Source organism: Rhineura floridana, chromosome 7 (assembly GCF_030035675.1).
Source record: "Rhineura floridana isolate rRhiFlo1 chromosome 7, rRhiFlo1.hap2, whole genome shotgun sequence".
Lineage (NCBI taxonomy): Eukaryota > Metazoa > Chordata > Lepidosauria > Squamata > Rhineuridae > Rhineura > Rhineura floridana.
The window spans coordinates 95,635,562-95,707,650 of NC_084486.1; the positions used below are offsets into that span (position 1 = coordinate 95,635,562).

Below are 72,089 nucleotides of genomic sequence, written 5' to 3' on the forward strand. Positions count from 1 at the left end.
CTTTACCCCCCAGCACATGCCGGGTAGTCATTTTACTGACCACGGATGGATGGAAGGCTGAGTGGACCTCGGCCCCTTTTACCGGAGATTTGACTTCCTCCTTCTGTTGGAATCGAACTCTGGCCGTGAGCAGAGCTTTAAAGTCAATTAAAGTGATCTCTTGCCTTGGTACAACAAGTCCGCTTGAAAAGAAAGCAGACTTTTTGTGGTTTGGAAAGTGAAATTCACTGAAAAGTGTGGATGAACAAATGATTGATGGGAAGACGTGTAACCTCTGTGGCAAGTAAATTAGGATGAAAACTCATTGTCGTGTTATCTTCCTGCAAACAAATCAAAACAAATGCTCAATAAAGACTGGACTTAGTCTAACCTCCGAGTCAGCTTTGTGCAATGCTCAATAAACAGCTTGTTGGAGAAGCCCACATAATTCATTCCCCAAGTGGCAACGGATTTTGGGAGGGGAGCCTTTTCAGCCTGTATTTTTTCCCAGGGGGATGCACATATTTCTTAAACTGTTTCTCTCAGGGAATATCAGATAGCAGAAGCCATGCCTCTCCCAATTACCTCAGACATAGAGTTATGCTGCAGCATGGGGGGGGGATGGCGGCAGCTGGCAGCTAGCAACCAAGAGGAGCTCCCTGAAAGTGTTCTTAAAAGACAGTGAAAAGAAAGAAAAGCTGCCATTGTCATCCCACTGCACTGCAGGCAGTGGAATCCTGCCCCAGGTGAGCCTACTCGTGAACTTAATAAACAACAACAACAACAATAATAATAATAACTTGCCAACATTTACCTGCTGTGATTCTGCCAGTTTACTGAAAGTAGTGCCTGAATTTGCGGGGAGGGCACAAAAATTGTCACCTCAGTGGGGGTGGTTTCTCATGAGTGTGATTATGCTAATATTCCCCCCCAAAAAACACTATTGGTGAATCCCCTCCATCTCGAATAACATTTGCTGAAATGCCCACTCCCTCACTTTCCTTTGGGATGCTGTTTTTGCTCAGTCCTGTCCCCCCACTGACACACATCTCCATCCCAGATGTCCGCACACCAGGAGAGAAAGCACAAAAACAAAATAAAAGCCAAAAAACCCTACCCTTTCTTAGGAAGGACCTTGTTAGGAAGCCAGACTTCACTGATCAGGAATACCTTTTTCTTGTTGAATGAAAGCCATTGGCTGGTTGGTTTGTCCTTGCTACAACAGGCTGCAAATGTTACTTGCTAGTCTCTGTGAGTGTGGATTGAACTTGGAAGTGAACTTTCTCCAGTTATGCTTTTTGGAAAGAGGGAACTTCTCCAGACTGCACAATCTGAACTTCTCCGGACTGCACCATGAGAAATTAGACTGCAATGAAGTACCATTCATTTTCTTTTACAGAGCTCTAAAAACTCTCTCTATGGGATAGATTTCAGTACAATCAGCCTGTTTCTCATTAAGCATGAGAGCAGAAAGTATCTGCAAAGTTGTGGTGCTTTTGAGAGCATGTTTTCCATTCCAAGGGAATAAATGCCACTGTACTCTGTAAGACTTACTTCTATGAATACTTGCAGCTGGGAGAAAGGGACTGGAAGCTTTTGTGGATGATCAAGTTGATAAAGCTGCAAGAAAGTGACTGGAAGGGGAAACCATGGAAAGGGGAAACCATGAAGTGGCCAAATTATGATGACGCTATACAGATTTTTGAAATCATTTCTTTATACCGAGCATGTTCACCACTACTGAGTAATCGCATTAGGGCTCCATTTGATTATTCCTCCTTCCCCCATCTGTTCTCCTTCTCCCAAAATCTTCCATTGATAGCAGTTGATGGCTAGCATACTGTACTAAGATAAGACCTCACAGCAGAGCTTGGAAAAGTTACTTTTTTGAACTACAACTCCCATCAGCCCCAGCCAGCATGGCTCCAAACTGGGCTGATGGGAGTTGTAGTTCAAAAAAGTAACTTTTCCAAGCTCTGCCTCATAGTTGGCTTCTAGGAAATAATGACTGACTTACAGACCCACGCACAATTTGTTGACCCTCCCAATAATGGGGGGGGGGAATTCCTATGGGAAAAAAACATTAAAAACTTCCAGGATGAGTAGATTCATCAGAAGAATTGCAGGTTTCAGTACAGTTGTCAGCATCTGGAGGACTGATGGAAACATAGTATTCAACTGAAATTTTGCTACTGTTGAATTTCAGTGGCATAATTCATCATAGCTATCACACAATTGACATTTCCACTAAGCGTTAGCTTTTAAGGATACAAGATTTTCATTATTTATCATTTCTATAGCATATTTCATTCATGTATGTAAAGTGCTAATTCATCACATTTCCCCCTAATAATAGCCGTTTGTGAGGAATGGCCATATGACTGAACAACCGGGGGGGGGGGAGAAATTTGATTTAGTTCACCCTTAAAGGTGAACCAACCTAATTCACACTTTCTGGAAAAAGAACCAAAGAACCAAAATACAGCTGTCCTTTGAAATTTGCACCTCTCTACATTTTGTAATGCAATTCTTCAGCTAAGCAGTGCATACAAAGATGCATATAATATCGTGCACATAAAAATGCATATAATCATGAAAATAACATACAGAATGCACTATAATAGGAAAAATGTTTTTGCAGACATGTCTATATTAGGGGAAAATGCATACAAATGTGTATATTAGGAGAAATTCACACTAAAATACTGATTTTCATGAGGACTTTTTAAAGAAAAATGTGCACGTTGTTGTGGAAATGTGCAGAACTGAACTTAAGACTGGAAAAATGAGAAACTGAGAGAAACCAAAATTGTCAGATTCTGGGGGTGGGAGTGGGGAGAGAGGCTGCTCCTAAGTGCTACAGATACAAGTAAAATCTTGTAGTCACTGAACATCCCTAGTAAACACTCCTGTTCAGAAAGAAGGGGTGCATGTGATAGAGATTTATCCCCTGCTTATAACCATGTGGAACTTTAATTTTTATAGCAGGGCTGTGCATCTGATAACAATTTTGTTTTGTATGATTTTTGTTTAATTTTTTAAAAATAGTTGTTTTAAAATTTAGTTTTAGCTTTCCATTGTTCTCTATGAGAATAATTACAATCCTTCACAGAGTTTCTGATGCTTTCGTCCTCAAATAGTTGCTGGTAACTCTTCAGTGGCTTCCAGCTGCTAGAGAAATGACTGGCAGGCAACAGGTACAGAGAGGTATTGTTGGCAACCAGCAGGAGAGAGAAAAATCATCCCATACACTAAAATGGAATGGTGGACAGTGGTGCATGTCTGCCTGCGTGCAGAGAGGTGAAACTTGCATGTGAGAGAATGGTAGTGCAAAGAAAGTAAGTTAAGAAGCCTCTGTTTGGTCTGGGGTGCAAAGAAAACTTTTCCCATGAAAGCAGTTGGCAATGTGTTGGCGTGAGGGTAGTTTATCTCTCTCCATCAGGTGGACAGCAGCTACGGCAGAGCACATTACTCAGTTTCTCCTTTATGTGGGGAGCACTAGCATGAGTTCACAAGGTCTAGTCTTTCTTCTTCAGGCAGGCAGAATCAGCATGACAGTACAGTGGTCAGTCTCTTTCAGAGCAGGTAGCATCAGGTTGACATCACAATGGTCAGTATCTCTTTTTAAACCAATCAGCATCACCATGACATCACAATGACCAGTCTCTTTTTCAAGCAAACAGCATCAGCAAGATGTCCCAGTGCCCAGCCTTTCTGCTTGAGGCAGCATGTGGGCACTATGCTTCTCTGCCCATTTCCCCCACCGCCATATGCACTGGAGGACGCAAAAACAGGACCACGAAGGCACAGTCTTTTTCAAATTAAGGTGAGCCTATAGGAGCATACTGGTACAGTCTCTCTTTCTCAAATTGAGATGGGCAGTACCAGTGTGAACACACTGGCCATCAGACTCTCTTGTGCTGGAATGAGCAGCACCAGGTAGGCAGAGACTCAGTAGGCAAGAGGAGGAGTTGACAGACAATGCACCCCAGCTATTACGGGTCTATTTAGAGTGAGTAGCTTAGGACCAAAAAGAAGTGTATACATGGCAGGGTACTGGTCAGCAGAGGGAGCTGAGTATTGTTGGGGTTAGTTGATTGGAGCTAGAGGTGTTGGTGCTTGGGTGCTCACAAAGTTGGCCAGAAGAAGAAGAATACAGCAGAGGAAAAGGATCAGGGAAGACCAAGACCTGAGAGGCAGGTGGAGTGGCCTGGTGGCCAAAGACTTGCTGGTGATAGCTGAATCCCTTGGCTTCAGCTGAAAAGGGGGGAACCAGTCTGCAGTGCTGAGGGGAGACGTGAGAAGCGGCTGGGAAAGTTGGTCTCTCGTGACGGGTAAGGGTACCAGAGCCCAGATGGCCAGGGCAGTGCAAGACAAGCCCGCACTTCAGAACATCAGTAAAGGGTTGCAAAAAGAGGCTTCCAGCAGACTCCTCAGTAAAAGATTTGGTAAGCTTAACTTGCCGTCCTGGGCTCCTACTGGGAGGAAAGGCGGGATATAAATCTAATAAATAAATAAATAAACTTGGGTGGAGGGAGAGGGGTGGGGAGAATAAAAGTGCAATTTGGCTAAAGGGTTTTGAAAGGGTAACTGATTGCTTAAACCTGTCTTAGCTTAACATTAACTGAATACAAAATATTGGTATATAAAGTTACAATACCTAGCTAAGTGTATTTAAGGATACAGTACTATTTTAAAGTAACCAGATACCCTTGTGCACTTAATAATCTTGAAATAACCGAACATAAATACCATTGTTAAATATAATATCTCTGAGTAGCTTTGAATCACATATGTACCACACAGTTACTGGGTTGTTTGTAAAAAGGGTTCAGAGGGAATAAGTGAGGCTGAATGGTGGCAGCGAAATGGATTTAGGAGAACCATTATAGTGGAAGTAGGGTTTTGTTATTATAGAGTAAGTAAGTAAATACCCTCCCTTCCCTCCAAAAGCAGAATAGGAGACTTGGGAATCTCTGAAATGTCTGTTGTTAACCTTGTTTTAAATTTGTATTATGGCTTATTTGTTAGTGTACACTATTGTGAAACATTTTGGAAGCATTTTGTTTGAAAAGTGGTCTATAAATCTTTTAAATAAAAAACAAAATCAAGTGCAAATATATCACTGAGAAATCTAACAAAAGACAAGTGTGCATGCATATCGGCAGAGTTTAGGCCAGGGACTTGGCTTTGTTCTGCACCATAAGCTGCAGTTCCACCATTCTCCAATAAAGAATTAAAATCTGATTCAAAGCTCTGAGCTCTACAATCACTTTGAACTGCCTCAAATGAACATGTGACACTAGTTTATTTTATTTTTTTTTAAAGTTCTGAAAGATCTTGATGTCTCTTGTAAATTCAAGAGGGATTTCTTTAAATAATACCTCAATCACTTCTTGATGTCAAAATAGGAGATGTTCACAAGTTTGTAAACATTTTAATGTGAAAAGCCAGCACGTGATTTTTGCCTCAGATGTACACTGGTATGGCATTCTCTGCCTGATTTGCTTTCATTTCTTTTGTAACACATTATGTTGCTTTCTTTCCTAGCAATGTCCCCTTAGTCAATATTCAGGGCAAAGTGGAATACAGCAAAACAAAACAACAGGCCCCGAGGAAAAAAAAGGCATTGAGTGACTCCTTGGGGTGATTTAATGATGCAACTGGAGAGTCCTCTGGCGTAGGCTTCATACCATGAGGGAGCAGTTAAAAATTGTCTCAGGCAAGGTTCAGCTAGTGCGGGTCAGTTCCTAAGCACGCATCTTGTCATACATCTTGGGACAAGAGCTGTTGCAGAGAAGAAGAAAAGAGGCAGCATAAACTGTTTGAAAGAGCAAAACCTTGTTACAGGTTCAGTGGCTGGTGTCATTTCTGCACATAGTAAAGGCATCCATTAATGCACAGAACCGACAATGAATTAAAATGTTGTTAAGACTGTTGAAATTCTCAGGAGTGCATCTGCATGTAGCCTACTGATTTTTTTTCACCTAAATCAAGATTTGAGATGAATTTGAAAGGTCTGGTGCAGGTGAAGCATAGAAAATTCTGAGGGAAGAAAAGGCACTTTTGATAAAATTAATATTTCCCTGGGAGGTTTCACACATCTTAGCAGTATATGATTAGAACACAACGTTTGGGCACTAAAGTTTTTTGTTGATGCCCCATCTGCACGATACATTTAAAGTGTTATCGTACCACTTTAAACAGCCACGGCTTTCCTCAAAGAATCCTGGAATTGCAGTTGTTAAAGATGCTGAGAGTGGTTGGAAGATCTTTATTCCCCTTATAGAGCTCGAATTCTCAGAGTGATTTCACAGTTAATCCCTCTTTCCACGTAAACCCCCTTCCCAGAGAACTCTGGGAATTGTAGCTCTGTGAAGGAAGTAGGGATCTCCTAGCAATTCTCAGCACCTTTAACAAAGGACTGTACAGTTTCTAAGATTCTTTGGGGAGAGCCATGACTGTTGAAAGTGATATACTGCTTTAAATGTATCATGCAGATAGGGCCCAAATATTTATTAGTTTAGCTCTCTTGAAAGTACCACATCCAACTATTTTATTTTATTTTATTTAACAAAATGTGTATACTGCTTGAATGTAAAGACATCTTAATGGTTTTCAAAAACATTAAAATTATCTATAAAATAGTTAAAAGCAAGTAACTAAAAACATATTTAAAACAATTAAAATAGCTACTAACTAAAAAGATTAAAACAGATCAACATCTATGTGTCCAAAAAGGCTAGCCTAAACAGAAAAGTTTTAAGCAGGCACTGAGAGGAATACAGCGAAGGCTCCTGCCTGATGTCAATAGGCAGAGAGTTCCAAAGAGTAGGTGCACCACACTAAAAGAACTATTTCTTACAAGTGTGTAATGAGTATTATGTGGCACCCGTAACAGTGCCTGTTCTGCAGAGTGATGGGCTTGAGTGGGCACATATGGGGGTAAGGCAGTCTCACAAGTAAACTGGTCCCAAACTGTTAAGACTTACTAGTAATAACACCTTGTACTTGGCCCAGTAACAAATTGGCAACCAGTACAAATCTCTGAACAGAGGTGTTATGTGTGGACATGATCTCACCCCCATCAGAAATCTGGCTGCAGCATTCTGCACTAATTGCAGTTTTCGGGTCAAGTGTAAGGTAAGCTCCACATAAATTGCATTGCAGTAATCCAGTCTTGAAGTCACCAATGCTTGAACTACTGTGGCCAAGCTCTCTCAGTCCAGGAGTGGTTATAGCTGTCCCACCAGGTACAGCTAATAAAAGGCACTTCTAGCCACTGAGACTATCTGGGCATCCAGTGACAGAGCTGGATCCAAAGCACCTCCAGACTGTGTAGCTGCTCTGTCAGGGAGAGTGCAACCTCATCCAGGGTAGGCAATTAACCAATTTTTCAGACATGGGAACCACTCACCCACAGTGCCTCCATCTTGCCAGGCTTCAAGCTTAGCTTATATTTCAACCATCCCACCACTGCATCAAGGCACTGTTTCAAGCTGAGTTGATAACCCATGAAAGGCACTTTCTGGACCGGTGTCCTAGGCAGTTACCTGGGTCACCTCCCATAAGTTGAGTCCCAAAGAATCAAGTCCAGTAGGACTTGTTCTCAAGTAAGTGGGCACAGAATTGCAGCTCAGCTTGGACAATGTGTAATGAGAGAGACAAAATGTTCCCCTTCTGGATTCACAAAGTCACAGCATATCTCTCTTCTTTAAGAGAAGTTGTCATCCAATAAACTATTCTGCATAAGCCTGAATACTTTTGCCTTGCTCTACTACGCTCTTTTTACTCTTTTATCTAGAGCGACAAGGTTTGTTCTGCTGGAAGTCAGAACCAACGAAGCAGGAAATTTACTTCTACTGGTGAAGAGATAGTGACTATGAGGAAAAGAACACAAGAATGAATTGAATTGCAAGAGCATGTCAGGTTTTGAAGGGAAAGTCACGTTATAAGCATCTGATTCAGAATTCTCCTCAGGAAACTTTATCCACCACATGGAAATGATGTCAGGTATTTATTATTACTACTACTACTACTACTACTACTACTACTACTACTACTACTACTACTATTACTTTGATTTTTATCCTTTATCGCAAAGTAGCCCAGCGTGACATACAGCAAAGCAATTAAAGCAATATTTTTTCAAAAAAAAAAAAACATTAAAAGGAAACCAAATATCCTCACAATGAATATTATCAAAGTTGCCAGACACAATATCTTTCATCCATCAAATGCCTGGTTGAACAGGAATATTTTTAAATTCTGCCTAAACATTAATAATTTCCATGTCATAAGGTAATACTAATGACTTCTTAAAAGTTGTGAATTGAGGGTAGTGATGGGCAAGCTCCACTCAGCCCAATTAAGGCTGGGTTCAGGCAATATGATTTCATTTGATGAGTGTTCTTTGACTGCTTGAAATTAAATAATGTCTTTTCTTTTCAAGCCCATTCTGACTCCTGGCCCTGTTGCTCTAGGGCCTCAGACCCTGACATATACTCCCTTGCCACCTAGGGGATCCTATTATCCCCCTTCTTTGCCCTGGTCCCTGAAACCTTTTTGGCAGTGGTGGGAGCAGGGTTGCTGTTATTGTCAGAGACTGTTATATAGACAAGCAGGTTGAGGTAACCTTCGCAGATTACCTCTCAAATCTGTGAAGGGTCAAATCTGTGAAGGGTCTCTATGGGCTTGTCTATTGAAGCCCATTCCCTATGCAGTGAGAGGGCTAATTATTAGATCACTGTGATTAGGGAGGACATGTCCAGGCTTGTACTGGATGTCCTCTTCAAGGCTCATGAGAGCTGTGAGCTCCCATGAGAAGTACATTCCATCTGTATTTACTGTCCATGAGTCAAGCAGGAGCCTGGTAGGCACACAGCTGCTGACCTGAGGGAGGGGTCAGGTAGACCATATCTATCAGCTTGTTACACAGACAGAGAGGAGACACACAGGAAGACACAGCTGGGGAACAGACGAGGGAAGACACAGGAATCACCCTGCACAGCCACAGCTCTACCCAGACTGAGAACCCTAGTGACGGAGGCCCCTTCCAGCAGTGATGGAGTGGCAACTAACTGCCCCTGGGGGATCTCCTAAACACTGTTACTAAGGAACATGAGATATACTTATTTCTGTGTGTATGGTCAGCAATAAACGCTACTAGACTACTTACCTCTTGGTGTTTTAATGGCCTAATTGAGATTCACAAACTAACTGCCTCTAACCAATGAACTGGCAGTAACTTTGGCCCAGGGGTAGCGCTAGTTGCCAGTTGTGCCTCCATGCATGGCAGGGCCTAGAATTTCAAAACAATGGGGGAAATTTCCCATAGCTCCTAATATCCAAACTATGGTAACTATTTCTCATTATTCCCGATACCCTCCATGCTACTATGCATATGGCAATGTCTGGGTACCACCATTAGTTTATATATGCTACTTTTTCAAAATTATGCTCAAATAGTCTCAGAAGAATACCAAAGAAATCAATATCTGGGTACAACAGAAACAATTCTAACTATATCAAATAAACATCACAATATAACATATATATATATATATATATATATATAAGACAGTTTTGAAAGCAACAAAGAACTTCACTCAAGCTTGCTCTGGATCCCTATAAGGATTCCGTTAATCACCTAATATATATATATATATATAAACGTAATTGTGATTAACCAAACAGAGGTTTTTATTATATTAACAAAACGTTTCAGCTTCTGCCTTCATCAGCTGCCAACATACAAATGCTGTTACCAAGGTGGCAGTTATAGAGCTTTGAGGATGGAATGCTCAGAGGGGCTTCATTTGCAGAAGCTAAGTAGTGGTGGTACTGTCCTCCAGGTTCAGGCCATGTGGTGCCAATGTGTCCAGAGCATAAATCCAAAAGTTCTCCCTTTTAGTCAATGCTGCTGGATCTGCTGGCATCTCTATCGCTGTAATGGAAAAGTCCAACAGGCTGTGACCCTCGATGTTAAAATGCTTTGCAACTGGTTGCTCCACTTTTTTTGTCAAGATTGCCAACTTGTGGTTCCTGAAGCGCGTGCATAGGTTAGTTGTGGTCTTTCCTACGTATTGGATATGACATCCTGGTCTTTTGCACTCGATGATGTAAACTATATTGCAGGACCTGCAGGTGATGTTCTGTTTGATGTAATATGTCCTGCCTGTCCTAGTGCTTGTAAAAGTGGCTGTCTCCCTGAGGTACACACAGGTGATACAGCGTTTGGAGTGACAAGGATGAGACCCTGGATTGGTGATAGGTGGCTTAAGCACAGCTCTCACCAACAGTCTGCACAAATTAGAAGGTTGGTGAAATGCTATAACAGGAGGCCTGCTGATGGCTCTAGTAAGATGTTCAGAGTTTGCCAGTAATGGGTAGCTCTCCCTGATTGCTCGGTGACAGTTAGGAGATGCTTGATGGAAATCTACCACAAATGGAATCTGTTGCTCTCTGCTCTTTGACACCTCAGTATGATGGAGGAGGTTTTCTCTAGATAGAATGGAGGCTCAGTGGATGTTGCAATTGATAATATGTGGAGAATATCCTCTTAGAAGGTGTTCTTTAAGTTCACTGATCCTTCTCTGGTATTTATCTTCAGTGTTGCAAATAGTTTGATTCTCAGAGCTAAGCTATACACAATGTTCTTCTTTATATGCCTAGGATGGCAGGATTTCCAGTTTAAATAGGTGTGGGCATCAGTGGGTTTGCTGTAGAGATCAGTGGCTATTTTGTTGTTTTCAATGGTGAGAAGGACATTCAGAAAAGGGATGTGTGGATTGTCATTTCTACTATTAAATGTAAACTTAATAGAGGGATGGATAGAGTTGATGTAATTTTTAAATTGTTCCAAACTCTCTTTACCATTTGTCCAGACCATAAAGATGTCGTCAATGTAACGCCACCATATAAGTGGTTTGTTGATGGCCTTTTTGAAGATCTCCTGTTCCAGTTTACCCATAAAGAGATTCGCATATGATGGAGCCATGCGAGTCCCCATAGCTGTGCCTTGTAGTTGCAGGTAGTGTTCTCCATTGAATGTAAAGTTGTTACAAGTCAGGACTAGTGTGGCTAAAGTTGTGAGAACCTCTGTTGGAGGATTGTTCATATCTCTGGTGTTAAAGAAATTTAAAGCCTGAATCCCATCATTATGTGGTATATTGGTGTAAAGAGATGATCCAGCAGCATAGGGAGAACTTTTGGATTTACTCTCTGGACCAGAGCTTGGAAAAGTTACTTTTTTGAACTACAGCTCCCATCAGCCCCAGCCAGCATGGCCACTGGATTGGGCTGATGGGAGTTGTAGTTCAAAAAAGTAACTTTTCCAAGCTCTGCTCTGGACACATTGGCACCACATGGCCTGAACCTGGAGGACAGTACCACCACTACTTAGCTTCTGCAAATGAAGCCCCTCTGAGCATTCCATCCTCAAAGTTCTATAACTGCCACCTTGGTAACAGCATTTGTATGTTAGCAGCTGATGAAGGCGGAAGCTGAAACGTTTTGTTAATACAATAAAAACCTCTGTTAATCACAATTACGTTCATATATATTTTTAGGTGATTAATGGAATCCTTATAGGGATCCACAGCAAGCTTGAGTGAAGTTCTGTTTGTTGCTTTCAAAACTGTCTTTTATATATATAAACGCATCAAAAATTCTCTCATAAGTAAGAACACAACATACCAACATGTAGCCAAATATTTTGTCAAATTAATCCAAATCACCAAGGTATCAGTAGCAAAAAATACATCAATTCCAAAATGCTACAATTCAAACCAGTTCAATTCAAAGGGCACTATCGAGCATTTGCGAGTGAAGGGGCAAAATAAGACAAGGACACATCAGCTTGGGTTGAACAAGGGCCACTTTATTAAACTATACAAAAACACCTTTTAAAGTGACCTGCAGAGGGAAACCTAGGTGCGGAACTATCTATAAGCAAGCATCTTGCCATACAGCTCACGGGCGACCAGCCCCTGCTTGGGACAAGGGCAAGCCCCATCTGCTTACCCCTTCCACCAGCCACACCCAGTAGGTGAGTAGGGGGGCCTTCTCAGGTCACCACCCCCCGGGGCCACACAACCCTCGGGTGGATGAGTTAAGTTGGCCCCAAAAGCAGCCCATATCCTGCCCTCAAGCCGCAAAGCTCTGACAGACAGGCCTCTGGAACCGCCAATCACCTCCAAAGGTGCCTAAGGGGGCCACCGAGCTGTCCTTACCAATTTCCCTTTCCGCACCTTCCCACCACAAAAAGGGGACAAATCTCTATTTAGTCCCCTTTTACCCACTGCCAAGAAGCGCCTCTCGCAGACACCTCTGCAGGTCTGCCAAAAAGACGTTACCTGCGTCAGACAGGTGAACGCCATCGGCCCTGTACAGTTCACCCATCCAATGCTGAATGCAGGGTGTGAAATAGCCAACCCCCCCTGCCCCAGAATTGCCAACCGAATTTGCCGGTTGACCTTCTTTTGCGCTTGGTCCATCCCTATCGGGCTCCAGACACCACGCCAAACCTTTCGCAGGAGTATGTCTGACCAAAGCAGACGTACCCAAGGCCGACGTTGCCTTATTAACTGCATGCCATGCATGCCTGCCAAACTGAGGGCCATGCCCTTTCGTTGCAACTGAAGGCCATGCCCTTAAGTAACCAAGGCCATCGTTGCCTCCTGAACTGCATGTCCGCACATGCCTGCCAAACTGAGGGCCATGCCCTTCCGTTGCCTCCTGAACAGCATGTCCGCACATGCCTGCCAAACTGAGGGCCATGCCCTTCCGTTGCCTCGCCAACTGCATGTCCGCACATGCCTGCCAAACTGAGGACCATGCCCTTAGGTAACCGAGGCCATCGTTGCCTCCTGAACTGCATGTCTGCACATGCCTGCCCACCTGAGGGCCTTGCCTCAAATACCGAGTTGGGAATGACCACCACATGCGGAGATGTCTGCACTGAACCAAGCTGGAACAAAGTGGGTAGGAGCCCGTCCCAAAGTATTCCTTGCCAGCCAAGCCACCATACTGCAGCCCATTGACTGAGGCCTAACTGTAAGCCCAGGATAGGGTGCGCAGCTGCTCCATCCCTGTCCAGCAACATTGCCGGTCCATCAATGTTATAAAGGTACAACTTTCTTCCATGGAGACATCTGATTGCTGGAGGGCCCGTCAAGACAAATCTCCCTTGGATCCGGCCACCACCTCACCTATCCTAAAAGCTCCAAAAACCAGCATAAGGGCTGCTGCCTGGAATAGTCTGGCTTCATAGCTTGAGGAGCATACTGTTTTTCACTGGCCCACCATACTCAATAAAATGTCCCGTGAGAAAGGGCAACGGGGATCGAGGGTGGCAGGGTGTTCTCTAGCCCACCCAGCTAACATATGGCGGACTCTGAAGTCCCTGGAATAAGTGGGAAAATCATCAGCCTTTACCTCGAAGTGCTTGGACTGAGAGGCCCAGTCTCTAGCCATTCACTAGGCAATCCCAGCAGGTGACTCACTGAATAGGCCACTCTGGTGCATAGCCCTTGCCGGCCCAGAAGTCCTGGGAAAAACCCCTCCTGCATTCTGATAGCTGTGGAGCATGCTGGAGCGACAGACCGGCTTATGCCCATCTTTGACTCTGCTCCTCAATCTCCCAATGTGCAGTTGCACAGCACAGCTGAACCGCTCCACCTGAGTCTACCTTACCATGCCCCAAAAGAAAACATTAAAATCTGGGCACTAGAGAACAAAGGAACAGACAAGGGCCATAACCCTACCTAAAATGGACTGGAGAGTTCCCAAGCCTCACTGCCTATAAGTCCAAGCCTGCAGCCAGCACAAAAACCCCGATGCATCCACAGACTTCCAGTTCTACCTCCCAGCCCTACCTAGAGATGCTATGGACCTTCAGCCTGCAGTTCAGATGCTCTAGCCCTGAGCTATGTCACGTAATTCTACAGCAAGTTAGTTAGTTCTTCCCCAGGAGTGTGGGAAAAGTAGACCAAATGATTTGGGCCAGAATATAAAATGTAACCTGCAGTTTGGCTCTAATTTCTTGATCAATATTTGATCACAACAAGCATTAAATTATTATACAGCCACAAACCTGAACCTGTAGTAAGGCTGTGGAAGCCCTGCTACGACCTCATAAACCACCGGAAGAGACCTCTAATACCTGGAGGGCAGACAAGAAACACTTTCTTGGCCTAACTGTCATGAAACCCTTACTGACTGACCACATGAGTATGATTGGTGGTGAATTAGGTGGTATGCCCAGGAAGGTTAACACCGGGCAGGATGGTCCATTGACACAGCCATTAAAATGAACCAGTTACATAGCCATTCCATAATCTGTGACATCAGGTGTTAACATGCATCCAAATTTTTTACCCTCTCGTCCCGACAGCCCCTTCAAGGAAGGAGCTGAAGCGCTCCATGCGAGAATAGAGCAGCCTATATGTAATGCTCTACCTCATAGAATTGACTGAAAAGGCAAAACCCCAGCAGCTATAAATCCCCTTGTATCCCCACAGTAGATGAAAAAACAGATTAGATGTCATACTTTCCCATAGGCAGTGCATTAACTAACTGGTAGGAAGCCATTACTGATTGCCATTGCGTCTATGCCCAAGATGATTTTGAAATAGGTTTGTGTACAAATGATGAATGCATAATTGCAAAAATGTATAAATTTTTACTAAAAATGGACAAGGAAGAAGAACAAGTAAAAGAGTGTATGGTTAAGGGGGCAAAAAAAATTGGTTATAATATACAAATAGATCAATGGGAAAATATGTGGAAAAAAGGTTTGAAATTTACATTATGCTATAATCTTAAAGAATTTTTTTTTAAAATGATGTATCGTTGGTATATGACTCCAGAAAAGTTGTCAAAAATGTATAGTAATGTTTCTAATGTATGTTGGAAATGTAAACAACAAGAAGGATCTTTTTATCATATGTGGTGGTTGTGTAAACAGGCAAAATTATTTTGGGCACAGATAAGTAGGATGATGCAAAAAATCTTAAAGATAAATATTCAGTTAAAACCAGAATTTTTTTTATTGGGTTTTATGGATAAACAAAAGGAAAAGAAATATGGAAGAATAATATTATATATGATCACGGCAGCAAGATTACTATATGCACAAAAGTGGAAAATGGAATCGATACCAACAATGGAAGAATGGCTATTGAAATTAATGGATTTAGTTGAGATGGACAAATTGACATGTCTTATTAGAGAAAAAACAACAGATATATTTCTTAAGGAATGGAAGCCTCTTTTGGACTTTTTGTTGAAAGAAAATAATGAAATGATGATAATGGGATTTGACGATTAATTAAGATAGACTTTGGAAAAAAGTGAATTTCGTATGTTTTAGGAGACAGGTTTGATATATATTATATACTTATAGCTGATCTGTAACAAATCGGAAGTCAAGTTTTTCTTTTTATTTTATTTTTCTGTTGTATTGTTTTTGTTGTATTTGTATTTGTTTTTATAAAAGTTTGAATAATAAAAAAAAATTATAGAAAAAAAATAAATCCAAGAGCAGCAGATGCTGAGGATGTGTTGCTGTCACCAATATGTGGCTGCACTATAGCAGGTTTTCCAACACATATCTAAATAGATGAGCCACTGCAACAGTTGCACACTATATGTAATTCCAGGTAATGATATCAGAAGTCCTAACTAAAATGTAATTTCAGGTAATGATGTTTCGTTGTTGGTGCCACAATCCTCAGTAAAGGGGGGAAGAGTCTGCCTGGACCTTAAAAGGCAGCCCTATGTCAATAAGAGTCTAAGATCCTGTAATATGAGGGATCTCTATTAGGCAAACCGGGCTTTCCTCTTTGTTCCTATTCCCCAATCAATATGATTACCATCTGCTAAACTTTCCATTCCTAACTAAATTCAGGTAAATGCCTCTTCTGTCTCAGAGTGAACAAATAGCCTGAAATTAACACTTGGAATGCAAAAGGACTGCTCACTTAAGATACAGCGATTTAGACATTTTCTAGCAAACTGTTATCTCCGCCCTTATTATCATATAACTATGAAAGGCCCAAAGGCTAAAAAGGCTCACTAGGCCCCACCAATATACTAGTATGTGGTATAATAATCATATAATTAAGTACTTCAAACCTCATACATGCCCGGGCCTAGCAAGAAGTTGTACCTATGCCTGGGCCTAGCAAGAAGTCATAAGCCTCATGAAAGGGCTCTGCCATCACATCATGCAGCCACCCTGTAATAATATAATAAAGAACCAACCTGTGTATATCATTGGGGGGGGCTAAGCTGAACCTGTTGAGGGGAGAGTGCTCAGAGGGAACTTAAACTAGAAGGATTAGACACAATTTCTTTTGTTCGTCCCTTTTATTCTGATTTATTTTTAATTTCCCTTTATGTGCATGAGTCTGTCTTTAACCAGTGTATTAGCATGACTATATTTAATTTTGTTTGTATATCCAGTATAGTCTCATTTATTTTTAAACTTCCTGTGTCTTTCTTTTAACCAGCAGCAGCACTAACGTCGCACTGCTCAATAAAAAGCCTCAATCAACCCCTCCACAACTGCTAGGTGGGGGGGTATCAGACGTGCCGCTGCTAGGCCCCACTACGAGGCCCACTGGTCAGGTCCCTTTACGAGGCCTGCCCCAGTCTCAGCCACGCCGCAACGCTACCACCCACAGCTGTTGGGGCTCCCAAAACCCCCTCTGGGGGTAACCAATTAGGCCTAATAGGCCCAACCAACGCCAACTGTCCTGCAGCTTTCTCTGCTATGTCCCTCGTCGTCCTCTTGTCGCTCGCTGAAAGAGGAGGTAGGAGGGGCGGCCTGGCCTTAAATAGGCCCATGGCCCCTCCCCTCCCTGCCGCACGTCACGCACACATAACGCTGCGACACATGACGTTGCCCTTAACGAAGATTGCCGCGGCAGCATCGCTCCCTCCTCGCAACTATGCCCCGCTTATCCATGCTATGCAGGTAAGTGGGGCTTCATTAATGATAGATAGGAATGAGAGATTATGTCAATTTCTATTTCTCTCAGTTTCTTATTCGTCCATTCTTAAGTTTAGTTGTCCACATTTCTACATCAGTTTGCCATTTTTTTTACAAGTCCTTATGAAAATTCATCAGCATTTTAGTGCAAATTTATACATATTTTTGCTAGACAATTTCCCCAATATAAAGCACTTTTTGTATTTTATTTTCTCTAATGTATTCCTTTTTGTGCAGACTTTACCCCAGTATATATTTCCTTGGCTGGAGAACTGCATTGCAAAGTTCAGAGAAGTGTGGATTTCATATTGTTCCAGAAACGGTGAATTAAGTATATTTGTGCTAAGTGTGAATTGAATCTATTTTTTTCCTATCCACAGTCATGGAGCAGGACCATTTGGGCTTATACTCCTAAAGTATATTGATTTTAATGGCCCTATTCTAACTTAAACTTAGTTATATATTCCCCCAAAGTCTATCACAAATCGGAAAAAGACATTCTCCAAATTTGAGTGGTGCTCTTCAGGCATCTTCAGCAGTAGGATCAAAACTTGGGTGGAACAAAATTACAGGCCCAGGTTTGTACCTACTAAGACCATAAAGAATGAAACATATAAATTTTTTTAGCCTCAAAATCATGGACAGATACAATAGTATATATTGTGCAAAGGGGAAGTGGGAAAATATATTTTTATTAATTCATTAAATTTATATCCCACCCTTCCTCCCAGAAGGAGACATTTATTTCCTTCCTCCATTTATAGCAAATGTATATTCTTCTCTCTATGAGCCTGTAGTTCGGATGCGGTTGGAAACAAACCTCATGAGCTTGGAACCCCCTAACTCATGAATGGTAGGCCTGTGGCCTTCCAGTTGTTGTTGGAGTCCATCAGCCCCATCTAGCATGGTCAATGGTCAAAGATTATCATAGAATCATAGAGTTGGAAGGGGCCTATAAGGCCATCGAATCTGACCCTTTGCTCAATGCAGGAATCCAAATTAAAGCATAACCGACAGGTGGCCTCTTAAATGCCTCCAGTGTTGGAGAGCTCACCACCTTCCATTGGTTCCATTGTCGGACCGCTCTAACAGAAAATTTTTCCTGATGTTCAGTTGAAATCTGGCTTCCTGTAACTTGAGCCCATTATTCCGTGTCCTGCACTCTGGGACTATCAAGAAGAGATTCCGGCCCTCCTCTGTGTGACAACCTTTCAAGTACTTGAACAATGCTATCATATCTCCCCTCAAGCTTCTCTTCCCAAGGCTAAACATGCCCAGTTCTTTCAGTCTCTCTTCACAGGGCTTTGTTTCGAGTTGTCCCATCCAGAGCCGGAAGGACGAGGCTGAGACAAGGGTGCAAGTAAATCTCGTTTTATTAGAGTAATGGATACATCAAAGGCATTGCGCTTCATAGAAAACCCTGTGCTAACTCACCAGAATCCCTAACTACACTCTAGACATGCTCTGTGGCATATGAAGGAAGTTGACTCAGCAACTCCCCGCTGTGAGCGGCAAGCTTAAGTAGGGAACATTTTCGATCGTAATCTCTGACTCCTTCGCAAATCCTGTCTCTGCCCCGTTCGTTTCTCACGGCGGCGGGAGCGAGGGGGGGCGTGTCTCCAACAGCTCATCGGAAGACACCTACTCCTGAGCAATGGGCTGAAGGTCAGGGGGCTGCACCACGCTGGTAGCATCCTGGGAACGGCTGGGTAAAGGAGGAGTTGGCACTGTCTCTGGAACTTCCCCTAACAGGTCCTCTGCAGGATCTGGGGGCGGCGCGCTCTGTTCCTCAGAGATCGTGCCTTTCATGGGAACTGGCTGGAATTCGGACTCACCCCCTCCCCCAAGGTCCTGCTCAGACTCAACAACTTCCAAATCTTCTGCGTCTTCTGGCAGCGGAGGCGCTTGAAACTCATGCCTCCCCCCTCCCTGTCCCTTCTGCGATAGCTGAGGCTCAACACTAGTCCCCTGATCATCCTCGTTAACTTCCTCTGAACCTGATCCAGTTTGTCTGGGAGTTGTAATCCATCAACACCTGGAGGACCACTCTGAATTGGACTTCTGTCCCAGCTCATAATGACTTGAAATGTCTCCCCATACAGCTGTGAGCAATCTACTATGATGCCCTTCTCTTTCCCATTCAAACTTACCTAAATGTAAATGTACTGCCTTCAAGTCGATTCCAACCTATGGCAACCCTATGAATAGGGTTTTCACGAGGCTGGGAGGCAGTGACTGGCCCAAGATCACCCAGTGAGCTTCATGGCTATGTGGGGATTCGAACCCTGGTCTCCCAGGTCGTAGCCCAACACCTTAACCGCTACACGACACTGGCTCTCTCTCAAACTTACCTAGAGGTGTCAATGAGTCCTGCAGGACCTGGTCCATGCCTCTCTGACTCTTTCCCACCTGGACTGGGAGGGTAAGACCCTGACTGGAGATTTTAGTACCATACTCCAATAGGAAGAAGAATATAACAATAGCTGTAAATAGAGAAAGGAAATTAGCATACTGTATATTTTCTCACTTCCCCTTTGCACAAAGTATGTACTTAGGGATAGATAAATTTGTTAATTTTAGTTTCTCTCAGTTTTCCATTCTGAAATTCAGATGACCACATTTCTGCTGCAGCTTTCTGTACACTGTGACATCAAGGAAAGTGGTATTTTTTAAAAAAATATCCACACCGAATATGTATCAGCATTTTAGAGCACATTTTTATGAATATACACATTATTATATGCAATTTTGCCTAATATACAAATTTTTGCAAACAATGTTCCACTATAGTGCATTTTGTTTTTGTTTTTTTATGGATGTCTGCATGTTTATACACACCTTTCCCTAATATGTGCATTTTTGTACACTTTTTGTTTTGGGTTGGTGAAATGCTTCACAAATTTCTGAGAAGTGTGAATTTCAAAGGATACTTGCATATTGCTTCAGGATGTGTGACTTAGATAGGTTCATATCAAATTTCTCCCCCATTCTCATATGTATTATCACATCTTTTTATGTTTGTTAAAGATATGTCTATGTGTTTCATACTTTATGGTTTTAGTGGGTTTAAATCTGGGTCTGTAGATGTGCATCATCAAAATCAGAATGTATTGACAAAGCCCTCAATTCAGGACTATAATGGGAGAACCTCTACAACCCCTGGAATGATTCATTACGAATGATTGCAGATCTCCTACTTTAACTTAGAATTTCTAGGTGCAAGTGTCTGTGAGTTGACTAGTAGATAAAGACCTAGAGACTGCAGTGGTGTTCTTATTTCGGTCTACTGAATATTCTCAGTATTTCTGAATTGCTGAATAGCGTTTCTTCCACGCTACTTACCTCTTCCCTGAGAAGTGGGACATTTCTTTAGCAGGAGAGGACACAATAGAGACTGATGATAGTTTTGTGATAGTATATTCTTTTAAATTGCAGAGATTGAGCAGTGTTATTTCCAAAGTAAGACCAATCCTGCAACCCAAGATCCTCAAAAGAACCTCCCTGCTGAACACTTATTTGGAACTTTGGCTGTTCCAGAAACTAAAATTAAACTGCCTCTTTTTTCAGATCTTTTTCAATGCATCCTTCTTTTCTCAGAACACAGTCCAGTAGGTTTTCCATTTCCACCCAGACAGGCCAGCATAACTATTTCTAGATACTTTCTGGTAATAACTAAGGGTCTATTCTCCCCATCACCAGTCACCACCACCATACCAGTCCATACTGCACACCAAAACAGCATGCCAATAAAATGTGTAAGAGCTAGTGTAGCACAGTGGCTAAGAGTCTGAGCTACAAATCCAGAAATCCCTAATTCAAATTCATATCTCACGTGTGATTTGAACTTGTTCTTAGACATGTCCCACTGCCAAGCCAAATCTGTGGAATTGGGATAACACTAATTTAAAAGACTGCTGTAAGGATAACGACAAGGCAATAACAATGTTTGCATAAACATCTCGCGTTAATGGGGGTAGAGGGATCACCAATGGGGGCCATACCCTCTACTACCTATATGAACACACACCCCACTCGCTGTGCATTTGGCAATCAATTGAAAAGACATTCATTTTCCATGAAACCCAGCAACATGAGTTGCTGACACTAGGGATGGATGCAAAATTAGACTCAGTTCACACTTCAAGCCAAATCGATCAAATTTGCACTTTCCGAAACAATATGAGAACCGAAACACAGCCATCCTTTGAAATTCACACTTACTTGAATTTTGCAATGCAATTCTCCAACTAAGCAGTGTTCACAAATACGCATGTATTAGGGGAAAGTGTGCATAAACATGAATATATGAGTGAAAAAACATACAAAATGCATTATGTGAAGAAAAATTGCTTGCAAAAATGTGTATATTAATCAAAACTGCCTGCAAAATGAATTTTCATGAAGATTTTTTTAAAAAATCGCAAATTGTTGCAGAAATGTGGAGAAATGAAGCCCCACTTACCTGCGTAGCATGGATAAGCAGGGCATAGTTGCGAGGAGGGAGCGATGTTGCCGCTGTAACAAACAAAACGCTCTAGCCCCTTTTGGGGGTCCTAGTAGCTTGGATTCGCTCCCAGTACTCACCCAATAGAGTCTCAGAAACGAATGAAACAAGATGAAGTAGGAGTATATTTATTTCTAACACGTGCACGTGGAGAAGGGCCAAGCCAGTTCCGGCAAAACTCTGCAGTGCTGGCCTTTTTATCAGCTTTGTTATGTTAATTTCATTAGCATCATTATGATCATAACTACATCACTTTAACCATGCCCACTGTACCTTCCCCTTTCTTCCTAGTCCATATTTGGACTTTGTTATTCACAACTTGTTTTGCTCAATTTGATCTTGTATCTGCAACAAATGTTGATACTTTTCTACAGTACAGCTGCACATTGCAACAAGACCTGATTTTCCCAGCTATAGCTATTTTGCAAACACAGCTTTAAACAAACAATGATAATGCATGTCAGCAAACTAGCATTTCTCTTTACACACACACAAGTGAATTAACTTGTCAGCAGATTAACACATAAGCAAATTAATTGTCAGAGGGATGCTATAATTCCCAACAGGTCCAGCACTTTTTACTTTAAGCAGCAAATAAGCAAAATACATCTTTAGTTTAAACAAATAAAGTCCAGTGTCACAAGTCCAGTGTCACAATTCCCCCCTTAGAAGCTTTTTGATATTTATATTATATAGCTTCTTCATTCTGAATCACTTGCTGATACATAATTTTGCCATACATTTGCATGCTACTTTTAGTTACTGCATTATCTATTATGCTGCAAATACCATTCATGATTATAGGTAATAAGCAGGGCAAAAGCATACATCCTAATAAAATCAAAACAACTAATACAATCATTGTCTTCATTCCTCCTAACCAGTTGAACCAACTGCCCCAATTTCCAAGATTTATTCCTTTCCAGGTTTGCACCGGGACATGGGCAAGTACCTTAATCTTAATACCAATCTCTTTTACTACTTCGCCATTGTCATCAATTTTCAAACAACATTCTGTCAAATTTAGGAGTCCGCAAACCCCTCCTTCTTTGGCTAACAAATAATCCAAGGCCAGCCGGTTTTGGAGTATTGCTTCTCTCATTTGAGTTGACTGATCAGCAAGCAATATTAAAGCTTTAGCTGTTTGATTGGTTATTATCTCCAATACCGCCTGAAGTCTAATGAGGCGATTCAAAATGTATATCGGGCCGCGGTATCCCGCTGAACCATCTTGTGCCCATGAAGCAGGATCATAATGTTCAATGATCCGTTCTGGAGGCCAAGTGTCTCTCCAACCATTATCTTGGCCTTTTGTTAAAGAGGTATCAATGGCCCGCTTCTTTCTGTCAGACTGTTCTCCATCAAATACTGGAATTAAAGGATTTAGGTTCCTACCTTTTATGGTATACATTGGCTGTATGATTCCAACATAACAAATGCCAGTCCAATTTAAGGGGAGAATTGCATAAGCCTTTTTCCCACAAATCCAGTAATGTCCTTTTAGTGCTGGCATGGTACCGTTATGTAGAATTGAAGAATCTTTATTATAAGGAATATAACAAGTATCCTTTGAGCCAAGAGGGCCTGTGACAATGCGGTATCCTTGTCCCAGAACAAAATTACACTTCCATAATCGGGATTCATTTCTGTAAGTACATTTAGTATCATTACTGGTTTGATTCCATACTGCCCAATAATTCTGAAATCCCAAAATAACAGTTCCATTAAGGTGCTTCCATAGCCAACCTTGATCTTTTAAGACTATAGGAACCGTTAAGTTTCTTTCTTGGCACTCATTCAATTGAATATCTGTGGATTCACACTTGGATCTACATGAACTCTGGTTACGTGCATCAGGGATACATGAACACCATGTTCCATTTGTAAGTTGGACATGTGTGTTATTCCATTGGGAGGCAAATGTAGTACAATTTGTGACTGGACAACCATTAATGGAACAATACTCTCGCCACCCCAACGTCCAATTACATTTACTGGCTCCAACATATTTGCCTCTAGAAATGTTCTGTTGGAGGCAATATTTGCCAAGACTTGATCTATACAAATCTCACGTATGAGGCTCTGTCCAGGTGCTTAAGTTAATATGCACCTCACTTACGTTACTCAAGAGCCATTGGGGTGCAAGAGGAAATCCAATCCATGGCCATTTTAGAAATCCTTTTGGACTTCCACAAATCCAACAATTTATAAGATTAAATTCCTTGGCTACTTCTTGAGCGAGTTCAACAAACACATTTTCCCTTTTTTCCTCCTGGAATGAGCGCCTTTGACCTCTGCGTATTCTTGTTTCTTGCATGGAAAAAGAAGTTGGGAAGCAGATATATACCACAAATAAAGAAATGAAACACAAAATAGTACCAAACATAGGCTTAAAGCCCAGACAGTTGATATCTGCAGAGTTTCTTCCCATCTTGACATAAGGTATTGCTAATTATAATCTAATTCTATATTAATATCTTCTAATCCTAATCTCCAAAATGTTAACAAGCCCCAAGTCAGCACTTTCCGACGGTATCTTGTTCGTATGTAGCCCTTCTGATTTAACCTAGGCTGAGCATACAATACTTTCACATTCACCGCTGGTCGGGTATCTCCTGGAATCTCTCATACAGCTGCTCTCAAAGGTAAAGGTCGTACAGAACCTCCCATCGACTTAAGGGCCTTGATCAAGGATGTATCGATCCGCCCATCTACGCCATACACGTCGTCGGTATGTAAGATTTGCCTCTAAAACAGGATGATAATAATACTGTCTAGGATTATTTGGTATATTGGCAATCAACGGAACATGGGGCAAAATAACATTTACTGAGACACGTCCCCAGGTTTCAAAAGATTCAAATCTCCAATCTCTAGGGTATGCTTCTGGTGGCAACGTTGGTGGAGACCCTCCCATCTACCACCTCAGGCGTACAGTCCTGAGATCAATATCGGGCGGAAGAACAGAACTTAAATAAGTTCTGTCAATTATATGTATGTGTGTCCTCTTGGGGTGTGTCCTCCGATTGGTACAAGTAGCTACCAATTGCACTACTGTTATTGGAACCTTTCTCCTAGGATCTCCTGGCACCTGTGCACTAACAGCCTGGATGGGAAAAGGTTTCCTTGATCCTCCCATACAATCTCAGTCTTTCTGTCTCTTCAACTTGAGCTTCAGGTTGAAACCCGGCACGGTTTCCGACAACCACTTTGCTTCAGGTGTCTGATCCTTCACCTCTCCAGGTGGGGAGTCCTTGGCTACTCCCTTCTCTGGTTCCTGGGTAATTGTAGGTTCTGCTCTCTTTATCCTACTGGCATGGACCCACCGCTTATGGCCTACGAGCTTCATGGCAGACTCAGTAATCAGAATGATCTGCTCTGGTGGTCCCCACGTGGGCTGCAAAGGCTCTTGCTTCCACTTCCGAACTTGTACCCAATCTCCTGGTTGGTATTGGTGGATGGCCACATCCAAGGGTAACCTCTGAAACTCACGATTATGCCTGTGAATAGAAGACAAGACACCCTGCAAGGCAGTAACATACTCCAATAACTGTCTGTTCTCCAATTTCCCATTAATCTCTGTCTGGGGCCCAGGCTCAATGGGAGGTCTGCCAAACAGTGACACAAAAGGAGTCAATTTTGTTTTTCCCCTTGGAGTGTTTCTCATAATGGTCAAAGCCAATGGCAGTGTTGTTATCCAATTCAGCTTAGTCGCTTGGCAGAGTTTGGTCAACAAAGTCTTAACCGTTCGGTTAGCACGTTCAACTTGACCGGATGATTGTGGTCTCCATGGAGTATGAAGGTTCCACTTGAACCCCAAGGCCACACTGACAGCACAAATTATCTTACTCACAAAGTGTGGGCCTTGGTCTGACTCAAATGTCTCTGGCATAGAATATCTTGGAAAGATTTCCTTCAACAGTATCTTTGCTACTGTAATTGCTGTCGCCGTTCGCGTAGGAAAGGCCTCTATCCATCCTGTCAACTGATCTATTATAACTAGCAAGTATTTGTATCCCGTACATCTTGGCAATTCTGCAAAGTCTATTTGTAATCGCTGGAAGGGATAGTAGGCCCATGGTCTTCCTCCCATTGCTGGCGGTGGCTTCGGAGCAGGATTAGTTGCTGCGCAGATAGTACATCCATATACCGCTCGCTTGGTCTCTTCATATAATCCAGGTGCAACCACTTGTCTGATTAGAAGATCCCCTAAAGCGTTGCCTCCAAGATGAGTCTGTTTATGAGTCTCTAGTACAAGAGCTCAAAGCACTGCCCTTGGGACAAAAATTAATCCTGTAGGTAACTGCCACCAACCACTAGGTAATTTCTGAGCCCCATATTGTACTGCAACATCTTCTTCTTTCTTAGAATATTGAGGGACCAACTTCCTCCATGGAATCATAATGTTCATTAAATTCTTTTCCAATGGTAGTCCACTCAGCGCTGCTTCCTTTGCTGCCTCATCTGCTTGATGATTTCCCTTTCGCCGAACTGGATCCATTTCTCTTCCATGGGCCTTCACATGAATAATAGCTACTTTCTTTGGTAACTGGACACATTCCAGGAATTCCTTTATCATCCGTTGATGCTCAATCCTGTGTCCATCACTTTTAATAAAGCCTCTTTCCTTCCACAACATAGCGAAAGCATGTGCAGTTTGGAATACATACTTAGAATCAGTGTATATATTTCCCTCTTGTTGATCCAATTCTTTCAGGGCCTCTATGGCTGCGGCCAGTTCCGCCATCTGGGCTGAATAGGTAGGCGGCAACTTAACACTCTTTACAGGCTTCAGGTCCTCACACACGGCGTAGCCTGCATACCGTTGTCCATCTATTACCTTCGAGCTTCCATCCACATATAAATGTCGTCCTGCTATTGGCTGATCAGTCAAATCTACTCGGGGTTTCAATGAGCATTCCAGTGTCTGGATGCAATCATGTACTAACTCTCCCGGTTGGGGCAGTAGTGTCGCTGGATTCAAGGTATTACAAGCTTTCAGATGTAAGCCTTGTCGTCCTAGCAGCTGCTGTTCATACTGGGTAAGCCTACTTGGGCTGAGAACCTTAGCTGCCTTCTCTCCCAGGATCCTTTTCAAATCATGAGGTCCTAGTACTTCTACAGGGGCTCCCATCATGATCTTTTCAGCTTTCTTCAAAAGAATTCCTGTGGCTGCCACAAATCGCAGGCATGCTGGCCATCCTCTTGCTACAGGATCCAATTGAGAGGAATAATAACCTACAGGTAGGTGATCAGGACCCCACTGCTGTGTCAAGACTCCACTGGCAGTTCCCTTGTTTTCTGAAACATATAATCTGTATGGCTTGAGTCCATCTGGCAGAGCCAAGGCTGGTGCCTCTTGTAAAGCTCGCTTGATGTTTACAAAAGCTTGATGACATTCTTTAGTCCATTTCCAATCAGTTTCCTTCTTCAGCATCTCGTACAGGGAAGTGGCATAACTGCTATAATTTGGTATCCATTGTCAACAGAAGCCAGCCAAACCCAAAAATGATCGTAGCTCCCTAACATTTGTTGTTGGTGGTAAACCACAGATCGCTGTCTGCCTTTCAGTTGACAACATTCGTCCTTCCCATGACAGTTGGTATCCAAGGTAAGTCACTTTCTCCTGATTCCATTGTACCTTATCTTTGGACACTCGATATCCACAGGTATGCAAATGGTTCAGAAGGCTCACAGCGTCTTGTTCATTACTCTTTTCATCTGGGCTACAAATCAGAAGATCATCCACATAGACCAGCAATGCTGACGTTGGTTGTCGTTTGTACCAAGGTCCCAAGTCTTTCTGTAATGCCTTAGTAAATTCAGATGGGAAGCTGATAAACCCTTGAGGTAACACAGACCAGGTCAGCTGACACTGTCGGAGGTCGACTGGATCCTCCCATTGGAATGCAAAAAGGTCTTGGCTATCTTCATGAAGGGGTATTAAAAAGAATGCATCCTTTAGATCGATGACAGTAAATCGGGCAGTATCGCCAGGTACGTGAGCCAGTAGAGTATGTGGGTTTGGCACTACTGGAACATCTTCCAGGACTTTTTCATTAATTATTCTCAAGTCTTGCACTAATCTATACTGTCCTGGGCGGCCTTCCTTGAAAACTCCAAATATGGGGGTATTGTGTGGACTAGTGGTCTGATGTAGCCATTGATACTGGATGAAGTCCATCACTAGTTCCTTCAAACTTAGGCGTACTTCTGGCTTCAAAGGAAATTGGCGTACTGGGGTTGGGCCTACTCCAGGCTTCAATCTAACCTTCACTGGTTCAGCATTAACCGCACGAGCAGGATTATTCTTTCTGGCCCAAACATCAGGGTGAATTCCTTCCGGAGGCTTCCACTGTTGTTTCTCTTTAATTTCTGGCTCCCCCCTTAAGACCATTTGGAAAGCGCATTCTTGTTGCTTTGGTATCATCACTTCCAAGGTTTTTCCTCTAAATGTGATTTGGGCCTGAAGCTTTGCTAGAAGGTCCCTTCCAAATATTGCAATGGGGCAACCATCCGAAACCAAAAACTGATGTGTAAAATATTGTTGGTTATCTTCTCTTCCTGGAAGGTGTACCTGGATGGGTTGGGACAAAGGGATTCGACTACGCTTTCCTTCTATTCCCATTACATCCTTGGTTTCTTTACTGAGGGTCAAGGGTAGACGGAACATTGCTTGTGGAATCATAGAGAAGGCCGCTCCTGTATCCACTAGTCCTTGGACTGCCGAATTATCCAGGGTAAGGGACACATATGGTTCTTCCCGCGAGCCGCCCTCATATCCTGTCCACCTTCATTCTGATTCCTCCTGTTGCTCCCTGGCAGCCGCCATCTGGACATAGTGTGGATTCGGATCAGAACTTGAAACTGTTCTGGGTTCCCTGTAGTCATCCCTAGAGCCAGGAACCTCTCTATAGACATATGGGCCTCCTCGTCCATCTTGGCGGGGCCTAGGTACCTTCTCATTTCTACAATCATTTGCCCAATGGCCTTTCTTCAAACACTTAGCGCACTGGTCCTTCTCTAATCTCCTCCTTGGCCCTCTTTCTTTATCCCTTTGATTCACACCAACCACTGCCGCAATCATGTCACATTGCTTCTTCATCAACTTTCCTTCTTCTCTCTTACTTGCTTCATCCCTATTTACATAGACCTTAAATGCTATGTCTATTATTTGTCCCAGTCCCATACCCATCACTCCTTCCACCTTCTGCAATTTCTTTCGAATATCTGTAGAACTTTGGCCAATAAACAAAGAAATTAGGAGCCTTTGATTTTCAGCACCCTCAGGATTAAGGGTAGTAAATCTCCGCATAGCTGTAGTAAGGCGGTTAAGAAAAGCAGAGGGAGTTTCCTCCTTTTCCTGATGAATTTCATATAATTTTGCCACATTCATTGGTTTAGGAATGGCATGTCTAAGCCCATATAAAATCAGTCGTTTATACGTGGTGATTTCAGGGGCCCCTACTCCTGGGGTCTGAACCCACCTCTGAGGTTCTACTGTTGGTAAAACACGTGCTGGGGCCAAACCGGGCGCGTTGCCACCTTGTCTTTGCTCTTCTAATGCGAGAGCATTAGCTTGGGAAAGTACCAGTGACTTCTCCTCTGGACTAAGAAGGGTATTCATTAATGTCTGTATATCTGCCCAAGTGGGATGGTGGCTTGCAAAAATAGTCTCCCACAATTGACAATGCTTATCTTGGTCTTCTCTCAAACCTGGCATCTGGTTTTTCCAATTAAACAAATCAGAGGTAGTAAAAGGCACATGCACATAAGCAATCTGTCCATGGCCATCAAGCATTTGCCGCATCGGTCCCATAAAGGTACCATCAGCCAAAACATCTTCCAGTTCAGGGTTATTTCTTCCTGCGTCATTGGCTATGGGAGTGGAACTATATGTCCACCCACTCCGCAAGGTATGTCCGCTTACTCCTTGATTCTCCCTCCTAATTTCCTCAATCATCTGGAGACGTGGATGTATTATTTGGGGCGAAGCTCCCAAACCCTGGCTTTGCAATACAGAGTGGGTATAATGATCCAACATATCATATTCTTGACTCAGCCGCCCTAAAGATTGACTTAAATCCTGGAACGTTGCTACAGCTGCAGACGGAGTTCCAGAACTAGTGGACTGGGTCTGCGGGGTAGTCGACTGTTGATATGTTGGGGGCTGATTTTGAGGTGGTGGGGTCTGAGCTGGTGGCTGAATTTGAGCTGGTGGCTGAATTTGAGCTGGTGGCTGTTGGACCACCTGTGGTAGCACTGGTAATGCGGGTGCTGGTAGAGGAATCACCGGGCCCTGAGGTGGTGGTAAAGGAATCATGGGTGGGGCCGTAGGTGAAACTAAACATTCCTCTTCTTTTGCCTGGAGGACTGGGGGCTTAATTTTCAAATTCTTCCCCTCATTAATTTTACATTGAGCCAGTGCCATTTGGAGCACACATTCTTGTGGTGGGTCTAGGCAGATGATTCTCCAACCCCTTGCATACCACCACGAGATTGCCTCGTCTGGCAGCAACTCATAAAGCGTGGCTTTCAACTGTCTAGCCCTAGTGATATTGAATGTGTCTCCCGGTGGCCAGCCAATGCCCAGCCCCACCCACTCTTCATCACAAAACATTGACAATTGTTCTTCGTTTGGGACTGGCCCTCCGGAAGAAATAACATTTTTCTTAAATCTAGCAAAATTTTGCAAAACACATTCAAGGGGGGTCATTTTCCAGTCGCCCTTTTTCTTTTGACTCTTTCCAGACCCTTTCTTAACTTCCCTGTGTACTGTCCCCTCTGTCCTTTCCTGTTTTGAAGCACCCTGCCCCATTTTCCCATGTCTAGTCCCCTCTGCCCTCTGCAGATGACGTACGACACTTGGGGGTAGCCTCTCCGTCTAACCTGGGGGCTGTCTGAGACAAAACAACGGACAGATGACGTACAACACTCGCTTCCCAGTTTTCGCGGCCCTTCTCCTCACGGAAGTAGGGAAACGCACTACTCACAGTCCGCACTCACTTCAGGGTAAACCGCTGCGGATAAGCCCTGTCTCATGCACACACCCTTTCACACGTCACTCTCTTCACACTTAAGCCCACTGGGCTCCTTACCACTGCCAACCAAAGACGTTGGAACGTTCAATCCCCTGCTCCACTCCAACCTTGTTTCGATTTTAAAAGGGAGTCATTATGGCGATCCCTCGTCGCCCCGATCCGCTCTCACAGGCTTGGGCACGCTGAAGATAGCCTGGTGCGCACTTTTCCCAACTCCCTGTGGACCACGCCCGAGGCAAAGAGGAATGCCAGCAAGATGAGTCCCGGCGGAGTATCGCCAGTTGTAACAAACAAAACGCTCTAGCCCCTTTTGGGGGTCCTAATAGCTTGGATTCGCTTCCAGTACTCACCCAATAGAGTCTCAGAAACGAATGAAACAAGATGAAGTAGGAGTATATTTATTTCTAACACGTGCACGTGGAGAAGGGCCAAGCCAGTTCTGGCAAAACTCTGCAGTGCTGGTCTTTTTATCAGCTTTGTTATGTTAATTTCATTAGTATCATTATGATCATAACTACATCACTTTAACCATGCCCACTGTACCTTCCCCTTTCTTCCTAGTCCATATTTGGACTTTGTTATTCACAACTTGTTTTGCTCAATTTGACCTTGTATCTGCAACAAATGTTGATACTTTTCTACAGTACAGCTGCACATTGCAACAAGACCTGATTTTCCCAGCTATAGCTATTTTGCAAACACAGCTTTAAACAAACAATGATAATGCATGTCAGCAAACTAGCATTTCTCTTTACACACACACAAGTGAATTAACTTGTCAGCAGATTAACACATAAGCAAATTAATTGTCAGAGGGATGCTATAATTCCCAACAGGTCCAGCACTTTTTACTTTAAGCAGCAAATAAGCAAAATACATCTTTAGTTTAAATAAATAAAGTCCAGTGTCACAAGTCCAGTGTCACACCACGGCCATCTTCATTAAGGGCAACGTCGTGTGTTGCAGCGTTATATGTGCGTGACGTGCGGCAGGGAGGGGAGGGGCCATGGGCCTATTTAAGGCCAGGCCGCCCCTCCTACCTCCTCTTTCAGCGAGCGACGAGAGGACGATGAGGGACATAGCAGAGAAAGCTGCAGGACAGTCGGCATTGGTTGGGCCTATTAGGCCTAATTGGTTACCCCCAGAGGGGGTTTTGGGAGCCCCAACAGCTGTGGGTGGTAGCGTTGAGGCGTGGCTGCGACTGGGGCAGGCCTCGTAAAGGGGCCTGACCAGTGGGCCTTGTAGTGGGGCCTAGCAGCGGCACGTCCGATACCCCCCACCCACCCAGCAGTTGTGGAGGGGTTGATTGAGGCTTTTTATTGAGCAGCGCCACGTTAGTGCTGCTGCTGGTTAAAAGAAAGACACAGGAAGTTTAAAAATAAATGAGACTATACTGGATATACAAACAAAATTAAATATAGTCATGCTAATACACTGGTTAAAGACAGACTCATGCACATAAAGGGAAATTAAAAATAAATCAGAATAAAAGGGACGAACAAAAGAAATTGTATCTAATCCTTCTAGTTTAAGTTCCCTCTAAGCACTCTCCCCCCAACAGGTTCAGCTTAGCCCCCCCTGATGATATACACAGGTTGGTTCTTTATTATATTATTACAGGGTGGATGCAGGATGTGATGGCAGAGCCCTTTCATGAGGCTTATGACTTCTTGCTAGGCCCAGGCATAGGTACAACTTCTTGCTAGGCCCGGGCATGTATGAGGTATGAGTATGTATGAGGTATGAGTATGTATGAGACAAATAGTGGTAACGAGAGAGGAAGTTCTAAGCTTAATGGACAATATAAAAACTGACAAATCACCGGGCCCGGATGGCATCCACCTGAGAGTTCTCAAAGAACTCAAATGTGAAATTGCTGATCTGCTCCCTTGGGTCCTCCTCCTTGCCTGAGGACTGGAAAGTGGCAAATGTAACGCCAATCTTCAAAAAGGGATCCAGAGGGGATCCCGGAAATTACAGGCCAGTTAGCTTAACTTCTGTCCCTGGAAAACTGGTAGAAAGTATGATTAAAGCTAGATTAACTAAGCACATAGAAGAACAAGCCTTGCTGAAGCAGAGCCAGCATGGCTTCTGCAAGGGAAAGTCCTGTCTCAGTAACCTATTAGAATTCTTTGAGAGTGTCAACAAGCATATAGATAGAGGTGATCCAGTGGACATAGTGTACTTAGACTTTCAAAAAGCGTTTGACAAGGTACCTCACCAAAGGCTTCTGAGGAAGCTTAGCAGTCGTGGAATAAGAGGAGAGGTCCTCTTGTGGATAAGGAATTGGTTAAGAAGCAGAAAGCAGAGAGTAGGAATAAACGGACAGTTCTCCCAATGGAGGGCTGTAGAAAGTGGAGTCCCTCAAGGATCGGTATTGGGACCTGTACTTTTCAACTTGTTCATTAATGACCTAGAATTAGGAGTGAGCAGTGAAGTGGCCAAGTTTGCTGATGACACTAAATTGTTCAGGGTTGTTAAAACAAAAAGGGATTGCGAAGAGCTCCAAAAAGACCTCTCCAAACTGAGTGAATGGGCAGAAAAATGGCAAATGCAATTCAATATAAACAAGTGTAAAATTATGCATATTGGAGCAAAAAATCTGAATTTCAAATATACGCTCATGGGGTCTGAACTGGCGGTGACCGACCAGGAGAGAGACCTCGGGGTTGTAGTGGACAGCACGATGAAAATGTCGACCCAGTGTGCGGCAGCTGTGAAAAAGGCAAATTCCATGCTAGCGATAATTAGGAAAGGTATTGAAAATAAAACAGCCGATATCATAATGCCATTGTATAAATCTATGGTGCGGCCGCATTTGGAATACTGTGTACAGTTCTGGTCGCCTCATCTCAAAAAGGATATTATAGAGTTGGAAAAGGTTCAGAAGAGGGCAACCAGAATGATCAAGGGGATGGAGCGACTCCCTTACGAGGAAAGGTTGCAGCATTTGGGGCTTTTTAGTTTAGAGAAAAGATGGGTCAGAGGAGACATGATAGAAGTGTATAAAATTATGCATGGCATTGAGAAAGTGGATAGAGAAAAGTTCTTCTCCCTCTCTCATAATACTAGAACTCGTGGACATTCAAAGAAGCTGAATGTTGGAAGATTCAGGACAGACAAAAGGAAGTACTTCTTTACTCAGCGCATAGTTAAACTATGGAATTTGCTCCCACAAGATGCAGTAATGGCCACCAGCTTGGACGGCTTTAAAAGAAGATTAGACAAATTCATGGAGGACAGGGCTATCAATGGCTACTAGCCATGATGGCTGTGCTCTGCCACCCTAGTCAGAGGTAGCATGCTTCTGAAAACCAGTTGCCGGAAGCCTCAGGAGGGGAGAGTGTTCTTGCACTCGGGTCCTGCTTGCGGGCTTCCCCCAGGCACCTGGTTGCCCACTGTGAGAACAGGATGCTGGACTAGATGGGCCACTGGCCTGATCCAGCAGGCTCTTCTTATGTTCTTATGTTCTTATGAAGTACTTAATTATATGATTATTATACTACATACTAGTATATTGGTGGAGCCTAGTGAGCCTTTTTAGCCTTTGGGCCTTTCATAGTTATATGATAATAAGGGCGGAGATAACAGTTTGCTAGAAAATGTCTAAATCGCTGTATCTTAAGTGAGCGATCCTTTTGCATTCCAAGTGTTAATTTCAGGCTATTTGTTCACTCTGAGACAGAAGAGGCATTTACCTGAATTTAGTTAGGAATGGAAAGTTTAGCAGATGGTAATCATATTGATTGGGGAATAGGAATAAAGAGGAAAGCCCGGTTTGCCTAATAGAGATCCCTCATATTACAGGATCTTAGACTCTTATTGACATAGGGCTGCCTTTTAAGGTCCAGGCAGACTCTTCCCCCCTTTACTGAGGATTGTGGCACCAACAACGAAACATCATTACCTGAAATTACATTTTAGTTAGGACTTCTGATATCATTACTTGGAATTACATATAGTGTGCAACTGTTGCATTGGCTCATCTATTTAGATATGTGTTGGAAAACCTGCTATAGTGCAGCCACATATTGGTGACAGCAACACATCTTCAGCATCTGCTGCTCTTGGATTTATGATATCATTTACTAGAAAGGGATATAGGATGTTAATTTTGCATTTTGGACATCTATTATGATAGGTGTTTGGAAGCCTACAAGGGGGAGGCCGCTGCAATGGGCCAAATATGGGTGGCAGCGCCATATCTCCAGTATCTGTGCTTTGGGGAACTGGGTTAGCTGCACTAAAATGGTGGCTGGGAAAGTGTGCTTACTCATAAATTATTTCCTTTCTTTATGTGAAACAGGGAAATATGAGGCCAGTGGCCCTCACAGCAGTGAGGAGAAGCACCCAGCAGTAGCTGCTCAAGGAAAGCGTTCCTCCCCTGTTAAGCTCAAGGTACTGGGACCTTGCTTGCAGACTGCCCAGTTCCTGGGGAGGTTTGTTTTGTTATGGGGTTTTCTTTCAGTTTCTGGATCCCATATTGTAGTCTCAGGGCTTGCCTTAAGGGCCTGCGCTCTTAAATTTGTCTTGGGCATAGACGTAATGTCAATCAGTAATGGCTTCCTACCAGTTAGTTAATGCACTGCCTATAGGAAAGTATGACATCTAATCTGTTTTTTCATCTACTGTGGGGATACAAGGGGATTTATAGCTGCTGGGGTTTTGCCTTTTCAGTCAATTCTATGAGGTAGAGCATTACATATAGGCTGCTCTATTCTCGCATGGAGCGCTTCAGCTCCTTCCTTGAAGGGGCTGTCGAGACGAGAGGGTAAAAAATTTGGATGCATGTTAACACCTGATGTCACAGATTATGGAATGGCTATGTAACTGGTTCATCTTAATGGCTGTGTCAATGGACCATCCTGCCCGGTGTTAACCTTCCTGGGCATACCACCTAATTCACCACCAATCATACTCATGTGGTCAGTCAGTAAGGGTTTCATGACAGTTAGGCCAAGAAAGTGTTTCTTGTCTGCCCTCCAGGTATTAGAGGTCTCTTCCGGTGGTTTATGAGGTCGTAGCAGGGCTTCCACAGCCTTACTACAGGTTCAGGTTTGTGGCTGTATAATAATTTAATGCTTGTTGTGATCAAATATTGATCAAGAAATTAGAGCCAAACTGCAGGTTACATTTTATATTCTGGCCCAAATCATTTGGTCTACTTTTCCCACACTCCTGGAGAAGAACTAACTAACTTGCTGTAGAATTACATGACATAGCTCAGGGCTAGAGCCTCTGAACTACAGGCTGAAGGTCCATAGCATCTCTAGGTAGGGCTGGGAGGTAGAACTGGAAGTCCGTGGATGCATCGGGGTTTTTGTGCTGGCTGCAGGCTTGGACTTATAGGCAGTGAGGCTTGGGAACTCTCCCATCCATTTTAGTGGGATAACATGGTCATGGGACAGGTCTGTGACTTCCTTCTATTTCGGAACGGTAGGGTTATGGCCCTTGTCTGTTCCTTTGTTCTCTAGTGCCCAGATTTTAATGTTTTCTTTTGGGGCATGGTAAGGTAGACTCAGGTGGAGTGGTTCAGCTGTGCTGTGCAACTGCACATTGGGAGATTGGGGAGCAGAGTCAAAGATGGCCATAAGCCGGTCTGTCGCCCCAGCATGCTCCACAGCTATCAGAATGCAGGAGGGGTTTTTCCCAGGACTTCTGGGCCGGCAAGGGCTATGCACCAGAGTGGCCTATTCAGTGAGTCACCTGCTGGGATTGCCTAGTGAATGGCTGGAAACTGGGCCTCTCAGTCCAAGCACTTCGAGGTAAAGGCTGATGATTTCCCCACTTATTCCAGGGACTTCAGAGTCCGCCGTATGTTAGCTGGGTGGGCTAGAGAACACCCTGCCACTCTCAATCCCCATTGCCCTTTTTCACGGGACATTTTATTAAGTATGGTGGGCCAGTGAAAAACAGCATGCTCCTCAATCTATGAAGCCAGACTATTCCAGGCAGCAACCCTTATGCTGGTTTTTGGAGCTTTTAGGATAGGTGAGGTGGTGGCCGGATCCAAGGGAGATTTGTCTCGACGGGCCCTCCAGCTATCAGATGTCTCCATGGAAGGGAGTTGTACCTGTATAACACTGATGGACTGGCAATGTTGCTGGACAGGGATGGAGCAGCTGCGCACCCTATCCTGGGCTTACAGTTAGGCCTCAGTCAATGGGCTGCAGTATGGTGGCTTGACTGGTGAGGAATACTTTGGGATGGGCTCCTACCCACTTTGTTCCAGCTTGGTTCAGTGCGGACATCTCCGCATATGGTAGTCATTCCCCAAGTTGGGAATGACCTCAGTATTTGAGGCAAGGCCCTCAGGTGGCAGGCATGTGCAGACATGCAGTTCGGGACGCAACGATGGCCTCGGTTACCTAAGGGCATGGTCCTCAGTTTGGCAGGCATGTGCGGACATGCAGTTGGCGAGGCAACGGAAGGGCATGGCCCTCAGTTTGGCAGGCATGTGCGGACATGCAGTTCAGGAGGCAACGGAAGGGCATGGCCCTCAGTTTGGCAGGCATGTGCGGACATGCAGTTCAGGAGGCAACAGAAGGGCATGGCCCTCAGTTTGGCAAGCATGTGCGGACATGCAGTTCAGGAGGCAACGATGGCCTCGGTTACTTAAGGGCATGGCCCTCAGTTGCAACGAAAGGGCATGGCCCTCAGTTTGGCAGGCATGCATGGCATGCAGTTAATAAGGCAACGTCGGCCTTGGGTACGTCTGCTTTGGTCAGACATACTCCCGCGAAAGGTTTGGCGTGGTGTCTGGAGTCCGATAGGGATGGACCAAGTGCGAAAGAAAGCCAACCAGCAAATTCGGTTGGCTATTCTGGGGCAGGGGGGGTTGGCTATTTCACACCCTGCATTCAGCATTGGATGGGTGAACTGTACAGGGCTGATGGCGTTCACCTGTCTGATGCAGGTAACGTCTTTTTGGCAGACCTGCAGAGGTGTCTGCGAGAGGTGCTTCTCGGCACTGGGTAAAAGGGGACTAAATAGAGATTTGTTCCCTTTTTGTGGCGGGAAGGTGCGGAAAGGGAAATAGGTAAGGACAGCTCGGTGGCCCCCTTAGGCACCTTTGGAGGTGATTGGCGGTTCCAGAGGCCTGTCTGTCAGAGCTTTGCGGCTTGAGGGCAGGATATGGGCTGCTTTTGGGGCCAACTTAACTCATCCACCCGAGGGTTGTGTGGCCCCGGGGGGTGGTGACCTGAGAAGGCCCCCCTACTCACCTACTGGGTGTGGCTGGCAGAAGGGGTAAGCAGATGGGGCTTGCCCTTGTCCCAAGCAGGGGCTGGTCACCTGTGAGCTGTATGGCAAGATGCTTGCTTATAGATAGTTCCGCACCTAGGTTTCCCTCTGCAGGTCACTTTAAAAGGTGTTTTTGTATAGTTTAATAAAGTGGCCCTTGTTCAACCCAAGCTGATGTGTCCTTGTCTTATTTCACCCCTTCACTCGCAAATGAAGCCCCACTTACCTGCGCAGCATGGATAAGCGGGGCATAGTTGCGAGGAGGGAGCGATGCTGCCGCGGCCATCTTCATTAAGGGCAACGTCGTGTGTTGCAGCGTGACGTGTGCGTGACGTGCAGCAGGGAGGGGAGGGGCCATGGACCTATTTAAGGCCAGGCCGCCCTGTGACGCCCTTCCCCGGCTCTCCCTGTCAGGTTCCTACCTGCTCGTGGCTACTGCCTTTCACTAGGCACCACCAGGGACTCCACCAGTCCGGACTGTCCTTTTTTATGGTTTCTCTCTCCGCTCTAGCACAGATCTCAATAGATCCCCCTGCTAGGCAGCACCACCAGTCACGTTCTACAACCAATGTTCCCAGAGACCTTGCCTGAGTCTCTCTATCCAGTTACATTCGTGACTGCGTGCCTATGCTGTTCCCAGCCCCCTTGTATCACTGCAGATAACTCATAACTCAGGGTTGCTCTAGATACTTATGAATGTTATAATCTCCTCTTCACCACTGCCACCATTTATTACTGTTTCCCTTCAGCCTTGGTCATTACCTTACCCTCCCTTCTGGTCTCTGAAACCCCAGCCAAGGATCAGGCCTTTGGTAAACCAAATATAGTTTTTATTAAATGACATTAATAACAAGATAACTTTGATAATGATCTACAAGCTTATGGTTTCATCTATTACTGTGATATTTGACTTATTACTAATCCGAACTCCACCTCCCTCCTTCTCCACACTCTCCTGACATACACCAACTCACACCCACCTCCCAACTCCACCAAAACAACCCACTCACGTCCACACAGATTCAACTGTCATCCTTCCATTTATACTCTCAGCCATCCTAACACTCAGCCAATCATCCAGCATTCTACTGCTCATTTACTCCCCCCTCCTCTTTCATTCCACTTACCATGTATCTTCTATACAAACAGCACTTACCATATATACATTAATACAGGAACATCACACGCCCCTCCTACCTCCTCTTTCAACGAGCAACGCCCACCCTGCCCTCCCTCTCTTATAGTGTGTTCAATGGTCGCTTCGGGACCAAGTAGGAATTTTTACCCTGCCCACCCTTGTTTGGTGGGCAGGTTTTTTGCCTACTCCACACTGTGAGAGTGGGATGGAATCGGGTTAGGGGGCGTTGTGATTAATAGGTGAATTTGGCTAATTTGGCTATTTTGTTATGGTCGAAGTTTAATTGCCCTAGGAGGGCAGTTTATAATTGGGGCACTGGTGTGGGAAGGTGCGGAAAGGGAAATAGGTAAGGACAGCTCGGTGGCCCCCTTAGGCACCTTTGGAGGTGATTGGCGGTTCCAGAGGCCTGTCTGTCAGAGCTTTGCGGCTTGAGGGCAGGATATGGGCTGCTTTTGGGGCCAACTTAACTCATCCATCCGAGGGTTGTGTGGCCCCGGGGGGTGGTGACCTGAGAAGGCCCCCCTACTCACCTACTGGGTGTGGCTGGCAGAAGGGGTAAGCAGATGGGGCTTGCCCTTGTCCCAAGCAGGGGCTGGTCGCCCGTGAGCTTTGTGGCAAGATGCTTGCTTATAGATAGTTCCGCACCTAGGTTTCCCTCTGCAGGTCACTTTAAAAGGTGTTTTTGTATAGTTTAATAAAGTGGCCCTTGTTCAACCCAAGCTGATGTGTCCTTGTCTTATTTCACCCCTTCACTCACAACTGAATTTAGGACTAGAAAAATAAGAAACTGAGAGAACCAAAATTGACAGATCTTATCATCCCTAGATGATACACATGCACACTTGTCAATATATTTCTGTTTTTAATCCTGCCCTCTAAGGCAGTGGTTCCCAAACTTCCCCCCTCCCCATGGACCGTTTGAAATTGCTGAAGCTCTTGGCAGGCCACTTTATAATTTATCTGCCTGATGTAACAATCCTAATGTACTGTGCTAGATGCTGTATGATATTATATTTTTTACAGATACCCTGTGGACCACCTCAATAAAGCTCACAGACCACTGGTGGTCCACAGACCACAGTTTGGGAACCCCTGCTCTAGGGTAAATTAATAAGCAGGAAGAACTATAGTCAAGGACCAGAAGAAGTAAATTAGGAGGACTATCTATCAACCTGTCTATTTTATTAAAACATTTACAATCTGATTCAAAAACATCACTCAAGGTGGCTTCCAACATTTACAATTACAGTGTTATAAAAGCAACAATATAAACAAACCAAGGAGACAGGAGCAGCAGTTCAAAACAAGGATAAAAACATTATCAGCCACATATAGCAAAAGCCTGCCAGAATACAGTAGACTTTAACAACCAATGAAAAACAGTGAGGAAGGGGTTCAGTTGTACTTCACAGGCAAAGTGTTCCATAATCCAGGGGCAACAATTGAGAAGGTCCTCTCTGTTATCCTGCTCTAAGCTGCTTCCACCCTACAGACCTCTCCTGAACTTAGGGAGTAGGCAGGATGCTATGGAAGGAGATAGTGCCTAAGGTATTTTAGACCTAAGCCATTTCATTTAGGCATTAAAAATAATCACCGACACTTTGAATTATACCTGAAAGTAGATTGGTTACCTGTGCAGCTGTTGCAGGATTGGTGTTACATGATCTCATGTACCCATCAACATATTTGCAGCTGCATTCTAGACCAGCTGAAGCTTCTGGGGAGTTTTCAAAGGTAGTCCCAAATTGAGTGTGTTACAATAATCCAACCTTGATGTAACTAAGGCATGTATTATCATGGCCAGGTCTGACCTCCTCAGGAATGGGCACAGCTGTCCAAAGACACTCCTGGCCACAGCTACCACCTGGTCTTGCAAGAAGCACCCCAGACTGCAAACCTCTTTCTTCAAGGGGAGCACCACCCCATCCCGAATAGGCTAAACCTCTGTTCCAGAATCTGTTTCCTTCCTGACCAGGAACAACTCTTTCTTACCTGGATTTTGCTTCTGGTTGTTAGCCCACATCTAGCTCATTACAGCATCAGAACATCAACAGCTTCCTTGGTATTAGAAGAAAAAGAGAAACAGAGTTGTGTGTTATCTGCATATTGGTGACAATTGTGTAATAATGAAAGGCAGTCTAGTTAGAACAAATTGTGAGGGACAGGCTCAGTGTGCTGCCTGGGCAAGAGGTGGCTCAGGCACACAGAGAAAGCAGACATCAATCATTGCATGTCAGTGTTACAGACTCTGTAGATGCCTATCGAGGGCTGTGGAATTGTCCGACAGGAGTCTCCCCTATAGCTGAAACTGGTAAAGTATTATCTGTAATGAAGGATCTTATTTGTAATGCTGAAGTACAATTTGTTAGCTGAATAAAGCCACATAGCACAACAGGTCTCAAACTGTATTGCTTATCTAACCGCATCATAAAAGAACATCTGCCCCCCCCCAGGCAAATGCAAAGGGGGTGACAAAAAACAGAGTCCAACAATATCTGTGGAGCATCATGTCAGCTACCCGTGGTCTACTGCCATACACCCACTGGAGAAGGATTTGAGAGATGGCACTGAAATTGCAAGCTTTAGAGAAAAGAAATGACTCTTAGCATATAAGTAAATTATATTGGCTACAGCAAAAAACACCCTGTAACCAACATTCATTGCTTGCTCATTGGAGACTTCAAGCTATCAGGCCACTGCCTTGGGAAGCTGTGGCTGTAGTTCTGCAAGCAGCATTTTTACCAATATATATGCAATAGTTTCTAGATGGTTTCAGTTCGTAATGAAGCTTTCCCACCTACTTCCAAATAAAAAAAAGGGGGGGAGTGATATATTATCTCATAGCAAGAAAAGCAAACAATTCTAGATTATGTGTTGTCTTGTTTCATAGAAGTATTAAATATATGAATGCAAAGAAAGGGCTTGTAAAAAAGACGGAGAAAGGGAAAACAAAGGGAGACAAGATGTCTTTTCTTTTTCCTTAATTAATCTTGGAAGATGATGACATCTCTGGATGAAAAATGGGTTGTAAATGCCCTGCTAACAGCCTTTCATAGAGATCTATCTCTTTGACAAATGAGCTCCAAGGCATAGGACTAGGGAACTGAGCTCTGTCAGTACATTAGCGGGGGCTCTGCAGTCAAAAGGAAGGAAGGAGGGGTGGAAAGAGGTTGAGAACGAAAGCCTCCCACTTACATTTCCCCAGTTGTTCTGCTGAGAATTGTCCGTCTTCATATGGTATCATTTTGCTTGGTGTCTGATTAGGAAAAGTTGTAACACTTTAAACATTTTTGTGATTGAATCTCCTGCCTTTTTTAAAAAAAGTATCATGTGGTACCTGTTTCTTTGGGGATGAGGGTGGGATTAAAATCAAGAAAATGTTGGAGGAAAGGCAGGGTTTATAACCCCCATGCTTTGCCTCAGATCTGATTTGCTCCCTCCCCTCTCCAACACAGCTGCTTTGAATAAAAAAAATTGTTGTGAATATGATGATGCCATGTGTGTTTAATCAGTGCCTATTTGCTCTCTCTCCATCGTGTTATTGCAGTTATTATTTTAAAACGTAAAACTGCATTTGGTTAACATCATAGCAAAATGCAACATCTTAGTGTGGTACTTGTACCTAAAAAAGATCGAATTTGAAAGCACCCCATAACTTCTTCATAGTTTGTATGCACACAAAACATATTTCGCATGTATGCATATTGCAAGGTTTCCTGAAGCAGTCCAAGGGGAACTTGTGTTTCTGTACTGATGTTGGGACTCTGCACTGAATCAGCATTACTATTACAACTATCTCAGTGGAGCAGGGTACAGTCCTAATGTAGGGTGTGGAGCACACTATGCGATGGCCATAGGAAAAGCCCCATCTCCCCAGTACAGTACTGCTGTATCTTTGTGGCAGCGAGTGGCTGTAGGAAAAAAGATCTGAAAAGAGTGCAGAGGAAAGCAGGATGGAACATGATAGAATTCCACTCAAGAGAATTGCAGGTGATGCCAGAATACCACAATCTGGTCTATATATTGAGAGGAGGAAAAGATCTGTAGTCCAACCAGGCGATGCACACTGTTGCAACGTTTGCCTAATTAATCTGCATTATTTATTATGATGTATTATTTATTGGGATATGTGTTTGCCAACTGCCCACTTTACAGTAATAAATAAAGAATAAAGTAGCATCTCATAATCTGAAGGGCCTATGCTGTCTGGCCCTATGAAGACAGTTCAGACCCAAGAGTTTGGGAAAAAAGATTAGCAAGGCAAATTTACAGGGAGGTGGGTGTTAATCTGTGCAGTAGGCCATTGTACTCAACAGCTCACTGCATGGAGCAGCTTCTACCTGGAGGCAGAGAAGTGGTTTTTCTCCTGGCTCCTGTATCATGAGAACTACTGATGTAAGCATCTTGGAAAGGAGACTGATAAATGCTATCCTGAGGTTATCCTGAACCTATTTTTTTTAAAAAAAATATGAATCTGTTTGTGAATGAGTGGGGAAGAAACAAAGCAGGCTTTGCTAATATCCCCCCATGTCCCATCCCCAATAATTTCATCCCAGATATGAAGAAATGGAGGGAGGTTGCCTCTGTGTTCATCCTGCTAAAGTCTGGAGTCCGGACCACTTAATTCCAGGGAAACACTGTGATGTAACTACAGCCGACCTCTCTCCTCAATGCTAGTAATGACCTCGGCAATAGAAGTGAAGACCCATAAAAGCCATTCCCACAGGACAACCAGAACTATAAAGTTTATTACCCAATAAAGAATGATCTGCAGATTTAGAGGCTTTTTACTGATCAATAAAAGCAGCATTAACTAAATGATCGTTGCTTACTACCCCTCCCCTTCACGCCAGCCCATCCCAGTTATGTTGAAATCAGGCTCCATCTTTTGGGCAAAGTCCAAATTCCTCTTTAATCAGCTCTGAAAGATGTAAGTAATGTCTAATGTGCAAATGAGTAGCTAGTAGCCTTCAAGGCTGGCATAATGATGTTTAAGTAACCATGAGGTCTGTAATTCTGTTTGGTAGATAAGGCAAAACCATAAGTTTGCTCAATGGACAAGACCAGAGCCAGCCAGTTTATTGATTGCAAGAGAGAGCTGGATGCCCTTATAAATGCATGCATGGGGGCTCTACTGAGACTTTAAAATGAATGTGTACAGGTCAGAGCTAGGCTTGCCATCACAATCAGAAGTGGTGCCAGGTTTGAAGGGGGCCCTGAGTGAGGTGACTTCTGGGGGCCCCACAACCCCCGTTGCCACCCTCTCACTTGTCTGGCACCCTCATTGGCCCAATGATCCCAAATGTGGCTTCTGATTGAATGAGCTCACTATGGGGAAATGATTACAATTAAAATGCTGGGTAGCTGCAACCTTGGCTGCTAGTGTGGTGCTTTAGTGCACCACACCACCACATCTTGCTGCTTCCAGCCCTCTGGCATCATTTCCCTCCCCGGGATGTGGGTCCCTAGACCTAGACCCCATAGTCTGATACTAACAGCTCCACTAACCACAACCCTATGCACCCCAGGACATGTGGATATGGCCCTAGTGGCAGTCAGTTTGAAGAGAAAGAATTTTCCCGCTCACAATAGCAATGAAGAAACTGCCTGAATGATAGGTCACCTTATTTTAGAAGATTCTTCCAATCTGATTTTCTTTCCAACATAAGCCACTGGGAAGGAATAGGTACTTCTTGAATATATATCAGATTATTGGAGAAGCCGGCTTGAACACCTAAATATTCATTCAGGCATATTGAAAGCAGCAAGCCACCCCCTGCAGTGAAGTGACTGCTGGCATCCTAACAGGCTTCAGTTTAACCAGGCCAGTTTCTAATAGGTGTGAAACGAGGCTGCATACAAAAATACGAGCTGTTCTCTAGAAATGCTGAGCTTCATTACATATTGGGGGCACTGGTAAATTGTGCAGAAAAGAAAGAAAATAATGTTTACTCAAAGGTATTTTCATGGGTAACTGGCGCCATTTGGATGCTGAGTACCAAGATTAAACCAGGTGTAAAAGATGTTGCTAAGGACAGAATGCATTTACAACTGAAAGACTCCCAAGGTGGGATGGATACGTATTTAAAGTATGGAGGCATAGAGAGAACTGTGCATTCTCCTATGACAGAGCATGTGTGGATCTAGTTCATGTTTCCCTTAAAAATGTGCTTTAACATTATACAAAGTAGGGGTCCTTTTAAAAGGGATTCGCTAATGAAAGCTACAATTCATTCTTTTTTTAAAAAGAAAAAATGTTAAAGATACTGGTTGTTACCAGCCAAGCCATCCTCAGAGTAAACCCACTGAATGGACTTGTTAATCAAGTCAATTGATTTCAGTGGGCCTGCTCTAAGGTTAATTTAGCTGGAGACAACCCTGTAGTGTTTTTCTTTTAATTCCCAGTTGAAGCAACACACAAGAACCAACAGATGGTCAAACATTAAAATGTGCGCACTTACATCACAGCACCATTGATTAAAAATGGCTCTTTCCAATGGAAACTGGGGACTACTTTAGCTGGTTGATCTACCAAATGCTCGCAGCCTTATTTTCTATACTGTGGCCTGCTTCAAATCTAGTACCCACCACACTGCCAAAGAAGACTCATGAGACACAACTTGGATAAATGTTATATTTATTAAAATATAACAACTTTTTTGGAGAACCTGCAGAACCAATCAACCAAATTATCTGTGTGGGCAGGTGAGGATTTAACTCTATCTGGTAGGGCACAATTTCCATCCAGTCCCCTGGGGATGTCAACAGCCACAGGCTGTGACTCCCCAAGCAAGGATAGGAAGAAATTGCTCCCTCCTTGCTGGGTGAGCCTTGGGTATGCACCCAACCAGCACATTTGGGTCCTGCTGTACTTGTGTTCACTGAGCTGTGCAAGTCAGGTCATAAGGGGCACACCCCAGTTCCTACCCAGGTATGAAGTGTTGGGCAATCCCAAAGGTTCCCCTACCCCAAGTATGCCTCACTATACTTCATGTTCTCCCCCCAACCTCCTCAGTTGCCCGAACTCCATGCCAGCAGGCAAGCAGCCACACCACTCAATAAGCTAAATGAATCAAACCCAATAGTGTGGAGTAGGCAAAATGAAGAGGACCCCCAAAAGCAGAGTCTCCCCTAAAAATTCTTACTCAGCCCCCAAATAGCAACTAACTAAGCCCATACTGCAAAATGGGCAGGAGGGTGGGTGCCAAAAGAGTAAAGAAGTTTTGGTAGGCAGGGCTGGCTTATAATCCCCACTCCCATGCCCGTAAGAATTGGCTGTGGTCAGTCATGTGACCCCCCTCATCTCAGAAGACACCACCTAAGTTTCCTTTGAAGGTAAAGGCAGGGTACAGGTAAACACTGAAAGCCAGAAAGTCATTTCACAAATTACTTTTTGGTCTCATTCTCACTTCTTTGCACTAAATGAGGGGCTGGGCCAACTGAGACATCTCATATTGTTTCAGAAATTGCAAATTTGATAAATTCTGCTTGAAATGCAAATTGAATCAAAATTCTCATCCATCCCTAATCCTCACTCTGTTTGACAAGTCACATGGAACATCTTGTGACCCACTTTTAAAACATCTGCACTGGCTGCCCATCCACTAATGAGCCATGTTCAAGATTCTTGTATTAATTTACAAAGCCTTGAACAACTTAGGTCCAGGACATCTTAGGGACCGCCTGAACCCTTATATCCCAGGTTGATCACTGAGGTCATCTACAGGAGCGGCTTTGGTTGCCCCCTGAGCTAGCAAGGGTCATTTACATTGACATGAAATCAAGCCTTCATTGTCATCAGCCCAATTCTCTGGAATGCTCTGCCAACAGAGATTCAGCAGCGACCTTTCTGTTCCATGAGGCTTTTGCAAGCAATTAAGAAGATGCTTTTTTCACAACAGTTGACCTTTGTTTTTATTATATTTTAATGTTTTTATTCTATGGTTGTTGTTATTGTGTTATATGTTGGAACTGGGGCAAGAACAACTCCTGTTCTTTTGTTTGGGTTCTTTTGTTTGTATTCCAGAAGGAAGATAGAGTTAGGGTTCTCCAGCTGGCTAGGCTTGACTACCTTTACCTGTGCTTCTCTCTGCCTAACCTCCTTCTGTTGTAAACTGATATGCCCAGCAAAGCTAACCTGCCCCTCCTTCCTTTGTCTTCTTCTTCAACTGTCCAAGGAGAGAGGAGACATATTTCTTTACTCTCTTTCCTTAACCATGAGGGCAATACCCAAGTCTGCGCATTGCACCTCCAACTTAGTTGTTAGTCGGAACTAGGCATGCCTTTGCTATCTACTATGTATTTCTATAAATAAAGTAGCTCTTCTTATTTTACTAAGTCTTAAGTCTCAGTGATCTAAATGCAGGGTAAAACCTTGCTACTTAGGTAAATACATACTGGGGCACACACAGCTCAGACTGCTGACTATCTCTGCTTATATATTTCCATAACAAAGGGTTATGTCAGCCCAGTAAGCTAAATTGAATTGCAAGTTGCACCTGAAAGCTAAAAAGCCTAAGTACTGTGTGTGAATTACAAAGAGATCAAAAGGAGACTTTAGGTTAGAGAAAGAAATGCAGAACAAAAGATAGGAAACCATGGCTGAAGAATCAACACTTAAAACAAGCACCCCAAGGCTGGGAAGGACAATATGCGATCTGGAGTCTTCGAATGATGGCACTTTTGGAAGGGGAGAATCTGCATAGAGTCCTGACCGATCCTGAACCCTCAGCAGTGGATGAAGCAGCCTCTGCCTCCTGGAAGCATAAGCATGCCAAAGTGAAGTCTCTTCTTATTTCTGCTTTATCAGATGAGGCATTAAACATTTGCATGGGCTGTAGAAATGCTAAGGAAATATGGGAGAAGCTTGAAAATGTGTATCAGAGAAAATCTAAAAATCATGTGATGTTTCTCTATAAGTCGCTGTACATGCTGAAACAGTCTAGCAATTTGAATACACATCTAGAGAGATTTACAAGACTGCTCTGAGAATTAGAAAGATGTGGTAGATCGTTGGATGAAGATTTACAAAAGATCATACTCCTGGCTTCTCTGGATGAAAGCCATTATATAATGGCTTGCATGCTAGAACAGACAGATCAGAATATGGTTCAAATTATGTCATATTTGAAAGATCAGGACTACAAAGAGAGACAAAAACAAGCTCTGTCAGAAAAAGCAAATTTAATGTGGGCAGAGACAGCAACCAAAGGCAGGATAGAGAGATGAGACATGCCCCCAACCCACAGCAGGATACAGACAAACAAAGGAAGAATTGCTTCAAATGCAAATCTCCTAATCACCTTCAAAGAGATTGTCTTGGAAGGGACAAAGAAACAGTTGCTTTTAAACAAAAGCAAGCTGAAAGAAAATCAAATAGCCAAACTAAAGTTAAGCATTGAAGTTACTATGTGTCTGATGGAAAGGATGATGATTATAAAACCAGACTTTTAATTGACACTGGAGGTAGTGCCCATTTAATAAATGATAAAAATTTGTTTAAGAATTTTAGACCCCATACACAGAATGTAATGATGGCATTAGGATATGTTTTCAGTTCTTAAGGAATAGGCTCAGTGGAGCTACTGTGGAAAATGGCATAGGGCGCAAGAGAACTTGAACTGAAAATTGCCTATTTGTTCCAGCATTTAAAGATAATTTAATAAGTGCCACTAAAATAATGGAGATTGGAGGCCAACTTTATCTAAGTGACAAAAAATGTCAATTTTTAGATGAAGGAGAAGTATGTTGTACTGCAAAATTGAAAAATGGACTTTTGCATTTGGAATATTTTGAAACTATGCATGGAAATACAGCCAAAGAAACCTGTGATTCTGGATGTTTACATGTTTGGCATTGAAGAATGGGACATGCTAGCTTAGCCAGAATCAATGCTCTAGAGAAGGAAAATTTGTCTAGAGGCATTAAAATTGGACAATTTAAATCCACAGAAAAGTCTAATGTTGTATAAAGACAAAAAAGTGTGAAACCAAAATTTCCTAAGAAAAGTGAAAAGAAAACTACAAAACTTCTAGGGTGGAAATTTATACATGCTTACATTCATAGATGATTACTTGAGGTATGCTACAATGTGTCTACTGAGATAAAAAAAAGTCAAGTACTTCAAAAATTGTTTATACTCTAGAATAAAATGGGATTGTGGAACTCATGAACCTGACTCTTGAACAAATTATTTGTTTCTTGTTGTTCCTTGTTGGAAGATGCACAGTTACCACAGAAGTACTGGGGGAAGCAGGGGTTACTGCCACCTATCTGAAGAACCGACTTCTGGCAGCTTCAACCAACAAGACCAATCAACATGATTGTACACCAAGCGTGTTTCATCTTCGTGTATTTGGCTGCAAGGCCTTTGTACACATCCCAAAACAATAGATGTCAAAATTTGACAACACTGCCAAGGAAGGAATATTCATCAGATATTCTTCAACGCAGAAGGGATACCGAGTCATAGATCCCAAAACTGGTGAAGTTGGAGTATACAGAGCTGTCCACTTTGATGAAGGAAAGTGTGCACACCAACCAGAAGGGGCACCACACCAAACAGATGACAGTGAAAAGGAAAAAGAAACTGAGCTATTCTTCCACAACAGAAAGAACCACAGTAATGCACCAGCAGAGGAAGGCAAGGAGTCTGAGCCAGAAGAGGCATCAGAGCCAGAAGGGGCAGCTAAAGCGCCAGCACCCAGACACTCTGAACACACCAACAAAGGTGTACAGACTTGCTTACCATGAGAGATGAATTTCCAGAGCCAGAGACCTGGAAAGTGATTGAAGCCTTATCCAAAGCTGAAGCTGAGATGTGGAGGCAGCCAGCCAAGGAAGAGCTAGAAGCTCTACACAAGAATAAACTTGGACACTGACCAAGCTTCCTCAAGGAAGGAAAGCTGTAGGCTGCAAGTGGATATTCAAGAAAAAGCCAGATGCTGCAGGAAAAGCTGAGAGATACAAGACAAGCCATTGGAAAACGTCTGTATATCAGCACTGTTACAAGGCCAGATGTGGTGGTAGTAGTGGGATACCTGTGCAGAAAAACCAGCTCACCAACCAAGAAGGACTGGGAAGCAATTGAGAGAGTGGCGAGATATCTAAAGGGTACTGTAACCATGAAACTGAAAGTAGTGTGATATGCAGATGCTGACTGGGCTAAAGACATTACAGATCAAAACTCCACCAGTGGAAACATCTTCTACTATGGAGATTCTGTGATCAGCTAGGCAAATAAGAAACAAAAGATTGTAGCACTTCTCTTCCACTGAAGCAGAGTATGTGTCAGCTTCTGAAGCAAGCAGACAGTTGACATGCCTACTTGAACTGTTTAAAGATTTAGACCTCTCTATACCTGGGGCTGTCGTGATGCATGAAGACAACCAAGGATACATCAGACTCATGGAGTCAGAAGGGGTGAGTTCACGAACCAAGCACATAGACTTGAAGTACCATTTCATTAGTGATACCTACCAGAGAGGACTACTGAAGATGGAGTATTGTCCAATGGAAGACATGACTGCAGAAACTCTGATAAAGGCGTTGGGCAAAGTCAGATACTGCAAGCTGTGAGATAAGATGAACTTCATGGGCTGAACCAAACACTCATTGAGAAGGGGTGTTGGAAGTGGGGCAAGAGCAACTCCTGTTTGGGTTCTTTTGTTTGCATTCCAGAAGGAAGATAGAGTTAGGGTTCTCCAGCTGGCTAGGCTTGCCTACCTTTACCTGTGCTCTTCTCTGCCTAACTTCCTTCTGTTGTAAACTGATATGCTCAGGGAAGCTGACCTGCCCCTCCTTCCTTTGTCTTCTTCTCTGACTGTCTGAGGAGAGAGGAGACATCTTTGTCTTTTCTCTCTCTCTCTCCTTAGCCAAGTCTGGGCATTGCGCCTCCAACTTAGTTAGTTAGTTGGAACTAAGTATGCCTTTCCTATCCATTATGTATTTCTATAAATAAAGTAGCTTTTCTTATTTTACTAAGTCTTAAGTCTCAGTGATCTACATGCAGGGTAAAAGCCTGCTACTTAGGTAAATATACACACTGGCACACACACAGCTCAGACTGCTGAGGATCTCTGCGTATATATTTCCATAACACTGTAAACCACTTTGATGTTTTTAATGAAATAGTGGTATACAAATATTTTTAATAAATAAATAAATAATCATCTGAGGATAACTTCTGTGCTCTTGAACTTAACAAGAGTGAAAAGTTGACTCCTAAGAGATATCATTGCCTTCAGGTCAATCTCTTTCTAGTGATAACCACAGATACAGAGCTGTAATCAGTCTTTGGACCTTGGACAGACCTCAACTGTAGCGCTTGTGAAAATCCCACTGCCAGAGCCAGATCAGCTTTTAGAAGGAAGCAGTACAAAAATGGAATGACACATACAAAGCATTGGGCTTGACAAGAAGGACAACAGAGAGGTGGGGATCAGTACCAGCATAATAAATAAGGATTTTTTAAAATGAAAATGGGGACAGGGGAGAGGTATTGTGCTCTAGAGAATAGCTACAAGAGAAAGCTTGAGGTCACACCTAAAAAATAATAATACCAAAAGCATTTCTCTCTTTGCTTCAATAGGTACCACCCTATCTCAGAACCCAACTCTCAGAAGACCTGGTAACTTACCATACATAGCAAAGGCGTTGTTACCAGATCTGCTAGTGTGCCAATGAAATGAACACATATCTTATGTGTGTATTTGCTAAAAGGCTAATTTTGGGGGAATTAACAGTACTACTCTTGGGATCTTTCCTGGATACAATTGCACACACAGGGACAGAATTGCCTTGCCTTGATAACCTTGTTTAGCATGGGGGATTTAGCATGGACCAATATTAGTATGCTTGTAACTGTAATATTTAATTAAACTAAATTATTTATTATTACATTTCTATCCCACCCTTCCTCCCAAAGGAGCCCAAGGACCTTGATAAATAAATAAAGGTCTAAACGTGATAACATGCCAATATAAAGTGATTTATAAACAACAAAATGACTTTGTGACTTGCAGCTCATTACAGAAACATACAGAATTAAAAGGGTTAATAAAGTAATGCATAGAGCACCCAACCCATGAATTTCCAGGATCATATCCTTAATTATTATATCAGAGATAGAGAGTCGCGTAATATGAAATTATGAGATGCAGCTTTGCTATGAAGAAAGTGAAAGAAACAGGAAAGGTAAAAGGTTACATGCAAAGTAGTTGCTTTGCCATCTCACAAGAGTTAAAGGTAGGTAAGAGTAGGGAAATACAGAAGATAGAAGCAGGAAAGTTGGCACACAGATATTGCTGTCCTGCGGTGGAAGAAAAGCAGGAAGGGGAAAGACTGTGTTTCTTCACTGTAACTTAGAAGTCCACCAACACAAATGGGTTAGCAGTCTGCAGCAGAACCGTTGTGACTTTTTATCAGCTCAGGTGGAACTTGGTAACCCCGTATACTAATAGAGAGGGTGTCCCTTCACCTACAGGACCCAAATCATGGATCAAACCCGATGGAGGCTGACAAGAATCTCCTTCCTGTAACTACTCTATCCTATTTTATCCTGGGTTTTCTAGCCTTTGTCCTGTCACTGGCTGACATTGAGGTATATTTGGACCCCAATGAGATTTCCAATGGAAAGATGGGGAAACTTTGTCCCTCAGAGACCATTTTTGTCTGTGTTGTCAGCACAAGTGTGCTTGACAATACCAAAGGACCTTGAGCCCCCCCCCAAAAAAAAACACTTATTCAGAAGAGGTAGAATTTTTCTGAGCTGTAACATTGGCCCCTTCTTCATTCAACAGGCTGTTAGCATGTGAAATTATTATCTACATACAAGTTGCATATAATATAACTGGCTGTTCCTAGCCTTCATCCAGAATGTTAAGAAGAAAGTCACACTGGCTGACCAATACCCCAATTTGGACTCCAATGAGTTTTCCAATGGAAGGATGAGGTCACTTTGTACCTCAGGGGTGGCCTTCTAGGACATTGTCACAAATTTTAACCTGTGCAACATTCCCAAACTCAGCTAAATTAAGTTTTTCTTTCCACAAGGTCTACTTATGTAAAGTGCACCTGGGGTCCAAATAGACCCTGTAACATTGGATGAAGGGAAGAACCCTTTTTATTTGTTTAAAAATAGGAAGACCCTTTCCTGAGAAAGGTGCTCCTTTGCAGCAAAGTCCTGACTAGTTCTGAAGACAAAATAACAAACAGGACTTGGAGGCAAGGAAGCACAGGAGTGGAGATCAGAAACTAGTCTAGCTAAATCCTAAGCAGAAGAAAGAAAAACGCCCACTCCCACAGTCTGTCACAGGGCTAGCACTTCTTGGAAAAAAGTGGCATGGATCAGTCTCTTGGAAGCATTCAGTAAAACTGAATATATTTCAGAAGTCTGGTGCACCTAGTTATAAGAAAAATGTATGGGACAACTTTGTTCTAAATCTGAAAGGTTTTTTCAAAAAGGGTTTGGGCTCAGACAGGAGTGATGTTACATAAGAAAAGACATAGGTAGAGAATTCTTGGAGTATCCTGAGTTGAATTAATTAGGTGTCAGTGTGGTGTAGTGGTTAGAGTGTTGGACTATGACCTGGGAGACCAGGGTTCGAATCCCCACACAGCCATGAAGCTCGCTGGGTGGCCTTGGGCCAGTCACTGACTCTCAGCCTCAGAGGAAGGCAATGGTAAACACCCTCTGAATACCGCTTACCATGAAAACCCTATTCATAGGGTCTCCATAAGTCAGGATCGACGTCGAGGCAGCCCATTTCCATTTCCATGCCACAGTGAACAAAGCACAGCCATAAAGGAATTTGTGCTCTACAAGGTGCTCTTGCCTTTGCTGAAAGAGAATGGGCTTGGACTTCTCAGGAAATGCAAAAGGAGTATTTAGTGTAATTAAGGCAGTGCATACTTGCCAGATGAGAACCATGTAATTGCATTGGGAGATAAGAAACTGAATTGCAGATGTTGATTGCATTAGATAGGACAACAGATTCTGGATGAATTAAATCAGAGTATAATCTCTTGCTTGTGACTGACATGTACTTCCACCTTACATCAGAGCTTCAGTAGGGACCTGGTGACCACAATTATAGTATCTTTGCTCACAGCAATGCCAGATGACACACACCGTTCTGGGCATATGCAGAGTTTCAGCTAGGGACAGACAAATATCTGGTTTCTCTCAACTTCTCATTTCCCCAATGTTAAATTCAGTCCTGCACATTTCCACATCAGTTTGCAATTTTTTTAAAAAAAGTCCTCATGAAAATTCATTAGCATTTTAGGGCAAAGTTCTTCTAATATACATATTTTTATATGCCATTTTGAATAATATGCACATTTTTCAAAGGAATTTTCCATAATATAATGTGGTGTATATTGTTTTCACTGATAAATGTGTTTATATGCATTGGCTGGAGAATTACATTGCAAAATTCAGAGAAGTGAGAATTTTGAAGGGTGGTTGTATTTCGGTCCCCATATTGTAATGTACGAATTCAGTAAGTTTAACTTTAAATGCAAACTGAATCAAATTTCCCCCCCATCCCTACTTCCAGCTGAACCAGCTGCTTATTAACAACAGCTGCCCCCCATATATACATTGAAAATGAGCTTTTAGCATATATTTTAAAGGAAGGTTCTCAAAGGCAGTATGTTAGTTCCACCTTACCTGTCTCTTTTATGCATCTGCCCCTCCTGTAGTTACACTACTGTACAGATAGAGGCACACACCACAAATACCAGCCCTCACTCTCAGAATACAGAATGATCAGAGATTCAGAAATAATTTTTTGGTTTTATTACTCACTGAATACACATTAAAACCAGCGCCTGTTCTAATAATGCCTTTCTTCATCTCTAGCCAGCCATTATCGGCACAGGTGGGAAAACCAACTCTAAAATGCTAAAAGCTGCAATCAACATTATTGATGCCATTCTAAATGAAACAGAGGAAGCGGGCAAGAGACAAACAAATTATAGCCATCATTACTGGGGCCTAGTACATTATTTTTGTGGCATTTTATGTCTAGCTCCATTTTGTATGCTTTGACTGCTACCATTTCATGGTTTGGTCTTAATTATGGGAGTCCAATTAACTGATTTTAAAAAATGTTTTTATTAGATTTTAGAGGACTTCTTTTCAAAAATAAAAAATACAAGGCAAACAATCATCAACAGCATTATTACAACCATTGGGGTGGGGGGAGAAACATCAAAAGTTGATCAAAGTTAATAGCAATCAGCCAGTTCTTCTATAGAAATAGAACATTCCATTCCACATCAAAATATTTTTATTCTTTATTATTCAGATTATTTCTCACCTGTCTCCAAGAAGTTCAAGTTTGCATACATGGTTCGTCCCCTGTCCATTTTATCATCACAACATTCCTGTGAGTCAGGGTAGGTCCAAGGTCACCCAGTGAGCTTCATAGCTAAATGAGAATTTGAACACTAAGTCTCCCAGATCCTACTCCAACATTCTACACCAGTGGTTCCCAAACTTTTTTCCCCATGGACCTCTTGAAAATTGCTGAGGGTCTTGGTGGACCACTTAATGTTTTTTCTGCCTATTGCAGTAATTGTAATGGGCTGTGCTTCAGCTATGAGGGGGTATGCAATAAATAAATAAATAAATAAAATTCTGCACTAAACTCTTTGAAATAAGAGTAGGATAGAAATGTGATAGTAACTAAGCAGAGCATCCAAATCTTTTGATATATTTTAGGTTTCAGCATTCATCTGCAGAAGGAAAATCTGTGCCTCCACAGCTATGCAATGTTCTTGAGAGATTATGCAAGTGCTGTTATAGCTCTTGTGCTGTGATGCAACTGGTGAGACAATAAACAATTCTCCTTCTACACATTGGCTTCAATTTATTTATTTTCAACATTTCTAAACTGCACAGAAGCTGATTTACAGTCCCATTAATTGCAAAATGTGATGAAAGACATTAAAATCAATCACAAATATGTATACAAATATGAAAATATCCATAAGATATATGTATATGAATATAAAAGAACAGCAGATATACGTTATATATTTACCAGCCTCCGAAGCTTATCAAACAGAAGGTCTAAAAGACCTGGTGAATAGAAAAGCCTTAGTTTAGTATCTGAAACATGCTGTAATATTTTGTGAACCACCCTGGGAAATGAATTCCACAAAGTGCCATGACCTACCTAGAACACTAATTGATTTAAGCTTCCCACTGTAGTGGGATCCAAAGCACAACGACTTATGTTGAACTCAGCAAGTGGGGATGTCACATGTAAGAAGATGCTCCCATCCTAAAATAAACTGGGCTTAAGCCGTATCAGATTTCTAGTTCATAACCAGCACCTTGAATTGTGCTCAAAAGCTTACTAGTAACCAATGCAGCTGGGTGAGAATTACTGTATGTTTTTATGTCCAGTTGAACTCAACATGTGGGTAGTTACATTATGTACAAGATGTAATCTCCAGTCTTCTAAAGGAGACCCTACATAGATTGTGTTGTAATCAAAGTATGTATGATGCTCACAATGGCATTATCCTTTATGTAGGTGCACAGTCAGTGTATCAAATGTAATATTGACTATGTTAGGCGTGCCGCACCCCCCCCCCTTTGAAGGGTACTATAAGTGCTAAGGGCCCTGGTAATTTTTCCAGGCTGCCTAAGTATGACATTAAACATTCTGGAAACATGTCCCTTGGCTCCTTCTCCAAGGAAACTGGGGACACGTAGTTTCCAAGGCACTTAATGGACTCAGATGCACTTGGAAAATTACATTTCCCAGGATCCCTGGAGCCTGGGATGCTGTCATTGCATCAGTCATGATACTAGGGAGGAAGACTTAGGTTTCAACTTCCAATCCAAGCTGGAGAAGAATTTTGGGGTGAAATGCTACTTATTCCGTAATGCAGCTGAGGATTAGGAGTGGCACACATTTGTATTCTGAGCCAAGCACATGCAAACTTCAGTGATAGCTCCACTGGAAGAGCAGAGGGGCAAGAAGAACCTTATCTAGGGATTCCCCCTCATGTATTCCCCAGTGTGTGATGGGGAAAGCACACACAGTTTGTGAGAAACTTCCATGAATAGAGTCAGTTCCCCACTGCAGATGTCCAGCCTTAATGCATGAAGAGTGATGGGCCAGGCCACTGAGAACATGATGGAGGGGGGAGCCAGTAGGTTCACTCTTGCTCTCTCCTCCATTGCCACCACTACTACTATCACTGCCATCACCACCATCATCATGATCATCAGGTTGTATTAAACTGGCAGAGCAATCCAACTTGTCAGAGGCTGGCGGGAGCGAAGCGGGTGGAGGTGAAGCTGGCAGAAGGGGATGCTCAGAGGATCCATGGAGGGAGGACGCTGGCTGCACCGTCAGGGCATGACAGAAGGAAAGAAAATACATTTTTCCTTCTGCCACCCCTTTTTCCAGCATACCGGCTGCCACAATGAAGGGCCACAGGAGGGAGCTGAATGGGACCTGGATATCGTGTAAGTCCCGCCTTGGCCCCTCCTCTGACATGCCTCCAAAACACCCCTTTTGCAGGCCTTCCACTGGCTTCCACAGGCTCCCCTTACGCTGGGCTGGGCTTTCACAGCAGACCTCTGGCTGAGCCAGGAGGAGGGGCTTATACCAGTATAGCCCAGCATAGCCTGGCTGAGCTGGAACCCAGCCAGCTCAGCTGGCGATCTGCCATATTCAACTCCCCTCAGCCTGGCAGAAATAGTAGTTAGATTGCGCCCTACCCAAAATTATGTCTTTTAATTTCAATGGGTCTACTCTGAGTAGGACTAGCACTGAATACCACCCACTATTGTTTATTAATCATCTTCCACACATATCTCAAGGAGTTATAAAAATACAAAAAAAAGTTAAAAACAGCAGAAGATAGATTTTAAAACAGTCTAAAGTAGACACCCATGGCAGAGACCCATTCATCCATCTGGGAAAGCTTGTCAAAACAAAATGTCTTCAATTGTTTCCAGAAAATGGAAATACTATCTTGACAGGAATGCTGTTCCACAGAACAGAGGCAGCTACTCTGAAAGCCCTGCTCCAAGTTATGGTGGAGCTGGCTTCTGTTGTCTTTGGAACTTGCAGGAGAAGCTCTCCCACACACTGCAGTCATTGACTGACTATATAAAGGACAAGGTGGTCTCTCAAATAACCTGGTCCTGAGCTGCATAAAGACTTATAGGTTAGTACCAATACCTTGAAGTAGGCCCGGTAGCAGATTGACAGCCAGTGCAAATCCTGCAAGGTGTTATATATGCTGGCAGCAGTTTGCCCCCACAAGCAACCTAGCTGCCACTTTCCACACCAGCTGCAGTCTCTGAGTCCAAACCAACCTCAAGGGTAGCCCCACATAATAATAATAATATTTTATTTATTGGTCGCCTATCTGTCCGGGTTAGCGGACACTCTAGGCGACTTACAATAACATGAGAAACAATATACAAATAGCACAAAATCATAATGAATTTAAAACCAGATTTACAGTTAAAACATCATAAAACTAGTCCACCCCAATCCCAAAGGCCTGCCTGAAAAGCCAGGTTTTTAAGGCTCTGCGAAAACTTATCAGGGAGGGAGCATGTCAAAGATCTAACGGAAGGGAATTCCAGAGGTGGGAGCCACAATCGAAAATGCCCTGTCTCTGGTCCGCACCAGCCTAGCTGTTTTCACCGGTGGGACCGAGAGAAGGCCTTGTGAGGCTGATCGTGTTAGGCGGCATAATTGGTGATTCTGGAGGCGCTCCTGCAGATAAACTGGGCCGAAACCGTTTAGGGTTTTAAAGGTCAGCACCAACACCTTGAATTGAGCCCGGTAGACAACTGGTAGCCAGTGAAGATCTATTAATACTGGAGTGATATGATCACGGCGACGGCTGCGCTTAATCAAGCGCGCCGCCGCATTTTGTACCAGCTGCAACTTCCGGACTGTTTTCAAGGGTAACCCCACATAGAGCGCATTACAGTAGTCTAAGCGAGAGGAGACCAGGGCATGTATCACTTGTGGGAGCAGATGAACAGGAAGGTAGGGTCGCAGCCTCTGTATCAGATGTAGTTGATACCAAGCTGCCCGGCTCACTGCCGAAACCTGAGCCTCCATGGACAGCTGGGAGTCTAAACTGACCCCAAGGCTGCGGACCTGATCTTTCAGGGGTAATCTCACTCCATTAAGCATCAGGTCCGTAATTCCCAACCTCCCTTTGTCTCCCACGAGCAACACCTCGGTCTTGTCGGGATTTAGCTTCAGTCTGTTCTCTCCCATCCAACCACTCACGGATTCCAGGCACTTGGACATGGTATTCACAGCCAACTCCGGTAAGGACTTAAATGAGAGGTAGAGCTGAGTGTCATCCGCATATTGGTGACACTGCAGCCCAAAACTCCTGATGATAGCCCCCAGCGGTTTCATATAGATGTTGAATAGCATGGGGGAGAGGATAGAACCCTTTGGCACTCCACAATTGAGAGGCCACGGGTCTGAAACCTCATCTCCCAATGCCACCCGTTGGTGCCTACCTGAGAGATAGGAGCGGAACCACTGTAAAACAGTGCCCCCCATTCCCAGTCTCTCTAGGTGATTTAAAAGGATACCATGGTCAACGGTATCGAAAGCCACTGAGAGATCTAGGAGGACGAGGAAGGTATATTCTCTTCTATCCAACGCCCTCCTCTTATCATCCACCAGGGCAACCAAGGCTGTTTCAGTTCCATGACCAGTCCTGAAACCCGATTGGAATGGATCTAAATAATCCGTTTCCTCCAAGTGTGTCTGTAACTGCTTGGCCACCACCCGCTCAATCACCTTGCCCAAGAATGGTAAATTAGAGACTGGGCAGAAGTTATTCAATTCTTGGGGATCCAAGGAGGGTTTTTTTAAGATGGGCTTTATCACCGCCTCCTTGAGGGCTAATGGCATTGGACCCTCTTTCAAGGATGCGTTTACCATTGCCTTGATCCCTTCGCTCAGTCTCTCTTTGCAACTTATAATAAGCCACGAAGGGCAAGGATCAACCAGACAGGTGGTTGGCTTTACAGTACCGAGCACCTTGTCCACTTCCTCAGAGAGAAGAGGCTGAAAACAATCCCACTGGACCGGATTGCAACTGGCCGACTCTGGCCCACTCCCTGTATCCACGGCGAACAGAATCATGCTCTTCAGGCACTCAATTTTACCAGCAAAGTGTTTTGCAAAAGTATCACAGGAGATTTTAGACTGTTCCATGGGTTCCTGAGCAACTGGACTGACCAGGCTTCGGACCACTTGGAACAATCTCCTGGGACAACACTCTGCCGATGCAATAGAGGCAGCAAAGAATTCCCTCTTTGTTGCCTTTGTTGCCACTTGGTAGGCAGCTATTGCTGCTCTCAACAGTGTCCGATCGTCTTCAGTGCAAGATTTCCGCCACTGGCGCTCAAGTCGTCTCACCTCCTGTCTCAGACCCCGCAACCGTGGCGTATACCAAGGTGCTGTCTGAGCTCTATTCAGGGGGAGAGGACGTTTCGGAGCCACCCGGTCTATTGCCCCCGTGATCTCCCTATTCCACTCCGTCACCAGGGTTTTGACCGGGAGTCCTTCAGTCAGCTCCAAATCACCCAGCGCATTCAGGAATGATTTAGGGTTCATCAGGCGTCTGGGGCGGACCATCCTAATAGGTCCTTGTCCCCTGCGGAGGGTGTGCAGCATCAAGAGGTCCATATTCACCAGATAGTGATCTGACCATGACACGGGGTTAGAAGAAACAGTCCCCATTTTCAGAACACTTCCCTCCCCTCCCGAGACAAACACAAGGTCAATAGCATGACCGGCTACATGGGTGGGCCCTGTATTACTAAGGTGCAGATCCCAAGAAGTCATGGTTTCAATGAAATCCCGAGGGGCTCCTGTGAGGACAGCCTCGGCATGTACGTTGAAATCCCCCACAACCAATAGGTTGGGGGAAAGCAACCGCACATCCGAGACCACCTCGAGTACCTCGGTCAGGGAGTCTGCTGTGCAGCGGGGTGGGCGGTACACAAGCAGAACCCCTAAACTGCCCTTCAGGCCCAACCTCCAGTACATGCAATCAACAAACTTGGTCTCATGGAGAGGGGGTCTGGTGAAACCCAAGGATCCCCGATAGATGACTGCCACTCCCCCTCCCCGCCTACCAACCCTCAGCTGATGAGCGTATTGGAAACTGGCTGGACACATGGCCCCAAGTATAGGATTCGAGGCCTCATCCAGCCAGGTCTCCGTAATACACACCAGGTCTGCGTGCTCATCCAAGATCATATCATGGATGAGTGTTGGTTTTTGCACCACAGACCTGGCGTTACACAACAGCAGCCGAAGGTTGGATGGAATTCTGCATCCCCCAGTTTTCTTCTGGTTGTGAACAGGTCCGGAACAAGGGATGGATATTACGCATCTATCCCTTGTTCCCCTAAACTGGCCTGGCCTGCCACCCGCGCCTCTCCAGGATCTGCCGCCTAGCCTCTTAATATCATGGCTCTCCACCCTCTTCCCAGCCTCCCCCTCCGGTCTACACATATCTCCCTCCCTGTTCGCCAATCAGGCAGGCCTTCTGCCCCTAAACAATATGAATGAATCGCCCGTCTCTCCCTGCCCACAATTTGGAGTTGACTCCTAGCACAGTTCGTCGTGGCCGGGCATCTCGTCGTCTTCCTCTCTTCCCTCTGATGTCGTTTGCCAAAGAGGGTGTGTCACGTCACGCCGCCGGTGTCGTAGGTCACAGAGGGTGCGCTGTACCGCGCCGCCGATGTCACAGGCCGAAGCGGGCACACCACGCTGCGCCACACCACCGACACCGCAAGTCAAAAAAGGGCATGTCACACCACGCCCCCAATGTAGTGGGCTGAATAGGGCATGTTGTATCATGCCACCGACATCGCGGCCGAAGTGGGCGCATCACATCTCATCACCAAAGCCGCATCCGAGTGGGCGCGTCTCCGATGTCACAAGGCAGAAAAGGCGCGCCGCACCACGCCGCGGACCACTGATGTTGTAGGCCGAAGAGGGTGCACCGCAACGCGCCACCAGTCACCGATGTTAAAGGCCGAAAAGGGTGCATCGGGGCCGAAGAAGGCACGTCACACCGCGCCCCCCACACCGTGGCCGAAGTGGGCGCGTCGTGCCTCGCTGCCGATACCGCGGCCGGAATAGGAGCGCCGCGACCCACCGCCGATGTCACTGGCCGGGGGGGCGTACTGCACCACCCGTCGAAACCATGAGCCGAGGGAGGACGCCGATGCCGCCAGAGGAAAAGGGCATGCTGCGCCGCGCCAGCAACACCACGGGCCGAAGGAGGACGCCTCGCGCCGCACCGCCAACACGCCAACACCGCCGACATGGTCACTCATCTCCCTGCTCCTCCACAACACCGCTGCCACCGCCGCCGCCACCGTGGCAGAGAGGTAAATATGCCGCACTCACTTCTCGGCTTCAAATTCCACAATGCTCTATTGCCAGCACCTCGCCTTTAGAGGTCCTGGTCTTTATCCCATCAATTCCTGAGAGTAGGCAGGAGTGTGCAAAAGACAAGGCCTTCTTGGTGGTGATGCAGGGTGTAGTCATCCAGAGTTGATAGGAAACATGTGAGGAAGAAAGTCTGAATAGGGCTGAAGAAGATGCCATCAAAACTATAGGAGGGCCTGGTGAAAGTAAGCTGGAAGGAGGGAGGAACCTTGACCCAGCTGTGTTTCTTCAGTAACCAGGGAACATAAGAAGAGCCCGCTGGATCAGCCCGGTGGCCCATCTAGTCCAGCATTCTGTTCTCACAGTGGCCAACCAGATGCCCATGGGAAGCCTGAAAGCAGAACATGAGTGCAAGAGCAGTCTCCCCTCCTGCAGTTTCTAGCAACTGGTATTTGAAAGTACACTGCCCCAAGTGTGGAGGCAGAGCACAGCCATCATGGCTAGTAACCATTGATGGCCTTATCCTCCATGAATTTGTCTAATCCTCTTTTAAACCATTCAAGTTGGTGGCCATCACTACCGCCAATGGGAGCAAATTCCATAGTCTGACTGTGCGCTGTGTGAAGAAGTACTTTCTTATGTCTGTCCTGAGTCTTCCAACACTCAGCTTCATTGGATGTCCATGAGTTCTAGTGTTATGTGAGGGACAAAAAACTTTTCTCTATTCACTTTCTCCACACCATGCATAATTTTATACACTTCTATAAACTAGAACTATCACTAGAAGCTAAAATGACGAAACTGAGGTTATTATATTGGACACATAATGAGAACACATGATTCACTAGGAAAGACAATAACGCTGGGGAAAACAGAAGGGAGTAGAAAGAGGAAGGCCAAACAAGAGATGGATTGATTTCATAACGGAAGCCACAGACCTGAACTTGCAGATCTCGTTTACAACAGTTGCTACTGGAGGTAGCTGATTCATAGGGTCACCATAAGGTGTAATCGACTTGAAGGCATATAACACACATCATGTCACCTCTTACTCACCTTTTCCCTAAACTAAAAAGCCCCCAATGCTGCAACCTTTCTCCATCCTCTTGATCATTTTGGTTGCCCTTTGATGAACCTTTTCCAACTCTACAATATCTTGTTGAGGTGAGGCGACCAGAACTGTATACAGTATTCCAAATGTAGCCACACCATAGATTTATATAATGCCATTGTGATATTGGCTGCTTTATTTTCAGTTCCTTTCCTAATGATCCCTAGCATGGAATTTGCCTTTTTCACAGCTGCCACACACTCTTGACCATGGTCTCATTCCTGTTTAGTCACCACCAGTTCAGACCCCATGAACGTGTATGTGAAATTATTATTTTTTCTCCAATATGCATAACTTTACACTTGTTTACAATGAATTGCATTTGCCATTTTACCACCCATTCACTCAGTTTGAAGAGGACCTTTTAGGTTCTCTTTCCAATCCCTTTTTGTTTTAACTGTCTTGAACAATTTAGTATCATCAGCACACTAGGCCACCTCACTGCACACCCTTAACTCTGGATAGTTTACAAAGAAGTTAAAAAGCACAGCTGCCAGTGCTTATCCTTGGGGGACTTTCTACATCCATTGGGAGAATTGTCCATTTTTCTGACTCTGCTTCCTGTTTCCTAGCCAGTTCCTGATCCATAAGAGGTCCTCTCCTCTTATTCCAAAGCTGCTAGGCTTACTCAGGAGTCTTTGGTGAAGTACCTTGTCAAAAGTGTTTTGAAAATCCTAGTACATTATGTCAACTGGAAGACAACAGCAAGCTCCAAAGGCAAGCCAACAGAGGAGACTATAGTAAGAGCCTTGCCAAGTCAAGACTACTACAACTGGCAGGGAGTCCTCCTTGCCAAGGCAAACCATGAAAAAAACAATTGACTGAGAAGAATGGCTTGACAGAGAAAGCTCTCAAAACCCAAGTGCCACTCCATCTGGCATCCCCATGAGAGGCCAGAATGTCCCAACAAGTAAGGTGAACCATCATTTGGGGCAGAAAGTATTAGATTTCCACTACCCAGAAGAGGAAGAAATTCCTGTTGCTTTATTTTCTTTTGATTTCTGTCTCTTTCTTTGCGGCTGTTGAAAAAAAAGTGAAAGAAACCCTAAGACAGCCTTGAGTTTTATATGTTTGGTCAGACTCTTTCACTCCCATGTCTACAAAACCCCATTCATTGTGGTGCATTCCCTAACAGCAATCAAGAGAGACCCCTGCCCTCGGATGATTTACTTCATCCTTTTCACACAGGTGCACATTAGTCTTTGTTCCTGAAGTCATGGTGTCATTTCACAGAGACATATGGCAGTGGGAATCATGGAGCCCCATAAATCAGAAACAATTCAAGAACCATTCATCTTCCTTCCCACACTCTGTCTCAGCCATACTGAGGCCTTTGCTGGATTCGCCCTTGTCTCTTGCCTCCAGAACACAGTGCTGCATCATGGTCAAGAGATGACTCTGAAGTCATTGGACACTTTGGCCTTTTTATTGGCTAATAAATTTTAAAAGCCTCAAGATGGTACAGATCCCAGGGTGCATTTTTCCCTTCACTAGCTGGAAGGAGCTTGTGGCAAAGAGCATCCCCTTCCCTTTTTCTTCTGTGTATCCAAAGGATGCACTCTTCCCAAATTTGGCATGAGACTGCACCTTCCTACCAACCACAGGTACCTCCTTGGATCTGATCGAGTAATTTGCAAGACACCCTCCTAATGCAAATTCTATATGACAGCGTAGGGTTTTTCCCCCTTTAAACGAGAACCTTGAAACATTTTGCATCATCCCTAGAAGAGAAGTGATGTTTAAAGACTTAAGTGTTCAAGCAAGACAACTGGTCAAGAACTGGAATCCCACAGTTAAGGGAGATATGGCTTGCCAAGGAATCTTTTCCTCAGATCGGATCACCCTGAGCTTTCCTCAGATATAATACCTTATCTCAGGGCTCTCTGCCACCATGTGGAAAGTCTGCCACTATTGGGTATTCCTGGTGGCAGCTGGCAATGGCATGTATTTTTACAGGAAAAAGATTACCCAGAGGACCAGGTTTGATATTCCATGTCTAGGGATACTTGAGGATTTGTATGCAAACTGGTTTGATTCACATTTCCTGCAATAAGGGCACTTCCAGACTGTCATCATCTTTAATCACATCCTGGAAAATTCAGGTTGCACAATTAAAGTTGATTTGATGCTGTTGTGCAACAAACCCATTCCCCCAACACACACACAACCCCCTGACTTTTTCTGGTAAGGAAAGTGATGAGAAAATGCAGGGGCTCAAGTTGCAGGAAGACAGATTTCAACTAAATTTCAGGAAAAACTTCCTAACAGTTAGAGTGGTATGACAATGGAACCAATTACCTAGGGAGATGGTGGGCTCTCCAACACTGGAGGCATTCATGAGGCAGCTGGACAGCCACCTGTTGAGTATGCTTTAATTTGGATTCCTGCATTGAGTGGGGGGTTGGACTCGATGGCCTTACAGGCCTCTTCCAACTCTATGATTATATGTAAAGTATGGGATAACACTTGCTTAATGCCACATCATGTAACAAATCAGAATGAATGTTCAATACCAAACACATCATGAAGGGACCAAATATGCAGACTGAAATGGAATTATCCTTTGGGGTTTTCAAATTTCTCAACCTTTTCTGATATAGTTTCCAACTCAAAAACCAAATGCATATAAAATATAATTTGAACTACAGCTCACTAAGACTCTAAGTCTTAGAAATGGTGTTTAATATTTAGACTTAGCCTTGGGAGCATGTGGAGAAAGAATGCTTTAGGCCATGTTCAAAGTGCCTGACTCTTGACACCACGTAATCACCACATATCTGGGGTTAGGAGTTACCGCTTCCAAAGCAGAAAACGTGATGAAGATGGACTTGATCCCTCTTACTTTCCAGTTTTAAAATTAATCACAACTTTATCCTCATTCTCTCTCCAAAAATTTGAGATGAAAACTGGCTATTTATTTATTTTTCAACTGTCAGCTTTTATCCCCAGTTGCTCTTCATGTGCCATGTTATTTCATGGAAACCTGCAAAGTGGCTACTCAACTTACTATGGCAAGGGTAATTTCATTTCAACTGCCTCTTAATTCTGTACCTGATTCTTAATATTATTCCAATTCCTCTAGTTCTAAGCTGTAACCTGCAGAAACCATTTGATTAGGACCACTGTGAGAGGTGCTCTATAATGGCATCTGAAAGTCAAAGGGATCAAGAAGGAGTTGATAAAAAGGAACTGAATGAGAGCTAGAGTGGAGCAGGGGACATACAATCAGACTTGGACCTCTGAGGCCTTTGGTCAGTTCTGATTGTAAGACTTTGCATATCACTATCGCTCAGCTTCTGCTCCCCATGTGCTTTAATGTCTTCCCATGCCCCATGTTGCTTATATGCTTCATTCTAATGAGTATCAAGTGATTACTTAGCAACATTGTTTCATAACTGCTCCAACCTGGCAAATCCTGCATTAACATGAAGAGCAGTAATATCAATTCTGTAATCTTAATCAATTGTTTTAACCAATAGACCACATTCTCCTGCTTTTCACGGTTCAAGCAAATCAAATCAATTTCATAGGTAAAGGCTCTGACTAGAGTCATTAGACTGTAGATAGACGGTAACCAACACTAGCATAGCATGACTGGGAAGAATTCCATATGTCCTGCAATATCCCCATTGTCTAGAGGCTCGCATGCCTCCTTACAGTGAGGTAAAGCACAAACAGACATTTTTTTGCCATTAATTTTTAAAGATGCCTTGTTTCCAATGACAGCCTGTCTGTCTTTGTCTATTTGTTGCTTCTGAGGAGATTCATTACTTTGATAGATTTGTGTAATTTTTCTCAAGTGCTGCAGGTGACAAACAATAAAATATACTTTACAAAAACAAAAAACAAAAAAACACCATTCACTCCACAGCCAGGCTGCAAAGAAAAGTTGGAAGGAAAAGACCAAATTAGAAAGTGGATTCTTCTGTAGGGAAGGGCTACTGTCATTATCTAGAATGAATTTGCCTGCCATCTGCCAGAATGGTTTCCCAAGGTTCGCCAGGCAAAAACATCAGTTGAGAATTTTTGCAACTTCTTAGCAGTGTTCAGCAAACATAAAATCATAATCAGCATAAGAAAAATATAAAAGCTGAAAATGTCAAAAGGAACTGGCCCATCCTATAAAATTCATCCAACTGAGAAGGCCATCTAAAATAAGAAGCGAGGAGGATCTTTGGTAGATTTCCATTGGGAGGGCATTCCACATTACTGAACTGGCCACACTAAGTGCTGGATTTTGTGTGGATGTTAAGCTCATTCAGAAAGGGGGAAACAGCATTCCTCCAGCAGATCTCAGTGATCAAACTAGGATAAAAGGGATTAGGCAGTCCATAAGGCATCCTGGATCCAAGTTGTTAAAGGCTTTGTAAATTAATACAAGGATGTTGATCAATGCAGATGCTTTAATAATAGTGGTGCATGTTGTTGGTCATCATCCCACCATCAGCATTCTGGCCACTTCATTCTGCAATAATTGTGGCTTTGTATGTTATTTTCACTAATATGTGCATTTTATACACACCTTCTCCTAATATATGCAATTCTGTCAGCATTCTTTGGTTAAAGAACTGCATCGCAAAATTCGGATACGTGTGAATTTCAAAGGATGGCTGCATTTCGGTTGTCATATTGTTTCAGAAAGTGCACATTTGATAGATTCAGGTTTAACAGCAAACTGAATCGAATTTCTCCCCCATTCCTAGTCACAAGCAGATGGCAGGGGACCATCCAGAGCTACTGTGATGTAATGTCTAATGGGCTGGTTTCAGGAGTTCAGTTCTCCTTCAGCTGTGGTGCTCATTGTGTGCCCTTGGCCTTATCACTATCTTTCAGGCTGCCTTTGTCACAGGTTTACTAGAAGATGAAAACATTGCTTCAAGGTCCTTGGAGGGATGACAAGATGTGAATAATTTAAAAAGTGCTCCACAAGCATTCACTTACCCAGGTTTAAATGCACAGTTTTATTGAGCATTTGCTACCTCCCTGCTGGCCCTAAGCTGCAATCATGTTAAAGTTGCAAAACATATACTCTTGAGTCCACTGATTTCAGGTACTATTCCAATGTAAATGGATCATAGACTGAAAGCCACAAACCTAAGCATACTACTTGAAAATCAAAGGGAGTTACTTTCCATTCCATGTAAAATGTGTTTATGGTCAGCATATCCATCTTGAAATGCTGGGAAGAACTATTTAGGAGGTCTTTGTCCCCTGCTCAGAGGCTGTGGGTAAAGGCCAATGTAATGGTTGCAGGGCAGCAAAGGACACCATTGCTGCTTTGAAAACACACACAAACTTTATGTCCTGGAATAAACATGGGTGGAGAGAGGGGAACTTCTACACTTTTCTAGCATGTTAGAAAAAGTGCATCTATTGGTGGTGTGGCTATCTAGTACTTAGCATCCATGAGATACAACCAAACACCACCTCAGTTCCTAGAGCAGTTTTGCAAACTGTTGTTAAAAAGTTTATTATTATTTTTATAAGATAAAAACTATGAACATATATTCCAAAAAATGCATAATGTGAAATAATTTATCTGAAGGAAGAGCCCATTTTGTTGCAAACTGACTAGCTGTTGAATCACAGTTTTCTGTAGTTTAGGATGCTTCTCCTTGGAAGAAGCAGCTGGAAAGGGGAGATGACTAAGCTGCTTCCAAGAAGAAGGCTTTAGCCCTCCAGAAGAAAGGAGTCAGCCTGAACTGCAAAAGAAGAGAGACACTGTAGGTGCTCTCTCATTAGCAATGTGGACTTCTGTCATATTTATTTTGTAAATACGTATATAGTTTTCACTGAGGAAATGTAACAGATTTCCAATATGAGTCATCCACACACATGCCCTGGTTTATTTATTTATTTGTAAGGCAGCCTGAAGCAAAAGTTATGGGGAAAATGCTGCTTGTTGATCCAGCATTTAACTTGCATCTCTGCACATTAATAAGACAAGTTGCCAAACTGGATTCACAGCACAAGGAAAGAACCTATTGTAACTACTGTTAAGAATTTCTAGAGATGTAGTCTGTTGCAGCAAAAATGTCAAATGCTCCTTAAAGAGAAAGTCATGCCATTATGACATAAGATTTTGTGGGCTAGAGTTCACTTCATAACCTGCATTTGATGAGTAGACTCTAGTCCATGAAAACTTATGCCATAATAAAATGGATTAGTCTTTAAGGTGCCACAAAACGTTCTTCATTTTACCCCAAACTGGTTAGTGTGCTTGTCCTCCCACTATAGTTAGTGCACCTTTGATAAACATAAGAGTGGTTTGCCTTTTAAGAGGCAAATCTGTTCAGTTTTGTTTTGTTTTCTTTGTAATTTTGGAAGATTTATGAGAGCCATCCCTAATAAAAAGTTATAGGGGCCATATGGATCATGGGAACCCTTATTTAGCCAATGGCTCCTTTCATACATCACTGCTGATACATGCTACAGGCTAACACTGAAACTCCAAGATCTACATCGTGTCAGAAAGAAATCAACGTGATGATGTCAACCCTGTTCATACTACCCAATGGGCCTTGATAAGGTCTGGAACAAGCCTAGCTTCATTGGATTTATCAGAAATCTCTGATAGTGTGCTTCTGATGAAATGCAAGAGAAAGAATAGCTTCTTGGAAGTTCACCCACAAAAGCCATTTCCAGTCTCCAAGGGAACATGGCCATGATCTATGACTTCAATGTCCAAGGAGCAGATGGAATGTTTTTGCTTTTCATCCATGGCCTGAAAGCGAGCACTGACTGTCATGAGAATTGAGAATGCCTTGTGGAGAAGAGAAATTACCTACTCCCCCAGCTCCTGCCCCCTACCCAAAGAAATGCCTGCTTCTCGTTTTGTTCATTTCATGGGCTTGTGAGATATGCCTGAGACATACATACGTTTCAGTTTCTGGAGGCAGAGAAAGAAATAAGGGTGTGACATTGATATACACAGAGGAGAGGGCAAAGAAAACAAGGAAGCTGATATTGAATCAGAGGGAAGCAAAGAAAGCACAGGAGCTGGGTTAAAACTCAGAGGCAAAATGATGTAAGATATGAAAATATGACAGAGAGTAATAAATCTCCATGTGACATAGGGACGCTTGAGGAACTCCTTCCTTGTAAATTCTACTATGAACTGACCTGACTGGTACCTCCTGAACCTAGGCTGCAATCCTAAACCAATTTACCTGGGAGTAAGCCCCACTGAATTCAGGGGCATTTACTCTTGAGCAGACATTGTTAGTATTGAAGCCTTAGTTATCCACTGGCTTTTGAACTTTCTTAATGTTCCAACACAATTTTCAGGTAACATTTATCTCATCCCCCCCCTTTCAAGTTTATTTGATGGGGAAGGGATTTGCAAGCTGTTATTTGTGTGCCAGGGCAAATCTACATAGTGTACTTGAAGGGCAATAGTTCAGTGGCAGAGCATCTGTTTTGCATACAGAAAGTCCCAGTTTCAATCCTGGCATCTCCAAGAAGGTCTAGGTATGTCCCGTCTGAAACTCTGGAGAGCTGTTGCCCGTCGATGTAGATATCAATGCTGAGTAAGATGAACTAATGGTCTGACTCATTATAAGGCAACTTCCTATATTCCTAAACTGATTCCCTTATTTGTCTTTGCATAACCAGAATATTGGCCTCGTCCATTATCCAAACCTAGCTGTGACCATGAAATCTGAGATATAGCCAGGCTGCACATCCCAACCATTAAGTGGAACCTCTTGAAGGATTTCGGGAGAATTTCCATGCTACCACTTGATAATTCCTGGCCTAGCAATCTAGCAGCTCCTGGGAGGGCATCCTAGGGGCCATGTAGGAAGCATCAGATCTCCCTCTGTTAAAGTCGAGAGAAAGTTCCTATCTCAGAAAGTTAGATCCGATGTCAGATTCCCTTCCACACCACTGTGGAAACTTCTGCAGCCTTTGCCTTACCAACCTCAGAGCTCTGACATCATTAGAGCAGAAGAGGGGTGTGCCAGGGGTGATTTGGGGGTATGCTGGGGGAGAACAAAAGCAAGTCTTGGGTCCAAAGGATCTAATGCCTTCTTAGTCTCCCGACAAGCACCCAAACCAAGGAATAAAATGTGCCAACCCTGAACCTTGCATAGTTCATTTCCATTTATTTCTCCTCACTTTCTCAATGATAGGGAAATAGTTTTTAAAAAACCAATCAGAATAGGACAGACAAGCACAAAAGCCTTCATCTATCCACCCTGCTGGTGTGAGGATTGGATGGGCAGATGAAATGCCTTGGGTGTGACCTCTCACCTGCCTTAGGATTCCATCTTAAGGTAGTCTCCATAGGATGTGGGCAATCCACATGGCAAGTTGCTCTACGTGCTGTTATAGATACCGCGTAGAGCAGCTGAGGCACACACTGAAACTACTTCAGGCTGGTTCCATGTGGTGATCATAACACACAGCCTAGCCCTTAAATGACCACACTTAAGGTGGCAAAGTTAACTTAAGGTGCTTTCCTGCTCAATACTTTTGTCAAACTTTATGCATGGTCTTCCAGCCTATAATGGAGGCTCATTGATTTAAAAGTCAGCATACACTTAAAACCAAGGCATCTTTGGAAAAGCTGCTTGAATGGGGATTTATCTTTGAGTTTGGGTATAAACCAAGCATTTCTACTTTGAAGATAATGTAATACCATGGAGC

The 72,089-nt window shown here is 43.6% G+C and overlaps 1 long non-coding RNA gene across 1 annotated transcript; it reads right to left on the minus strand.

The window, feature by feature from the left end:
- Window positions 1–5,433: 5,433 nt before the first annotated feature.
- Window positions 5,434–42,256, minus strand: LOC133388463 (uncharacterized). Its single transcript, XR_009763818.1, has 3 exons — window positions 42,096–42,256; window positions 40,893–40,958; window positions 5,434–5,766 (listed from the first exon to the last, which is right to left on the minus strand). It is a non-coding gene; the product is annotated as an uncharacterized LOC133388463 (long non-coding RNA).
- Between the last annotated feature and the right edge of the window lie 29,833 nt (window positions 42,257–72,089).